Source organism: Pagrus major, chromosome 16, assembly GCF_040436345.1.
Source record: "Pagrus major chromosome 16, Pma_NU_1.0".
NCBI lineage: Eukaryota > Metazoa > Chordata > Actinopteri > Spariformes > Sparidae > Pagrus > Pagrus major.
Window position 1 is genome coordinate 27513436 of NC_133230.1, and position 72089 is coordinate 27585524.

The 72089-nt window shown below is 40.7% G+C and overlaps 1 long non-coding RNA gene across 1 annotated transcript; it reads left to right on the forward strand.

The window, feature by feature from the left end:
* The first annotated feature begins 17768 nt into the window (after nt 1–17768).
* Nucleotides 17769–24462, forward strand: LOC141010650 (uncharacterized). The gene is made up of 3 exons (XR_012180196.1): nt 17769–17825; nt 22227–22303; nt 22865–24462. It is a non-coding gene; the product is annotated as an uncharacterized lncRNA (long non-coding RNA).
* The last annotated feature ends 47627 nt before the right edge of the window (nt 24463–72089 follow it).

Sequence of the window (72089 nt, forward strand, 5' to 3'; positions counted from 1 at the left end):
TATCTGACTTTTTTTTTAATTGCCCGCCAATTTCCACAATAATTTATTGAAAATTACCCAAACAATAACAATATTCTGCTATTTTCCAATAAGCAGTTAATGAATAGCTGGTAATTTATTTAACAGATCTTAATAGAAGTTCCCCTCAGCAGGCCACTAAAGTCAGCTGCGTTGTTGCAGCTTAATTTCCAACCAGGTTCCGTCCAACTTCTGCAGGTCAGTAAAATGAAGCAATTTTTAACCATTTAAATTCTTACTGATTCCTCTCACTTCAGCACATCAGTCCGACTTTTTTTTCTTATAGTTTGCCAGCATAAATTGCTCATTACCTACTCATATAACTTCATAATCAAGAATAAAGTGAGTGATTCCCATTTTCAAAGTTGAATTGCCTATTGAGGCCTAATAATACTGTCCTCCACTCAACAGGTTAAACTTCACTATTCATATATTTTCAGACAACACATTAGCAAATGTAGTAATAACAGGGAGGGAAGAAAAGTTCATTTCTACAAATATTCAGTCTAAATTTGACTTTACTTTTAAAAAGTCAGAAAACTGATTATCTCACAATTACCAAGTAATGTAGGCTATTAAATTTATGTTGTACAAGCTAAAAAGTTTGAACAACTTCAAATTCTGAGCTTACTTTACTTGTTCATTTTGAGGCAAACAATTTCCTCAATCTTTTTTTAAAGTAAAGTAACTTTGTCAATTTTTACAGTGTTTAAGGACCAGCATGTAATGACTGTGTGTGTGTGTGTGTGTGTGTGTGTGTGTGTGTGTGTGTGTATGTGTGTGTGTGTGTGTGTGTGCGTGCGTGTGTGTGTGTGTCACTTATTTTAGTGACCTGCAGGAGTTCGACAGAAACTAGTCCTGGAAATCTGTGAAAAACATGAGGGTTAGATCATTAGATCATTCTTTGGGTTAAAAAAACTAACATATGTGACGTCACTAACATCACTTATGTCATTTATGTACAATCACTTATTTATGTTAAATACATCTAAAACAAATGACTCTTGACTCTTAGTCACAAACAGGATGTGCACTCTGGTCTCTGGAGGGAAAGTCTAATTTATAACCCACCCAACCACCTCCTCGGACTTCCTCGCTCATTTATGCTTCACTACTACTTCACTAGAGCAGAGCTTTCAAAGCTGACGCTAGATGGGCAACCACAGCGTCAAACTTTAATGCCTCGGGCCAGTGATCAGGCTGCTGTATTTTACGCCTCAGGAGTGAGAACGGGAAGCAAATACCTAGTGTGTTCAGAGCAGCAACTTAAAAAGGTTAGAATATGTCAGTGCTGTGTACAGTTTGTTTCACTGCCTCCAAGTAGCCAAAAATGGTCTTTTACTGCTTTAAGTAGTTGGCATGCAGGTTTGTGGAACAGCATGTATAGTACTTCAGTAAATACTATACACTTCAACATAAAATAACTTTTAATGTGAGGTGTGGATGACAAGACTACCTGAGCCAATATGTGCTCTTTTTAAAACACTGCTTTCCAAATATATATGGGATTTATATGTTGTCACGCTGCTTTGACTATGACAAAGTGCTGCACTTGTTTTTTCATTTATACACAAAAATCCAATATGCATCACATTCGTTCACATTCAGGCCAGTTACTCTTTGTTATTCTCTCATGAGCTCCTGCATCCTGATGGGAACAGCGTGCCCTAAATAAAATGTCCATAATTGAGCTTTGCACAGAGCTACACACAAAAATGTGAGGTAGGACTAAAGTATTTCTGAGGTGCAGTGCATGCGTTTTTCTTCAGATTCCAATTTCTGGATAACCTCCCAAAAGACTGGATTCACAAAAAATGTTTTATATTCAAACACTTGCGATGGAATTCTAAGTGCACAAACCAGACTCTCTCTTTAGCTTTTTGTGATATGATAAAAGTGTCTCCTTTATTCATTATGATAAAGTGTCTCTTTTATTAAGTGTTTCACAGTAGGAGCTAATTTGCAGATAGATTGTAAATCATAAATAACAGATTTTGGTTGGAAAAATGATCCCTAACAGCTGGGAGAATTAGCAGTGTGCATGTGTGTTTACACTCCCACAGTGTTTACAGTCAACAGAGACCTCCCTAAATCAGTCTAATGAGATTTTCTCCCATTGGATACTCCCCTGTTTGATTGGAGATGGGGATAATTGTCACAGCCACAGAAGAGAGATGACTGGAATACAAATTATCCCTGGAAGAGAGGAGGGAGTGAGAAATGATTGCGATCACTAAAAGAGAGAAAATTACCATCTTAAGCAGAACTGATTGGGGTCCTGCTGAACGGAAGGCTTCACTTCAAGAACCAAATCACATGAACACTCAGAGCCAATGAAATCACAGAACAGTCCTTCCAATATGGAAATAACTCCTCACATACAAACCCGCAGAAATGAGGGTTTCTGAGAGACTTCATGAAATTATAGAGTACAGTTCTTCTTTTCTCTATGGGCCCTTGACTTGAAAGACTCAGGAAGATTTCCCTGGAAAAACATTCTGCCTTCCAGGCATGTGATGTGCACTTTAGCTGTGATTCCCAGTTGGCGGTGTTAGGTTATACTCAGGCACACGATGGGGAAAACTATTCACATTCACACATAGACTGCAAGGGTACACATGCCCCCAGGATACCACTTATTTTCATCTGAATGTTTTTCAGTGTTTTTAAATCCTTACCAAGTCCCATATGATCATTCGACACAGAACATTTCTGATGTTTACTATTAGTGATATGACTTTTTTTCCCCCGTTTTTTCTTTTTTCAAAAGTCATTGTTCTGACAACACCAACAAAAGAACTGTTAAAGTGTGTGCAGGATGGCACTGGTTCAAATTCAAAAATGCATATTTTTTCACTTTAACTTATTTAATTCACACTAAATTACTGTTGTTTTATTAAAGAATACCCCTTACAGCTGCATACTCAGAGTTAAATACGACTATATTTTTTGAAAGATCAAATATGTATTTGTCGTCAAAGAGCCTTTTGATACTGAAACAGGTCAAAGAGAGGAGAGGAGAGGCACATTTTTCCAGAGACAAAAGGATCATTTTGTATTTGCTTTGGATATTATGTGATCTTTTTTTTAATGAAATAAAAGATATGAGTGAACTGACGGATATGAATGCCTCAAAATGACATCAAATGGTGTTTTAAAAAAAAGACTTTCAAAAAGACAAATTATTAAGTGAAGGCATGGGATTGTGTCAGGTAGGATTGGATGCTTTTGAAAGGTCTTATTTCTTTGTTTGTTAAGTGATACAGCACAAAAAAAGAGACAAACACTTTATAATGTACACTACATAACCAGATGTATTTGGACACCCTTGTTCATATAATTTTGTGTGTATGAGACAACTCCAAAATGAGCTCATGAGGTCAAAGTAGGTTGTAGTGACAGAGACAAAGACAGATCCCTGGCCTCCTCCACCCAGCTGCTGGTATTCAGCATGGGAATACTGTCTGCTGGGTTCCTCTGACATGGACGTGGAGGTGGCTGTCCTTTTCCACTGAGGATGAGGTGGCATCCTCAAGCTCCACTCTCAATCTTTTTCTTGGGCCATCCCCATTGTCGGACAGTTTTCTCTTTGTGCCATCCGACTCAGGTGTCCTCTGCCTCTTCCTGGTGCCTTCCTTTTCTTGAGACACTTTTCTTTTCTTTTCAGAGCCAGACTCAAAGATTTCCATCCTCTTTTGTGGTGGTTTCTCATGAACACTGGTCTTTCTTTTTCACTCCTGGGAGTGTCATAGACATCACTGTACTCTGTGTTGCTGTTATTTTCTATAAATGAGAAAAAATGGATTGAACCATCGACTTGTTGTGTGCATGTAGTAAATTCTTGTTACTAATTCTATGTATTGAGTCTCAATAGAGGGCCAGATCACATATACTTTATCAATATCTTTTAAAGGTCCAATTTGTCAGAAAGTTGATTTTATCTGAAATTATTTTAAGTATTTAAGATTCACTTCATGTGGACCTGCAGGTTTTTTGAACAGTTCACTTACCTATTCTCCCAGGAGCTGAGCAGTGAAGACCTCTAAGTTCTTCTGCTGTATAACAATCCATATCAACGCCGTGTTTCAATTAATTCTACAGTGCTTCTAGAATGCTGCAGTGTTTCTAGAATTCTAGTGTTTCAAGAATTCCAAGGTCATGGTCAAGCTTCAAGTGTGTAAGGACATGTTTTCTCTGACAAATGTCAGAGAAAATGTCAGGTGATGAAATCAAGCGATGTCAAAAAATGTCAGTCTCCAACGTCCATGGCTGTTCCATTATCTTCGTGCCCCACCCCCACCTCTTGGATACGATGCTCCCAATAGCTTTACAAATGATGGTGAGTCAAAAAGAACAAGCCCTGCGGGGACGGAGATGTAGCTATGAATTGGTGTTGCGACACAAGCCATCACCATGCAGAGCCTGTCAGAGCCGGGGACCCATCTGAATATTTATGCCAGGCACAGAGCCTCCCTGAGGGGCTAACCGGCCTGGAAGAGAGGGCTCGTACTGGAGGTCATCTGTGCGTCATCTCCTTGTGTGTAGGTGTGTGTGTGAGAGAAAGAGAGAGATGGCCCTATAAGTCATGCCACATGTTAGCTGTTAATATTGATAAGGTAATGTAACAGAGAGAAGATGTGGTCTGCATGCTGAAACACACACTTATATAGATATTTTCTAGCAGAATGCTCTCACCTTTTTCTGCATTTTTGAATGGATATACCATTTAGTTGCATGCATTTCCTCAACTTAACATTAAAGGAGCACTATGTAGTTTTGGAGAAAAAATTCAAACTATTTAAAATATTAATGAGGTAATAATACAAACTTTTTTTTTTCCATAACTGAATAAAAAAGCTGTGCTCAGAGGAAAATAAGGTCCCAGAACACTGTTGAACAATCTTTGAAGCTAGAAAGGTGGAAGGGTCCGCCATAAACAAAGTAAATCAGTATAAATTGTGTTGTCCTTTAAGGTCAGTTTGTTTATTCAGTTATTATTCAGTCATGAAAACAAAGAATCCCAAAACTACATAGTGCACCTTTAATCCAATTAATCCTAAATGGAACCTTGAATTAGCCTTCCTAAGGATAAAACACATACATTCAATAACACACACACACACACACATACACAGGTATTTGCGTAGGCACAGAGAACAAGCCTAAGGACAGCCATGTATCACCGGCCCACTGCTCAGTGTGACAGAACAGATAATACACACTTGCGCACACACGTTGGCCCGCTGTTCAATGTAACGTAATGCAACTGGACATTGACGGACACAGGGACAACATCATATAGCTGTGTGCACATGGAGTTGAAAAGACATGTGAGGAGATGAGGAACACGGAGGAGGGCCAGGCTTCCAGACAGAGAGGATGTTAGCTTAAATTCAGGAATATGTGAGTCTATTTTGCACCAAGCTTTTTATTCCACTGACCTGTCATTGTCCCTGAGGCGGTAAGACCCAAACATGTTTACTATCGTCCACTCAAACAGCTTCAGTGGATCAAACCATTTCCCATAAATCATAACCTCAAAATACCTTAAAAGAGTACACAGTGGTGCAATGTGTGTGTGTGTGTGCGTGTGTGTGTCTTGTCCACTTATTCTGTCCCCAGCCTCCTATTGTCCCAGTCTCTGCCTCATTGCCTTCACAAGGGCTATTGATTTATGGCTGCACATTGTTTCCTACAGGCTGAATGGATATGTGCACTACATCCCTGTGTGTGTTTATGTGCACGTTTGTTTGTGTTTATAATGTTTTTTTCATATGATTAGTGCTGTTTCCCGATCATAGTATTGATTGTTTGCGGAGAAGCAGATGCAGATGCACACAGGCAGAATTAAAGAGAAAAACATTGGGAATTTAATGGCAGACAGATGAGAGAGGGACATAGAGATATGTTGAGGGACATAGATGAAGAGAAGATGAACACAAGGAGAAATAATAATAATAATAACATTGTCCTGCCTGATGGGGCATGAAGCAACCAACTTTATAGTTTATAGTTCTACATTTGTAGAACATGACCAGAATATAAAGGTCGATCCAAAAACATAGGGGGCAGCATATCACCAGAGTAAGTGACAACTGCTAGCCATCCTTGGCTGTAGCTAGCTACTGTTAGCTAATTATCTGGACACACAGGCGATGGGGTGAGGCTCAACAGGATTTGGTAGCCTGACCTGAAAATGAACATGAAGTGTCATGGCTGGACACTGATCTGGGACTCAACATGACCTCCAAGACTGCCGGATTTAAGTGTGACAACAGGTGATACAGTACAGAGGTGATTTACAGCATCTCTAAGTTGTACACACAGCAGGTGGGAACACGTGAGGCGAGCAAGGGAAGAAGAGTGAGGGACAGTTTGACATCAGCAGCGGACAAAAACGGCGTGCAGAGCTAGAATATTTTCAGATGGTGATACTGAGGATTTATTTCACCTAACCAGAGGTTATTGTACAAAGACAAACCAAGACTGTTTGTCTTGAAAGGCCATTTTTGTGCTTGGTTGCCAAAACCGGCTATTTTTCACAGGAAGTCTGACCATCTCCATCTGTGATCCTGGCAACCAAAACACATATTTTAAGCCAAACCATGATCTTTTCTTAACGCTAACCAAGTGGTGGTTGTGCATAAATCTAACCAGAGCATAAGCACAGCACTGTGACAAAAGAGAAACAGAAAATTCAACCTAAACTAATTTTTATGTGTTTTATGTCTCAAAAACTTGTGTCCGAACAAGTGATAGGCACCAGAGACACCATTCACCCTTTTACAAGAAACTGTACCAACAACATGATTTTGAAGCTGATATTTTAGGTAAAAAAAAGTTACAGAATGTTGCTTTATCTTCTCTATCTGAGCTAAATCCATCAGTAAACTGCATCTTAAAAGCTCCTTTCCACCTGCATAATGTAGCTCCCAAACTCTCCCAGTCACTGAATGTGTTGTGTTGTGAGCAGCTGCTATAGAAAATCCAACACTAATTACAGTACATTAAAATTGGAGCACAAAGTGAGTGAAAGGTGTTAATCTAGTTCCTGGAAGGTCTTCCTCTGTGAAAATACTGATATCCAGCTGGTCTAAGAGAAAATGCAATGAAAGAAACATCACACTAACATGTAATCTCTTCGATAACATACATATTCCTAATTATCATACCATGTTTTAGAACAGAATTGAAAATCTGCTCCACCGTACTGAATAATATAGTGAACACAGTGTGGAGCTCAGCAGATGTAGAGATTTTGACCCAAATTAGCCTCAGATGCTGTTAAGGGAAGACATCTGCAACAGAAGGCCACTTATCCCAACTAAACCCATTAACACACTGAGAGCAGATCAGCCTGGTGTATTTCCTGCCACTGGGGGGCTGCCTTCTTCTCATCTCTGTTCACACCAACTGGATAGTGGTTAAGGTCTGTAAAACAAGAGCAGAGCTAGAAAACTGTCAAAACAAGGATGGGTATTTCTGTCAAAACATCTGTATAATAAATATAAATACTTAAAGGAGACATAAAATGCAAATTTTCAGGTTCATAATTTTATTTTGTGTTACTACTGATATAGCTTTACATGCATAATTGCTAAACAAACAAAAAACAAATCGGTTTTCTCATACTGTCCTGTGCTGCAACACTGTATCCCCCCTCTGTCTGAAACACTCTGTTTTAGCTCCTGTCTCTTGTGCAAATGTGTGACATGGTGACATCGTGTGATATCACAAAGTCACGGAACAACAGGTGGAACTACTGATGAGACGTTTCAGGAGCAGTGTTGTCTGTAGAGGAGAGGAGCTTCTGTTGGTGTTTAAAACAGTGAAGGAAAGGAACAAACTGACGAGCTGAGGAGTCCTCTCATCTGCCAGTTGTCTGTTCGGATGGAGGATCTTACAACCCCCTCTCTATCGATGAGCCCTTGTGTTAACAAGCCAATTCAGAGCTTTGATTAGCTTGTTAAGGAGTCAGTTAAGCCCTACTGGTCCTCCTCTGGTTTGGCTTGACGAGCGCCTCGACGCCTTCGATTCATTGGCTCCGTCTCTTTATGAAAGCAGGCAGAGTTCATTAAAACTCTAGTTAGGGCTTAATTGAAAATCACAGAGTGCTGGCAGCCAGATATTGTAGCTACTCCATCATGTGTGTATGTGTGTGTGTGTGTGTGTGTGTGTGTGTGTGTGTGTGTGTTAGTCACTCCATGTGTGTAAAGGCACAGAAGTGAAACTGTGTGATTGAATGAGTGAGATGTGACACTGTGAGGGAGAGCTAGAAAATGGGAATGTGTGATTCTTTTTTGTTTCTTTGCACCACTTAGTATCCTTCGGTTTTCTCTCCAGAACGTCTGGCATTGTCACAGTTCACTCAGTTCATGTCTGAAGCTTTAGCTCTTAAATGAAAATGACATTAAAATCTACATGTGATTGTTAGTCAGAAAAGAAAAAGAACGCTTCCTCTCGCTTCTCCTCAGTGTTAATCAGCTGCTGACTTTTTTTGAAGCATGACATTCATAACTCTTATATTGTCCTCCAGCAACACTCACTTCCTTTGTCGTCATAGTTACCAATCTCACTATTTAGAAAACTGACGTCGGTGAAGGTCAGAAAAGTGAAAAGACAGACTTCAAACTGAAAAATAAGTCAGAACAGATGTCTGCAAACAAGACCGAGAATTAATTCTGCTATCCTCACTGCCAGGAAATGACAGATCCAATATTGTTTAAAGCATTTTAACATAAATAATGAATGATTGCATTCATTTTGAGACTCTGGTGTGATCACTTGCTGTCACTGAAAAGCTTAGCACCAGCCTCAACACTGTATGTTGATGTTAAAACAGACTGAATTTGGTGTGAAGCGGCTGATTTGGTTTGTAGACTTCAGCAAAGCTAAAAATGAAAACCTTTAACTGACAAGACAAGGCAAGATTTTTTAGATAGTTTTGATGCATGAAAAATGGGATGTTTATTTAGGGTAAATATAGCAAATGCATCACACTTTATGCTAATCGGCACAAATGCTTCACATATCATCTTGAAGTAGTTTTGAAAGAGTACACCAACTTAGCATTGCACTTCTATAATTTTGTCTCAAACAGGGAGTAAAGCTGACAAAACATAACTTTAATAAACGTACTGTAGGTGGAAACTGAAGCAGGCAGAGAAACACGATATAACTAAAGGCAGCTGGGAAGTCAAGGCAACAACAAGTCCAACAATCAAATAACCCACAATGGGAGTAGTCCAAGAAAAACATAGAGCGATTCAAAAGGCAACCAAGGTAAACTAGGAGCAGCAGGAACGCAGGGAGAAAGACAAACACGGAAAAATGCAGGACTGTGGAACTGACAACAATTGATGGAACACACACGGACTAAATACACAAGGACTGATTGACTAATGCACCCCGGTGAGCACAGTCAGGAAAAGGGACAAGAAGTGTAAAGCAAAACATGACACATGACAGAGGAACCTTTAAAGAGGAAACTACATTACGTAAACCAAATATCAATACACAAATGGACAATTTTAGCAAAAGGATCAGAATCGGTACAAATAGAGATATGGTCTTCCTTGCTCCATGTATTCTAAACCACCTTAATTTCCCAAAGTGACATTCAATGGGTCCGAGATTTGGGTGTGTTATGCTAGTAGCAGCTAATGTAGCATTGAGCACAGAGTTGAAGAAGTCTGGCAGGCTCACTTCTTTCAAGCTCCACACCTCTAGGTTTTTGGTCTTCAGCCCAAACTGAAGCCGACTCAAGTGACATCACATGAGGAAATGTATCAGACTATGTGCAGCTCTTGATTGATTCAACAAACTGGTGTACTCCCGTTATTTATGAGAATGATAATGAGGAAGTGAAAAGTGTAAGGAAGGTGTTAGTGTAGGCACGATGTGTTCCCACGTGTCAGGCTGTGATTTCTGTCAGCAGCTCACACTCTGGTTAGCCCCACAGCTGATTTCATGTCTGATGAGCTGGAGAAATAGGTGAAGCACAGATGATGCCAGCATGAACCAATGAAGTTCAGGGTGTAGAGCACCAATATTAAAATGAAAGTGCATTTTGCTTTGGAACTTCAACGGTCTATCTGACGAAGGAGCAGCCAGTGAACTGTGGAGGGAGAATGAGTGTTGGAAAATTTGGACACCACAAACCGAAGAGATCACAAACACATAGCTGTGTGGTGGGAAACTGCCAAGCGGCGTAGTGTGAGCTACACTGCAACAGTGAGAACTCTAACGAGCAAGCAGTAATGTTTTGGCAACACAAGTCGTAGCTGGGTGTTGTTGGCCCTTAAGTTGTGTTGCCGCAGGTAAATGCACTCAGAAATGTTGGTTATGTTATAAACAACACGATTACGGCCGTTCACCGAATTACAACAGGGTCTGAGAAACACTTACTGGTAGTACTCGATGATGACGACTGAGAGCGATGACATGCAGTCACAGACACGGTATCGGGGAAAGATGGGACAGAATATAGCTGCGAGGGAAACAGCTGGCATTATCATTAGCTGAGTCATTTGGAAGGGAGAGTTTGTTTGGATATTTACTTTACAATCATTATTACAACAGTTTACAATCAGACAATCAGCCAAACGTATTTTATTTCCCTCAGACTGCAGATAATTGTCAGTGCAGCTACACGAGTTTGTGAAACTATTAAAAACAATATGAAGCCCGTGTCTATAAAACACTTTAATGCATAATAACCATACTTATAATTCATTTTTGCATAAGTAGCGTAATTCTAAGTACTATATGGTAGGCAACTGGACTTGTTTCAGTTTCTTGAAAATAAACTACACTATAGCACTTAGAATTAGAATTACTCATATAATTCGGTAATATAGCATAGCATATTACCATGACCTGGATGACTGAGAACCTTCATCAACATAAGTAACGTAGTTATTTTGTGCCAAAGCACAATGTTTTCCTAAACCTAACCAAACTGCAAGGGTCCTACAGAAGAACGCCTGTTGCTGCTATGCTGCAAAGTTCAGTCATTCAGGTTTGCAAAGGTGTTGGTTAGTTCCTCACTGTGAGTAATATCAAGTAACTTTATCCCGTGTTAATATAAAAAAAAGTAATCTCAGCTTTAAATATGATCTATAGAGGAGTATTGTGCAGTTTGATGTCTTGCATTACACCAGTACACACACAAACTTACCTCCCTTCGTCAGGAGTAAGTAACAAAACCGTAAGTTTGTCTCTGAAGTCATTTTCTTGTCTCTCCTTTTCCCTTAAGTACTATTTTGTGTTCCACAGAAATCATCTTTCTTCCTGGCCAGTCCCCTTGGGCAATGTCAGTATCATTCTGCACAAGCAGCTTTGACTCAAATCTCTTGATGCAGTCACATCTTTCACAGCGGCCTCCCTTTTCCTTTCTAGAGCATTTGGAATTTTACAGCATTACTCTTCTTTCCCTTGGCATTCTGACTGAAACTGAAACACTGAAACACAGTCAGCATATTGGTATGTAGAGAGGAAAATAAAAAGAAAAGTTTTGCTCGCTGAGGGGAAAATCAATTTGGAATGCCTAAGGGCAATGACAGTGTAAAAAAAAGTTTTTAGTAATGACAGAATAAAATGTTAACATGAAAGATCCTTGAAACGGTTCCTCTTATTTTAGGTGTTGTCTATTGTGACGATTCACCGGCTCAGTCTTCTCTGTTGCTTAGATCTGTGATAAGAATGTCTAATAAGCAGTGAATATATGTGATCCTGCTACAGAAAAAGACAGATTTTTCAGCACTCTGTCTTACATAACAGCCTTGAGGAATGTCAGACCATCCGCTGTGCTCTTCAAGTCTGTACACATGAAGAGGAAAAGGCTCCAGGTGAGACAGAGAGAAAACATGAGGAGGAATTTTAAGTTTTGTGTCTGCACCTCTGTGAACCATTGTCTTTTCATCAACCTGTGAAAGAATAAAACAATGCAAAGGGACTTAGCTTACCACTGTGTCTTTTGAAATGACCGTGATTTGCTCTGGCATGTATGCACTTGGATAGTTTTATACAGACAACACTGTAGCCTATTGATTTCCTGTCTTTATCCTCTCTGGAATTTGATTAGAGTGTGCCGTCTCATCAGCTGCCCTGGATGGCATTGAGATGCAGCAAGCAACTGTAAAACATGTATGTGTGTGTGTGGACGTGTGTGTGTGTCTTAATTCATATGCTGTGCAGTGTGTATTCCTATGTGACTGTGTGTATTGGATTGTCCGTGCTGTCTGCTGCGTACCTGTTTGAGCTGATGCAGGTGGGTGTGTGTGTGTGTGAGTGTGCAGATAAAGCCAGCAGATAAAATGCAGCAGCTTCCCATTATTTAGCCTCCGGAGACAGGGCATGCGATGTGAGGGAAAACAGTAAAAGAGACATAGAAAGGGAAATTGGAGAAATGCCCTTACTATAATGTAACATTCAGGATCCATCTTTAAATGTGAGCTCGGAGCCTTCAGTGTCCACATGTTATTGCAACAATAGAGTCACTCCAGGTTTAGTCTTTTGATGATGTGAATTTAAGTTAATAATTTTTCTCTCATTTTTTGAACAAAAGTGAATAAAGGAGGAAATAACGTGTATTTTGTGCCATTACGCTGTCACACATGCCTGTCTGCAGATGTTATACAGACGTACTGTGGGGTCCAAAAGTCTGAGACCACCACACAATCTCTAATATTCTCACTTTGACCTGGAAATGATAAGAAAGTTTCAGAATTCAGGAGGTAAGTGAAAGAGCGCTCCTGCATCCCTCTGTGTGTGCGCGGGTCTCAGTCCGTGGATCAGACGGGCGGGTCATAAAAAGCATCCTGATCCATCCTGATCCTGATCAATGACGGGTGGGATGAGAGGGTGAAATGCGTCCTTAATGAGGAAAATATTAATGACATTACCTGCAGCGATCCTCCAGCAGCAGAAACCATATGTATAGCTCTACATTAACATGCACATTTGTGCACAAGGAACAGCTGATTAACTTCATTGACTGTTGAAAACTCCTGACTCGTTCCCTTTGGAGAGTTTATAACTACAGATTTTAGTTCACATTTAAATTAAATGTGCCACAATGTTTGTCACAGTGACATGAGTGTTTTCATGGAAATGTTTAAAATAACTGAAAGCAGCCTTTCAAATCATAAAATCAGAGTGTATGAACGGTGTGAACCCACCTGTGTAGGCGCATCTAATGCATCCTTTAAATATCAGGAAACAGGCTGTGCTTTTGACTCCAGACCAGCTTTTTGTTGGTCTATGGCGCTGTCCCTCTCTGCTGCCTCAAGATAGCAATGCGCCATCAGTGGGCCGGACAACACCTCATTTTAAGACCAACACGCCCAGGGGCGCACAGGTGGGCGCAAGTACATTTGCTATTTACACAACGTGGTGCTGGGCGTGAAAATGGCCGCTTTGCACCGAGCATAAGATAGAGCCCAAGGTGTCTAAGGGGGCAGTGCATGGAACTTTAAAACATTTTACAGAAATTGGATCAATTATATCCAAAGCATGATCAGGCAGACACAAAGTGGCACGTTCCTTGGTTATTTTCCTGTTTTATTTTGAAGGTTATATCGACATTGTCATTTGTCTTTCCACTTCCTGTCTTTGTCTATTTCCCACCCTTTTTCTGTGTACACCTGTGTTTCATTTATTCATTAGCCTTTGTGTATTTTTTCCTATCTCTTTGTCAGTTTGTCTTTTTTGTGCCTGGTGTTACTGTGTTTACTCCTGGTGTGTTTTGCAATCCTGTCTGTGTTCCTGTAGCTTCACCCTGGTTTGTACTTATTTACTTTTGTATTTCTCTTTGTTTTTTGGATGTGCCCCAGCATGATTTTGTCAGTTCTCTTGCCTGCTCTTTTGTTGTGTAGCTTTGTTTTTTTGGACTACAGCTTCAGAGTATTAAAGCTTTGGTGTTTTTTGCATTTGGGTCCTTTTTTGATAACCACAACACAAAGTGGTGATCAATACATCAAGCGTAGTCCCCTGAGAGATAGGAAGGCATCTTCATTACAGATACAGGATTTGCAAAATTAGCAATGCAAGACTCCAACCAGCATAAAGTCCTATCAAAAAAGGCTGTCTTGTAGTGGTCTCAGAGGACAAGTAGCAGTTTGTGAACCACTTCTCAGGAGGGGAAAGAAGGCCAAACACCAGAGGTGTGATAAGAAACGCCAGATTTTCACAGTGAATGACTGTGAAAACGTCCTATTTACTAATGAATCCAAGTTTGACATCTATGGCAGTAACAGCAGGGTGTATGTAAGGAGATGAACAGGAGAGAGAATGATACCACAGTGTTTCAAACCCAAGCAGACCAAGGAGAAGCACCACTCCATTCTTTAGAGAAATGCTCCACCCTCTGGTTTGAATCTTTGTGGAGAAGAATTCATACTGCAGCAGGATAATGAGCCCAAACATAGCCAAAGATTTGCAAGAACTACTTTAAGACCAAAGTAGACAAAGAAGTCCTGACTGTCATGGACTTTACTCCACAGTCACAAAGAGGTTGGTGTGTTTACTGGGGAAACCACAGATCACCGCTGCTACACACTGGAGAAGCCAAAAAATGCAATGTCACCAAGCGGACCAATCACAGTCATTGCAGTCAGGGTCACCGTGACATGCAGTTACATTTCTGGGGAGGTGGAAGTCAGGCTACAGCGTAGGCTATGACGTAGGGCATGCATCTATACTTTGCCATAGGTACAGCATCGATTCAATGCAGAAGCATTTATCAAGCTTCAGAAAGAAAAGCTTTCTGTGACATCACAAGAAGCTTTATGAAACACTGTCAAATCATGCTAGGGTAACATGAGCCATCCGGCTTTGCACAAACTTGTTGAGGCCATGGCATCTTGAGTGCATGCTTTCATTAAAGAAAAATTGGAGCCATACCAAAAACATTCTGAAATTCATGGACATTTTTGTCAAACTGATATTGTAATAAAAATGTAAAAAAAATAGAATTACATGAAAAACAAATGCAAAATGGAAGTGTCTGGTCTCGGACTTTGGGACCCCGCATATGCAGCAGAAACACATTTCATTTGCGGTGTTGCAGCCAGAATTAAAAACAAAGTGGGATCTCATATGTAAAAACATTTTTAAAAAGAGTCTGAGTAAAAAAATACAATGGATTACAGCTTTTGTATTATTTTATATCAGTGTGTCAGGTTCAGATTTGGAGTTTTTTCATTCCTAAAAGCAGATTTTTCTCAAGATGAGTCAGATTGGATGGGTAGCATCTGTCAACAGCTACGTTTAAGTGCTTTCACAGACGAGATCAAGTCTGTGGTTCAGCTGGGTCTTTTAAAGCTGTTCCAGTGTTTGGCTTTGTGCTCAGTGTCATTCTCCTGTTGGAACAGAAATTGTTTACCCACTCCAAGGTTTTATGGCACTGTAGATTTGCCCACATTTACTGAAACAGTCTGTTGTTCCTTCTGTCCTACAACTGTGCTTATACAGTATTGCTTAGTGAGAAGAATTCATATTTTTTATTATTCAAACTTGAACACTGCAGGAAAATAAAGGAAAATAAAGCTTTGGTCAAAAAATTGTTGACATAGAGTAGGGGAGAGCAGGGCATTTTGTCACACTTTTTGCTTTAACTTTATTTTCTCAGTCACAGTGCATGACGGTCACCAATTTTCCTGGTTAAATTAAATAATAAAATCTAATAAAATGTATACTCTTTAGATGTTTTAATATACAGTTATGAATGTTTAAGTGAAGAATGGCAACATCACCAGGTAAGTTGTCACACTATGCAGGGTAAATTGTTACATTAGATTTTTTAACAAATACAAACATGTATAAAAGCACAGGCTTTCCACACTCACTTTTGCAAGTAAGAGTCTGATTTATTTAGACAGATGTTTCAAATACCTGAGCTCTATCATTGTTAGTCGATGAAACAACAGGAACCCATGCAGACCAAATGCACAAAGAAAAACAAAAAAGAAAGTCAGTCCTGATCGGAGCTACTGTAAATCGCCTCCTTACTGTATCCTGTGTCTTCAGACAGGCATCCATCACTTTGGAGGCTATGTTTAGTTCCAGTCTAGTGTCCAGCGGTGTTCACTGGAAGCCCACCTTGACTCCCCCCGTCATCTTAAATTGTGGTGCAGGCATTTTCCCGTCAGCTGTTATTATCTGGAACAATAAGCTTAGAAGGTGTTATGTGATAATGGCTGTCTTTTACCATTTACAGTGAATGTGCAGTGCTATTAGAGTTTCTTCGAAAGATTTATTTTTGTCTAATTGTTCAGTGAAGCAACCTAACTTGTGAAATGTTTCAAAGAAGAAAAAACAAAAGCATTTGTATCATCACGGATTAAGTGGTAGAAGTCTGGAGTGTAAGAAAAAAAGTCTTCAAGGATTAATTCGACAGGCTATTACTGTACTTTGATGACAGTGACTTTTGGCCTTATTGTGTGAAGACTCCATCAATCACTGTGTATAAGGAGCTATTTTTCTGACTATCAAAAGATAAAGCCCAAAATCAATTTAATACTCCAGGTTGGTGAGATTGAACCATTCTTCTGTGTAATCATGCTGTTATATTTTCAAAAATACTTTCTATTGCTTTTTATAACGTAATTGCCTGACTGACAACAATTTTCTACTGTATGAAACTCTGTAGAAACTTTTTAATTAGTTTTTTTTTTTAAATGTACTGGTTCCATTCAGCCCCTCTAATTCAAGACAGATCCAAAAGTACATTGTGTTGCCCATCACCCTTATCCAGTGAAATTTGCTTGCCAGCAGTCTTTGAACTGGAGAACAATGTGGGAGTAGACTTGCGCTGTACAGCAAACAGCAGAGGACTATTCCCCTCTCTTCCTCTCTGTCCATCTCTAATCTGTTTGTTGTCGTGTTTCTTTGTCTGTGTGTCTATACCTGTACCCTTTGTAGTCTGCACAGGCAAATATATTGGAGCATGGCTGATATGCCTCCTGCCATCTCCAGCTCACTTAATAGGCTGTTTATACTGCTGTTTCTTTGTGTATGGAAGTCTTTGACGGGGTCAAAGCCTTTGTAGTCAGATAATGTGAGCTCCTCTAATACGTCGGCCTTCCGACACATAAAAGCATTAAGTTGCTCTGTGTGTGAAAGGCTTTCCAATGTTACTCAGTTTGAGAAGGCCTATATTAACAATCACACAGAGATTATACGTTCTCACTTCTGGCAGATGAAAAAAATCCACTTGACAGGGAAAGAGACAAACTGACTTGTTTTCCCCACTGACCCCCTCATATTCTTTTGTGTTTCCATGTCAGCTATTGAAAGGAATGTAAAGGGCCTGGGACCCTGGAAGACGCGTAGCATATTATTAAAGAAAGTGGCAATATCTTTTCCAAATTAAACTGAAGCAATCTGACAAATCTGGGTATGAATTTAAAATGTGTCAAGGACTAAGTGTATCTTAGCTGTTTTGGCTTTAACCAAAGACATACATCGTGCATAATCTCAGACAGGTTGAGATTATGATAAATTATTCCAAATATTCCTGTATCTGTCAGACAATAGATAAGCCCCTGTAACAGTTTGAATGATATCTGTGGTCACTATGATCATCATTGGTGTTGTTACGTGTGCCTCTGTTGTGTGTGTTCTGCTCTCCCTCTCTCTCTCTCCCCGATTTTCATTCCCCCCCCGTGTGGTCAGTGATTGGCTGGAGTGGGGGAGGTGATAAGAGGGCAGAGGGTGCAGGGACAGGTGAGCTTGGAGACACACATGAGCAGCAGCGCACCTGTGAGGAGTTGTTTTGTCCTCTTTCTTCTCCTCTCTTTGAAAAGGTTGGTTTCTCAGCCTCCACGCACGCTTAGGTGCTGGGGCTTCGTTATTTTGGTTTATTGTGCTAGTTTGGGCTGGAGGTTACCGGTAGTCCTGTTATCGGTTTTCTTTGTTTCTGAGTTTGTTCAGAATCAGTGAAGTCAATGTTATCTTCAATTTCAATCTCTTCAAGGGATTTGCCCTGAAGATTTGAAAGGGATCCTTTTTCCATAGCAAGAAGTAGTTTTGATATTTTGGCCAGCTGGGTTGTAGACTCCGGAAGCCTGTAGTATTCTCTGTGGACACGAATATCATGTCCTAAGAAGTCAGTAATTTGGTCCATCCAAAGTTGCTTTGCAAAGTTCACCATAGACTTCTGGTGATGGGATCTTTCCCAGGTTCTCAGATGCTAAACCTGCAGTCTTTTAAAGATGTTTGTGGAGATGTTGCACATCTTCTGTGAATGGCAGGGTAGATGACTTGTTAAAGTGTGCCTCATTCAAGGTGGTCAAAGCTGTGTGAGAGACAAGTTCAGACCATTTGGAGGTATACAGTTTTTGGAATGTCTGGGTTGACTTTTTTTAGCTCACTGTCTCCTGCCATTAGAGCTCTGCAGTGTATGATGTTGCATATCTTTTGCAATGAGTGACCCAACTTCAGTGCTAGGCTTGGAGTTTTGTAGCAGTGCTCTTCTTCGTCAAACCAATGATCCAAGTCAATGTAAATAATGCTTTTCAGCAAACATCGTTAGGCCTGCAACTTGTTCTAATTAATTTTTAATCACAATTCTCATAGCCTGATCCTTGAGACACTGTAGAGTTACTGTTTGTAAATTTGCAGTGCCTCTATTTTCACTTGAGTGCAGTTAACATCACTGCAGGCCAGTGATTCTCTAACTATGGTACGCGTTCCACCAGCGGTTCATGTGCTCCACTAGGTGGTACACAAGAGCCTTGCTGAAACTGAACACCAAACTGGCCCAAAGACCATAAACTGTCATTTAATTTCATTTTAGTACAGACAAAAGTTACATATACACATGTATACACATCACATTAAAAACGAGTTGTTATTTATTTAAATACTTTACAATTCGAAATAAAGTCACCTGTGCTTAGCCACGAAGGGTGAATGTGACTTGACATGACGTGACCTATACATCCATGGTTGTGACATGACTGCCTACATGACCTCGTAAATTAACAAGCGCAGTGAGACTCAAACTCCTCAGTCACTGATTACAAAACAGCATGAGTGGAATATTGATATGGTGATAAAGAAAAAAAAAACGGTCCCAAGGCAAGTGACAACGCTGGCCCTGACAAGCCAGAAAGTATATGTTACCAGGCTGGCTATTTCTATGTGGGATTTACAGTCAAGACTATATGCCAAACCAAACAGGCTCATTGAAATGGTATGTATAGTATGTGTATACATTATGAGTGTATATACTGTATATGTGCATTATTATCATTATTAATTTATTGTTATTAATGTTACATCCTTTCATTGTTTTTGGTATCTGCAGTTGGTGGTATTAAGGAAATTTGGTACATGGTCTGATAAGTTTGTAAAATGCAACCACCTACAGCAGATCTTCCCAAAGTCAGCAAGAGTTTTTCAACAACATTTCTATCTATAGTTTCAAATCCAAAATTTTTGGCCACTTAACTTTAGTCATTATAACAGGGCATGTAATGGGTCAGACTTTTTTCCCATTGTGTCTAGTTGCCCTAATCTGAGTCCAGTATGGTGCCTTCAGGTGGAACAGGAAGCACAGTTTAGCCTAGCTTTAGTTGAGTAAATTTGACTGATGGGTTGTTTGTGGTTAATCGTCACAAACTATGTACCGACTGTACTCACATAAGTGACTTAATGATAGGCTGTTAGTAGTATGACAAAAGCAAGAAAATGAAATATTGCCATACATGCTAAATGCTAACCATGCTAGCCTTAAATGATGACAGCTAAACTTATGCATATTTGTGACAGAGGCTGGCAAAGTTGTCATTAAATATGTATGTATGTCACTGTGGTGACTTTGACTTGACTTTCATCAAGGCTCCATTCATTGCATCATCAAAAAAAATGCATTTCATACATATAAATATGCACTCAGTCCAAACATCAGTCAATAATAGTGATGTATGTGCTGTAATAAGATTGCTGTCACATCCCTGGCTAAGCGTGGTGCTGAATGTATGAATCTATAATGTGATACTAACATGTCAGCTGTCAGTCATCGGCTGCTGTATGTGTAGGTGTATGCGGCCGTGCCTTTGACATGGACGCTTTGACGGAATTGATGAACTGACAAATGAAGAGGTGGGGTGTGTTTGTAATACGAAAACAAATTCCAATGCAGTTTGATTCATTAGTTATTACAGGTAAGAAAGTTACAGAGCAGAGAAACCAGTGTCATAAGAAAGACACCAGATTACCAACAATACATCATCAGCTTTTTTGTACACAGTTTGCATACTGTTTACATGTGTACACATTCCTAACATGGGGAACACACTACAGTTTAATTATTTTTAATCCAACTTAACAGCAGAGTTGCTCATAAACAAAGATGTTGAATAACGTGATAATGTGTAAATAATTACCCAATAAATTAACTTTATATAATGATTTATTATGCTGGCTTTGCTGGTGTATGATGAACAATGGATTCTTTTCAATTATAAGATGGCTTCATATAACGTCATTGTAACACAGCTTTCTTTGTTTCACACAGAATTATTTGACCAGGGGTTACAAATTACTTTGGTTGGAAAGCTCATTCCATGTAGAGTTACCCGCAGTACAAATGAGAAGGGGAACTGGGAAAGAACTCCCTTTCACACTGCGGTGACCCCATTAGCCTCCACTAATCACATGAACCACAGGGATTCATTAAGTTAATATCATTCACTATAATATCAAACAGTAGAAAAGCTTCACATTGGTAATGATATCAGCAATCTTATTTAAGACCAAAGGAGCATGACCAACATGTAATAGGATGATTTAAATATGATATAGAAAACAAAGATCCACATTCCACAAGCTTCCATAAATGTCTTTTCATGTGATTAATGATGGATTATCTTTTCCTGTTGCTGCGTTTTATAACAGTATTTAGCTAATGATAGCTGATATGTATAAAGACATTATCATAACATTTACAGCATTTAAATGATGCTTTTATCCACAGCTACTTACCCCGAGTACAACAGAAGACTAAGCTGTATTTCCACATCATTAACATTGCAAACAAATAAAACAGAGAGTCAGGGTTTTACAGTACTGTGGCATAATGGAATAATTATGTGGGAACAAAGTAGGAAAAGTAAAGTGCTAGGTGGGCAAAGGAAATACACTGACATTATCTTTATATAGTGAGAAATGAATAAGCAGGAGACCAAATAAGGTTCCCAAACCAACCAGTTAGTTTTCACGCCTAAATCTTTCTCTTGTTAAACCAAAAGCTAAAAAGAAGATTTCTATAAACGTATATTAGTATTATAAACATCTGTTTCAACAACAACAAACAGTTGCTTAATAAATGATTTATAAAGCATTGTTTAAAGTGAAATAACTAGCAAGTTAAGTTTAATTATCTATAAATTCACCATCTATTAATAGTTATTATAAAGTCTTACCACTTTTTGTACTAGCTTGCTGGAATTATTCAAATATTGTGGAAGAAAACAGACATTTAGATGTTATCATTTCTACTGATCAGGTTGCTGTTGTTATTCACCCTAAGACAGTGGATACCTTACAGATCTGAGACAGATAGCTGATGCTTACACTAATGAAAACACTATTCAATCCATGAATACGATATATTCCATTAGCTTCCATAGTAATTGTTTCTACAGTCTAAATACACTGATAGTCATCTTGTTAGTGCGTGTTACTTGCACACTAGGAAACTTGATTATTCTTGCTGTCGCTGTCAAGATGTAAATAAAGCATAGATGGTTAATACTGTCTGATAAATGATTGGTGAGTATGAGAGGAAATATTAATATCACTCCAGCTTTGTATCACCTGCAGTTTGGTCTCAAACTACAGGTGATACAGAGGTCTTTATATTTGTTTCTTTCCACCTCAGGTAGACAGTAGCAGACACATAACCCAGAAATCACCAGAGCTATTCTTTCTTGTAATCACATTACTTTGATGCCACTGTGTGTAATCCTTTCCCTTCCATTTCTGGTTAGTGCTCATCTCCTCTACTGGAACATTTTTGCATCACAAATTACTGTTTGTGTGTGTCTGTGTGTGTGTGTGTGTGGCACTCGTCTGTATCTCTGTGTAAATGCCAGCAGCGTCATTCAGGCTGAAGGCCAGACTTTAACACTGACCTTTATACCCTCATCAACCTCTCTGTCTGAGTACACACACAGCCTGTCTGTCTCTCTCACACACAGGTACACACAGCCTGCCTGTGTGACAGCTGGAAAGCGTCTGTTAAACTGAACTGTTTTCACCTCCACTTAACCTGAAGGTAAATATCACACACTCCACTTCCAGCTCTCCCTATCCTTTCTTCCTGTCTCTGTTCATTTTAATTCAGTTTCATTTAATTCTGAACTGACCTAAATGAACCAAAACCAAACCAACCCTCAGACTGCCAGACAGGCCATCTTTAAAACACATGCAGCTGTCTGTTTCAGGTGATCTAGTAGAGGTTTCGTCAATCTTTATCAATACACATGCTAAATGACAATTGAGTTCCATTATGAACATAACTTTACTACTTACTCTCGCAACTTCCATATTCTGTACATCCTGAGCTACTGGTACCCACAAGGCACAAATGTCTATTGCAGGGCACTTGAATTCATCTTGGGCCTCGCTGGTTTGAGGCAATATACATCTGGGGTCTTAGCCTTGTGTTCTAGCCTTATTGTACCACTTGTTTGAGGTACGCTGTGATTTCCGGCTGGTTAGTCACCCAATATACTGTATCTAAATTTGACTGCACAGCTTCTGACAAGTGTCCAAACCCAACAAGAGTCTTGATGTAGTATGTCTGCTGATGACTTTCTTTATATTCTTTGACCAGATGAGGAACATTGTCAACACGCTGAGCCAGACAGCTGACCACCTCCTGTGTGCTTGCAGCCACAAAAAGAAGTTCTTCAAGGAGAACCGGCACTGGGAGAACCCAAAATGGTGTCTGACATACTTTTATCTCACCCTGCTATTCCCTGAGCTCTTTGCGTTGCTTGATCTCCTAATCAGACAACTTTCTTTCAAAAGGTTAAACATTTATGAAGAAGAAGAATTTGACATATATGTTGTGTTGCTTCAAGGAGAATACCAGCTGGCATTGAGCCTAGAAGACGTGAGTTCTCTGGATGAGCTGATAATAGTAATTTGGTCTATTTCATGCGTGAAGAACAAATTCATACCATTCAGCTCTGCTGTTGAGAGACAGGAAGCAGATCAACTGAACTGTAACTTTCTTTCGGATCCAGCTCTACCCAGACATAGAGGAGTTCAGCCTCCTGTAATGTCTTCAATATACAGACCCTGAGCAGAGGATCAGTCCTGAGAAAGCTCTAAAAAACCTGTTTGCCTCAATGGTTGGTTAGATAGACTCATTATCAGAAGAATGGATAGATTTATTTACTGATCAAAGGATTCCTAATTGATTGTCATTTTACTGAGTATGGATGCCTCCTTTGATAAAATGGTAATCTGCCAGAGGAGGAACTACCACCTGGCAACGAGACTAAGGAAGAGCCCAAAGCTTAACGTCCTCCAGTCATCCCATCTTCCTGTGCTGCAGACTCAGCCACTCCTCAGTCCTGTGATGGCATCTCAGACATGTTGTCCTGGATGGAGCAGCAGCTGTTGTTGTTGAAGACTCTTCTGGTTCAGCTGATGAAGAACCAGCTGTCAGCCACCATGTTGCTGGTAGATGCAGCTGAGGAGACATCGTGTCATGGTCCTGTCTTTTTTGTTTCATCATGTGTGTGTTTTATAGGTGTTTTCTGGCCTTGTGTTGTCTTTTGCTATTTCTCCAGTGTTCTGTTTTCCCTCCTTCCAGTGTTTTTCCATTCCTTTCCCTCACCTGTCCTTTCCCTGCAACACTCCACCTGCACCTCATCCCCTTGTTAGTTTTGTTTGTATTTACGCCTGTGTGCTTCATTCTGTCTTTGTCAGATTGTTTGTGTTACCACCCTGTGTTGCTCACCCGTGTGTCTTCCAGTGTTTCTAGTGTCTCTCAGTGGTATATTTTCTGGTTTTTGTTCCTGGCTTTATGTTTCTGCTTAGCTCTCATAATTTCTGTTTTGAACTTTGCTTTTGAGGTGCCTCCCCTAAGAAAGCAAGGTCGCCGACCACATTCTGGCTCCTTGACACCCAGCTCCCTGGTCTGCTGTTCTTCACTGCTGCCCAGCACCCCAGCTCCGGCGTCAGCAGCCCAGCTGAAACCTGCCAGTGATTCCCAGTCGGCGGCTCGGCCGCGGGACTCCCACTCGGCCCTCAGAGGGCCTCTGCCCCTCACCCTGACCTCCTGGTCGCCCCCGGACTGGCCTTTTGTGTTGCTACTTTGTTTTTTGGTGTGTGCTCTTCTTGGTTTTTGTTAGATTCTTGGTTTTCTTGGTTTTTTGTTATTTCAGCTTTAGTTATTAAAGCTTGCCTTTTGTTTCTTTATCCTGCCTTCCTCCCGTATGTCTCTGCATTTGGGTCCTCACCTTTTCACAAAGCGTATCACATCAGCCACCAATGGGTCACCAGATGAAGAAGATTCTTCAGCAAGACAGTAAGGATTATTTTTGGAAAGAAGAGATGAATGTGAATTTTTGATCTGATATCAAAAAACAAATACACTTTAATACTTTCCAGTGTGTGCTTGTTGAAGATTGTGTGATTGTTCAGCAGTGATGATAATAAAATGATCAAACAGCTACTTATCTTGTAAATGCAACAACTGGTGTTGAACTGGTGTTAAATATACACAACAAAACAGAAAGTAGTATTTTAATATCCATATTAAAAACATTATTGTGATCACCAACAACAAATGAGACCCCTGGGTCAGATCTGGTGGGAAATCTGCTGGTCTGCTTGGAGAGCTGCTGTTCTTTGAGCACTAAAAGAGCTAAATATTTCAGAATTGCTGCCAATAGGGGATGATAACAAGAGGAAGGTCAACAGAAAAATGTGTTTGAATTTTTCAGTGAAACCACAGAGAAATAATATTTCCATTGTAGCACTGTGTTTTTAAACAGCATTTTTATTGCAACTAGTACAACTATATCACTAGATTTCCCATTTTTAGCTTGACTAAATTATTTTTTGGTCTATAAAATGTCAAATGAACACACACACACATACACAATTGTATCTGTCATCGTGAAGCTGTTGGGTTGTGAAACTGATTTCAGAGTTTGATGTTATTTCATCTAGATAATAGTATTTTCCTGCAGAAAAGCATTTGCATTTTTACTATTGGCCAAAAATTGATAAGACAAACCATGCCTTGAACTTTTGGGTTTTTTAAAGATCTCTGAATTTAATGCTGCAACAGAATGCATCACACTGCTGCACGTTTTGCATAAAGGTCATTACAGATGTGTGTTCTGCCGTGATGCTTACTGATTAGATTCAAGGCATCTCACAGATGTGGTTGTAAATCACTCACAAGCATATTTACATAGAACATGGATTTGGATACCTCCTCAAGGGGGAGCTCTTTCATTTTGGTCTCATCAGTTCTACACATGCCAACATGCAACACATGGAGGAAAAGAAAGTGACAGCTACAGCAATTTAGACCTGCAAATTTTGAATAATACTTGTTGTTTGTGTGTTTATGCTTGTTGAGGCTTTAAATACCATGCTTGTACAACCTCTTTGTTAAACATACTACAAGAAACTTTTAACTGGTTATGAGCAGTCTCAATTTAATACTGATACCCCTATATGACCTGCATGAGCAAACGAGACCATCAGCAAGATTGGCTGCTCTAGGGACGGCAATGTCAGTCAGATGGAGTTTAATGAAATTTGGTGACACGCGTTCAGTGTTGATCTCCTGAGCTTTCATATAGCGCCAGTATGACTAAATACCTGGAAAACTAATGACATTCCCATCACCCTCGGCTCTACTTTGTGTTTAGCTCTTATTATCAAATGTCAAATGCATTCAAGCATGCTAACCAAACATGGTGAACATGTTACATGTAAAACATAAAACCTGTTTAGCATCAGCATGTAAGCTTGCTATCGTTAGCATTTAGCTCAAAGTATTGTTGTGTCTAAGAACAGCCTCACAGAGCTGCTAGCTAGCAAGTTAATTTTCCACCATAAGCTTTAGACAACACCAACCGGTAAACTGAAAAAACAAAAACATTCACTATCTGTATGGCAAACTGATAGTGACTAACTGGAGGAACTGAAACTCAGAGGTCACACGTGTCCTTAACGACTCTGTAAGGACACTCCCACACAGAGTTTAAAAGCCTGCAACTCCCCTCCAGTTAGTTAGAACTGAAGAAGCTTCTTGGTTGAGAGGTGAAACGTCTTCAAGAAACTGAAACAAGTCCAGTTGCCTACAATACAACACTTAGAATTACCATGACTTGGATGACTGAGAACCTTCATCAACATGAAAATAATCATAATAAGTTTTTTAATTTGCTATCAACTCAAGGCCTATAAACTTTGATTTTTACCAGCATCTGTTCTATTACTGTCTGTCTCTTTTAGTAAGTAGTTTTCACCTCATAAAGCTAATCTAATTGTTATTTTCAGTGAGTGAGACAGATGGAGAGAGAAATAAATGGAAACACTAAAAAATGAACACAAACAGTTTTATGTTTTCATTATTTTTCATATACTTTACAAAGGAAGTTGAGAAAACAAATCATTTACCCTTTACTCATAAAACTGAGAACTATCATTATTAAGTAATTATTGTTTTCTGAAAACAGCCAGATTACTTCACTGTACATTAGCTGTAAGGTAACAAACATTTAGGCGCATCAAAGGTGTGTGTGCCAGTGTGTTTAATGTCAGGTCAACTATCATTGAAATCAGCACTCACCAAAGACTCTCTTCTTCCCCCTCTCCTCTCTGTAATGTCGTTCATAACAGTAAAGTACTGTACTTTTCTCCTCCAGCTCCAGTCGGCAGTCAACATTACAGAACATAACACTCGGCAATGGAGTCCACCTCTGTGGATCACCCCTGCAGTCAGGTTGATAAACAGGAGTGAAGATAAATCCACTTTCTAATCCCAAAAGTTAAAAGTAATGTCTGTTGGTGAACGGCTCCAGATCAGAGCAGAATCTGATGTGACTCCGGGTGTTTATTCCTCCAGTCTGGCACTGCGCCCAACTCTCACCACCAGAGCTAGCGTGCTTTTGAAAGCATATGGCTACTTTTTGGGAGTCAGTGTAGATCCAGTATCAATTGAGCTCGGTGCACATGTACGGTGTAAAGGTAGCAAACGTAAGTAATCAGCTTGTCACCAAGCTCTGCTGAAGCCTGATAATGACCAATTCATTTGAATCAGGTGTGCTGGGGCAGGGAAACTTATAAGACATACAGGGGGCCCAAGAACACTGCTCTAGTGGCACTACATAAGTGTGTGTGTTGTTGTTGGCTAAGGTGTAGATTACACTGTGTAACTATTATATCACGTGTGCCAAAACTGCACTTCAGTGCCTGCCACCCATCTTTCTCCTTGTCTTTCTAGTCTCTGTCTTCTGATGTCAACCATCTGTTAATATATGCCAGCTGGCTGCAGGTTTCATGTGTTGCTTTGTAAGTAGGGCAAAACATATGGTGCAATGTGCCAGGAAATGATTGCACTGAAATAATATTTCCATGTCTCACTTTGGATTAAGCATCAAAGGAGGTACTTAAAGTCTGTACTTTGAACACCATAAAAGCTCTGAATAGAGCCATCTTAAGGAGTGACCTGGACAACAAATAAGCGATGGCTAATTCTTCGCTTGCCAACACAACACTTGACAAGAGGCTAATAGAGGGACATGTAAAGCCTCTAACCTGCTCAGACCAAGGGCAGCAAACATCATGTAGGCTACCAAAAAGGGGCTGGAACTTTTATCAGATGAAGAAAAAAGCTGAATCCAAAAATAGTTCAACTTGATGGTATCTTGAAAAAATGTCCAATAACAGATTATACCTAAACTGCAGCACCCATTCTACCATTACCTTCTCTTGTTTTGTTTGCTGGGGCGGACTGCATCAAATTCCATGAACATCAGTGTTTTTATGGAAGTCCAGAGACACCCAAAGCGTCCTTGATGGGAAATGCAAATAAATTAATAGTTAAGTAATCTGATTGAATTCACCAGAAATTATCCCTCTTGTACAGGCATCAGCATTTTAATCAGCAGTTCTCTCACTGCTTTTGTCTAGAGAGCTTACAAAAAATAAATAATACATCTAATAAAAAAGCTCATGAGGGCAGAAATGGGACAATATTATTAAATGAGGGGTCTAATTTGTGTTGACAGTATTTTTGGCTTGATGACAGGGAAATGTTTGAGAACCTCTGCACAAAGGGACCTAAATTTAATTTGGTCATGTTGTGTAATTTTAATTGTTGAATAACAGTGCTGTCATTTGCCTTTTAAGATTCCCCCCCCAAAAAAACACTTTTTTTCTCTCTCTATTGTCTGCCACTTGTTTCTATTGCTCTCTGCTTCACTTTATCCATGACCTGCTTTATGAAAAAGCTATAAAGAAGCACTTAGTGTACTCTCTCTCCCACACACACAGAAACAAATACTGCCCAAAGCAGCCTTTCTGGCGTTGTTGTACAGTACATCGGAAATCCTTTAAACATTGATTGATGATAGAAGGATATAACAAAAACATGATACACAAACACATGTACACAACCAGACACACACACTTTAGTCAGCCTTAGCCATGAACCAAGTTAGAGTCCACCATTTACAGCTGTCCTCTTCATCTTTCTGCAAAGCTTTATCTTCCCGTTGAATATTTAATGGCTGTCAAGGCCATTGTTTTCTTCCTCTCCATTTTTCCTTCCTTTACTGTTTTACAGTCATTCTTTTCAGCCTTTTATCTGATAAGTTAGGACCCTTGAGAGATTGCTAAATCTTGTCTGTGTGTGGTTTGTGTGACTATGTGCATGTATGCATACAAGAGAGATTTATTTTTGGCATTGTTATTGCTATATCACGGCATTTCCAGAGCAATCTCCATAGTAGATATACACACACACTTTTTCTCTGATCAGTGTTGTGGGATGTGATGCTTGAAATATGGCAGTTATACAAGTTAAGAAGTAGAACAATAAAGCTGCGACATCTAATACAGGAAGTGGGTTAGTTTTTTGTGTAATCGACAGAAGTTGTCTTCAGCACTTGGACTGTTTTTTTTCTTTTCATAAACCAGCACGGGCTTATCTTGCATAGCATAGCTGTTATAAATATAAGTTTACGAGTATCCTAGATGCTTAACAAACATAATTCAATTATTTCCCCTTCAATAAAAAACATTTGCAAAGATTACTTTTTAAAACTTGCACTGTTAATAAGTAGTCTCAATTATTGCTGTGTCTGTGTGTCCTTGTGCAACATGCTGGTAGAGCATGAGTCACGAGCCCCATTCACACTGCCCTTTCAGTGCGGGAATCATGCGCCGATTCTCTGCATCCCCGTCTGTGTGAAAGTTTCAGATGCGGAGAGGATGGACAGTTTCCCTGTGGCTCTCATCCGCCTCCGGAGGTAGTATCAGAGCCACAGCAAAAAATAAATAATACATGTGTGAATGGAAAAGCCGGAGGCATGGATCAGGGGTGTGTCAGTCTGACAGCTAAACAGACCCTTCACTCATCAAATAAAAGAAAATGTCCCACACTTCAGCCCACAAAGCAACATTACAGGACCAAACAACAGTAATATGGTAACTGGTAGTGTCTTTGGCATCTTATATGAGGAAAAAAAATACTGCAGTTATACGTGGAAAAGTGTCTGTCATCCTGTCTGTCCTCCTGTCTGTCCATCTGTCTGTCCTACCAACTCTTTGTCAAATTTCTGCCTGAAAAACAGCGTCTGTCCCCGGCAGCATTTTCCTCCAGAAAATAGCATCCCTCCCTGCGAGTGAGAGAGTCAGACAGGGTCCACTGTTTACTGATGGTGATTATGTAATTATGTAATTTAGAGCAAAACATTTAACTTTGACACTTTCCATGATGCATGGTGGGTCAGGATCTCAATCACAACACATTATAACAGCATCCATATGATTATAAACAGTCAGCGGGTACATGTTTAGATTAACAGGAGGACACCGGGGGAAACACGTTGAAAAAAACACACAGACGTCATCATCATGACGTGTACCGTCACACCTCTTTTGGATCCGCAGCACCGGCTTTCTGTGTGAATTACACACTGATGCGGCTTTACGCCGTAGCTGCTTGGTTCAGTGTGAACAAACAAATGCGGAGAGATGGCGAGCCTTCGCTGCGGCGATAATGCTGAGTCTCTGAGTAAAACGAGCTACTGACAATACAGGTAGCCTATCCACTCAGGATAACACTGCTAATTAGCACCGGTCCAAAACAAGGGGACCTTAACATTAGGAAGTGCATTACAGTGAGAAACAAATGATTTAAAAACACCTGGAACCTTTAGACACTCTTGCGGCTGCGTAAAGCTGTAGGGCTACCCATGCCCAACATTGCATTCAGCTAAATGCCAGCTTTCAAACCATCTTTACCAATTTGGTTTAGCACAATAGCAAGCTTACATTTGGTAATGACAGCCTAACACAATGGACAGCAGAGGCTGATGGGACTGTCAATGTTTTTCAGGTATTTGACATTACTGGGCAATTCAAAATTTCAATCTGACGATTCAGTTTGATATCCACTGAATTTAATGTCAAATTATTATAGACTTCAGATAAACACAGGAAAAAATGGAAGTACAATAAAATTAAAATAATGCCATTTTCAATAATTACAGACATGTTTAGGGATAGACCGATTATCGGCGCCGATATTCGGCATTTTGACGCATATCGGCATCGGCCTTTTATTTTAATCCGACGGCCGATAAGAGATCAATTTAAAACTGGGTTATTTTGGCTCTGATGCAGCCGCGCCTCTCTGTCTGCTGTCACTACTCTGTCTCCAGTATTGTCCCACCCACAGCACCATCTGATTGGTTACACGCTCTGGTTACACGCAGAGCCACGGCACAGGTAACAGCCAATCAGCAGTGAAAGCTGTGCATGCACAGTGCTCACACACACGGCGGAGAGGAGAAAAAGTTTTGCCGAACGGAGAAGGTCCGGAGAGCAGATATATGTTTCAAACATGGATGTGTAGCACCGGTTACCTGACTAACTGCGCCACTGGACCAGTTCTAGGCTCTAAGGAGTGGGGAGCAAGAATAATTACACCAGAGTTGCTTATGTAGAAAAAGGCCGGCAATTTACTGAATGCAAAACACATATAAGACACATTACATGAAACCAAAAAATTACCCTGCAGGTTCCCAATAATAAGGTAGGTATAAATGAGAGAAAAAAAAGTATCTCACTCTTTCTTTTTGTCCTTTAGTTCACCTAAGTTATTTGAGTAAAGCTAATCTAATTTAATCAGACCAGTCTCTTTTTTTTTCTCCTAGGTTATTTTAGTTAGACTAATTTGAGTTAGTTAGACCAGTCTCTTTTTTCCCTAGGTTGTACCTATTTTAGGATTCCTATTTTTCTTCCGGAGTTAACTATTTTTTCCTTCTTTTACAGGTAAGAAAACACCTTCAAAGCACAATAAAATTAAAGTGGACCACAGTTGCTCAAGTCACATTCAAAAATATAAACATATGAACATAAAAGTATGGCACTTTAATTTTAAGTTCAAGTCTAAATGTGAATCTAAATGTTCAGTTCAGTGAACAGTTTCAGTTCAATTCAGTCCAAAAAGAACGATAGTTTATTCAGTTCTCAGTTCTGTTCTGTTCAACTAGTTCCTGATACTCCTACCACTCTGGCAGCGAGCTACCACACAAGGAGGATGTCCTCACTGATGCAATGGAGAAGATGAGTTGAAGGTCTGGGTTTAGCCCGCCATCTTGAATCCCGTCTGTGGATGTGCACGCCCGCACACGGCAGACCAATCCTCGCTCCGACCGAGCTTCCAACCGAACAAAAAAACCTGACCTGTGTAACAGGCCATAAACACGACAAAAACTCTTTTTAAATCCTTAAATCACACAAATAAATGCTTCACAGTCTCTGAGTTGTAACGTTACTGCTACGGTGTTTTTCCAACTCAAAATGGCAGCGGAGCGGTCTCTTTTATCTCACGGCTCCGTCTCCCGCGCTAATTACTGCATGAATCCTTCATTCACGCAGCTTACACACACTTTTATAACATTCACAGTCTTCATAAACCCAAAATATTAACTGGTAAACAGTTTATGACGGAGCTTTTCTTTGTAAACAGCTACGTTTTTAGCGTTAGCTCTCCGCCAGAAAAAAAATAGTACTACACGGTGAAAATGCATGAAAATAAACACAAAACTCACCAAAACCGATGTGGCTTAGTTCTCATGAAATCCCTGTCAGTTCCCGACCAGGTAAGTTATGTTTTTCAACTGTTTTATCGACTTTTTCACTGCTTTTTCTGTTAATTAATCACCGCTCGTTTTCTCCGATTCCTCCTCTGCGCTCTCCTTCAGGTCTCTGCTGCAGAGTCACTGAGGTGCTGCGTCTGTGTCGTTGGTCCCTTAAAGGGGCAGCGACATTATTTTTTGTCAACAGACTTTTAATCTTAAACACTAAATGATTGTTTTATTAACGTTTTTAATTAACTCTGATGAATTAATTGACATTAAATAAATCACTTTTAACTTTCAAACTTATTTATGCAGCTTTTATTCAACTATTTACTCTTATTTATGTCATATGTCAACTGGATACAGCGTCGGAGGCGGGGGCCCCGTTCATTCCTACGGACGTTGCTCAGTGGCGCATGATGCCAAAAAAGTTTGTTTTCCGGGTGTCATGGCGGGCATAAAAATACCTGGATCTTCCGCATCAGTTCCGCATTGTCTGGCCCATAGAGCAGGCGCACTGGCGTTTCCTTTAACCCCGCCTCCCGGAGCGTGCGCACCAGAGACTTCCGCCGGCTGGCGGGAGTTAGCACTGCGGGCTAACTTGAATGGGGATCAAACAATTCAATCGTGTGGCTCTTCTAGACTTTAGAAATGTTATCGGACCGAATGGATCAAATTCTGCTGGTAAAACGAGTCATTTCGGGCCAGTCTTTTTGGGCCAGTGTGCATCATGTGAAGGACCCGGAAGTTGTAATTCCACTGTTTGGCCACCATGTAAAACTGGGTTCAAAGCCCGGCGCTGTTCCTGGGGCCTTGGTTTCGAAGGTAAGTTAAGGCAGCAGACTCTCCCGAAATTGTAATAAACATCCCAGTCCTCTATACTCAACAACTACTAGTAACATGACTGTGAGCCCATTAACGTTATATAAACATAAGCGGCAGCTCTGCTTGCTCGCAGTCCCTCCAGACGTGCTTGTTAATCACTCAAAACAAGGTTGCTGATAATATCGATATGGAAATAGTCCGTGATAGTAGAAGTCTCTGTGTGTGTGAGAGAGAGAGTAAAAACCTAATGAACTCAATTCAGTCCAGTTTTATTGCAGGGAAGCACGTTGAGGTGAAGGCTGATTAGCTTTTAGCGTAACGTTAGCCCACCGGTCCGCTTTCTCCTTCTGGCTCTAGACGCTCAGCAGACTGTAGCTAAACTCTACAACTCACGACTACTAACGTTACTGTGAGGCCCAATACGTTAGCGGCAGCTGTCTGTTCCTATGATAAACACTGATTGATTTTAGACTCACGTTTCTGTGCAAATTTTATTTAACTCTGTTTTATTTACTTAATAAAACTTCAGGGAACTATTTATTTATTTATTTATTTAAATTTTCAGTTAACTTTATAAGAGATGCTGCTGACCCTGGGAACACCCTGCACTTTTTGTTTTTGTTTGAACTTAAAACAAAGATAAGTGAAAGATTAACATTTCAGTTATATTGAAATTTTGGAAAACTTTATTCACTGTAGAAAACTTTAGGGAGCTATTTATTCGTTTAAGTTTTCATTTAACTTTGTAAGACATGCTGCTGAGCCTGGGAGCTCCCTGCACTTTTTGTTAGAATTTTAAAACAAAGATGTCTATTGTCTAAGATAAAAAAAAACCTTTAACATGTTGCAAATCTGATAAGCTGTTTAGTAAACATATGCTTAAAGGCATTTAAACAAAATTAAGTATTGGAGTTTGTATTATTCAAAATTTTGACGCCAATATTTTCCCTTTCACTGCAAATGAATATCGGCTCCAAATATCGGTTATCGGCCTCCTTGACTACTAATAATCGGTATCGGTATCGGCCCTGAAAACACCATATCGGTCTGTGTCTAGACATGTTATTTATAAGGCTTTATTTGTTTGAATTACCCTTATGTCTATCTGTCGACCTTCTCAACACAACCAGTTTAAAGGTCCCATATTATGAAAAACACGTTTTCTCTGGCCTCTACATATATAAACTGGTCCTCCCTGAGCCTACCAACTCCCAGAATGAGGAAAGCAAACGAGTCCTGCATGGTCTCTGCAGCCCACCCACTGGTAAAACGGGGCTTCTACAGGCTGTTCAGTTTCAGCTCCTTTCGTTACGTAACGACAGGAGTGATTTGCATAGGCCTGGCTTCTCTGCGCGAAAACACTCCCCCCTCTCCCCGGAGATATCCGAGAGGGGGGCGTTCATCCCCGTGGTGAAGTAAGATAGCAGTGTTTCGCAATGTCGTCGCTCAGAGCTAGACACGCAAATTGCTGTTGGTTGTAAAAATCAACATAAGTGCCTATATTCTGTCCCAGCTACAGAAGAACAGAAGAGACGGTGACTGTGTTTCATTATTAACGACAACGTGCCGGCTGCGGTTCCTGTAAGTCTGTTTGTGTGTGCTAACCGCTTCACATCGGACTGCTTCAGTAACGAGGGTCAGTACAAAGCTGGCTTTGCCTCGACACTGACCCTGGTAAAAGGATCAGTCCCAACCACACGGGACCCAGCAACTGCACCCGAGCCACAGGTAAGTGTCGCCACGTTTTGATAGTATTTACAGTTGCCTACGAGTATGGTGACGTCAGCTTGAAATTGGCTAACTAGTTAGCTCCGCTTCGGTCCGCTATGCAACGGCGTTTGAAGCGAGTTTAATGTTAATAATATTACGAGGGAGCTTGGTTGTCACAGTAAAAAGTCTGGAAACGTGCAGACTGGAGACAGAGACTATGCGAACAGTGACCAAGAGTTTGGAGACAGTGTTGGAGACAAACACAGCTTTCGCTAGCTGTTTTTAGATGTTACCTGTTGCAGGTCAGTGGGGGATGGGAGCCGGGTGGGTTGTGTTGGGGAGTCCTGCTGCAGCCGCAGAGTCTGTATTTTTCTGAGCCTCTCCTTCTGGGTCCGATTCTGGGTCAAACTGGTATGGTTGAACGACAGCATCTCGGCGAGCCATGGCGATACATCCACCGTAAACATTAGCGCACGCTACCGCTAGCGTAAGCGGCATCCTCTCCCTGAGAGGGGCGTGTAGCAGGCAAGGTAGGCGTTGACAGACGGAGCTCATTAGCATTAAAGGTGCAGGCACAGAAACAGCCTGCTCTCAGTAGAGCTCACTTGAGCGACTTTTAGACAGCTGAAATACAGGAATGTATTGGGGCAATACATTTCAAATACAGTGTTGTTGGACCTCTGACAGCTGTGTGAAATTGATGAAAAACAGTATAATATGGGACCTTTAAACTTTTTCAACTTTTTTGTGAACTTCCTTACTGCTGAGTGCAAAGTTACTCTTACAAAGTTCTAAAAGCACAACCACTCGTGGCAGAGAGGAGAGAGGGACATCAAGGTTAGACCTTCACATGAGATACATTAGTTGTGTCCCTTTAGTTCCTGTTATGGCAAAGAATAAAATGGCCACTGCTCTGTCTTGTGGCTCAGTTCTGTCTGTGTTTGTCAGAATTATTGCAGAGAGCATATATGGTGACACTGCACCAGCCATGTGCCACTTTTGGCTTTAGACTGCATCAATCCAGTAGCTGTGGATGAGCACTTTTACCAACAGAAGGTGGAAGAGTTTTGTGAAATGAGCATGCTGTATTAAAAAGTAGCCTGTGGAGAATTTTTCAATAATACAAATTCTATGTCTCCTAAGTGTCTAACAAACATTTTCTGCCTGAACGCTCAATTTTTGCTATTGCCAAATCAGTTCCAGTTATATTATCCCAAGGAAGGCAATTAATTTCACATAATATTTCACATAATCCAATTTGTGGTTTTGTCTCCCTTTCTGTGCACATTTCACAAAACTTTATGAGGCTGTGTACTAATAGAAGTAGTATTCTGCCTTTTCTTGCTTCGGGCCTTTGGAGTCACAACATTAAAAGCTGCCTTGAAATCAGCTGACCTGAAATGATGCCACCAAAATATCCCTTATCAAATCCTATTTTTAACACTCTTGGCTCCCGCAAAGCAGGGATCAGTGGCCTTCTAAGATGATGACACTGAGCTTCCTCCAGGAGTGAAGGCAATGTTGGCTTCTACAGATAGCTAGGAGGCAGCTGTGCCTCTTGTCACCTTATAGTGACAGGCCCTTTGATTTTACAACAAACCAAAGTGCCGCGGCTCAGCCTTCACATGTGGTAACTGGGTTTAACTAGTCGCCAACCAGGTTTTAGGTCATTAAAGTTACATTTTAGAACATTTTCTTTCTTGCATTTTATGATTAAATCATAAAATGTCTGCTGCACATTTTGCATAACATGTGTGCAACCCTAACAAAACCCTAACCCTGTTTAGACACATTATACAATAATTCTTGTTGCTCCAGATTCTGTTTGCCAAGTCTCTTTCCTTTAGGTTTCTTTGCAAAAGAGGATGATGTTAAGGCATCACACTGTGCAATAACAACAATCTTTCCAGTCCACTCTAGAATATAAATTTGATCTTGCATTACAGGCTTTGGTCAGTGCTGGCATGCATTGATTTACTTCAATGAAGGGGGAAATTGTGGAGCTGGTCATCAGCTGAAAAGTGAGTTAAGTATGGTTTTAGCAGTACCATTATGCTAGTTTGTCAGTGTATTCTGCAGCATTTAATGTTGTAGTCTGATTGGTTGGATTGTAAACATGGGTCATAAACGTGGTCACATTGGAAGAAATGTCTCACAAATCTCTGACACTGTCAGAATTTAAATGCTGGTTACTTTTAAAACTGACCATCAGTGGACCACCATTTTTACATGATGATCAAAGGTTTCAGAATATTTCTCTCACCTTTTTTCTCAAAGAGCCAAAGATGGTTAGTTACTTCATGTCTGTGTCCAGTTTAGACATTACTCTCCCAGGCATTATCTTTTTCCTGTTCAGAGTTTGCTTTGGAGACTGAAATTATACATCTAGTCTCTGCACTTGGGCCCTATCTTGCAGCTTTACTATTTGCTAAACTTTTTGAATTTTTTTTTTACTTTTTCTTTTTTTCTAGGCGGCTGTGGCTCAGGGGTAGAGCCAGCATCTTCTTATCAGAAGGTCGCTGGTTCGATTCCCCTGGTCTACATGTCAAAGTGTCCTTGGGCAAGATACTGAACCCCAAAACTGCTCCTGATGTGCTGGTCGGCACCTTGCATGGCAGCCACTGCCATCAGTGTATGTATGAATTACTGTCGCTTTGGACAAAAGCGTCTGCTGAATGTAAATTTACTTAATTATGGCCATTTTGACCCACTTAAAAGTAGTCTTATGTAGATGATGTTATTTTTGTAGGCTCAACTCCAGCAAGTGTATGGAAAAGAGTAGGCCTTGGAAATATGCATAATATAAGAGCAATGCTTGCTCGTAAAGTTAAAGGGGATTTTGACAACACCTTACAGAACTGTTGTTCAAACCTGGTATCAACATACGTCCAGAGTGATTCAATCACAAGTGGACTGCTCTAAATACAGGTTAATAGCAATGTGTACACACGTGTGCTAGGCAATTGAAGGACCCCCTACCCAACTGACGTCAATTGTGAAACAAGAAGAAGCCACAACAACAGGCAGAAAGGATTACACACTGTCTTATTTTCATTTGTTTCACTGTAATGCAAATGACATTTGTGGGCGCTCTTATCCTGTCAATGTTAGCGGCAGATGTTTGTGAACATCTGTTTTAACTAAGCAACTCTATTTCCATGTCAAGTGCATCTTTTGTTACAACGTGTAGATTTTAGTAGGACCCAGAAGTGGACAACAGGCAGGCAGGGGGTTGAGTTGAAAGAATTTATTGAAGCTTCACAGGTGAGAGTGATGGGAGACTCCGTCGAAGATTAGGAGGAGGAGGAGGAGGAGGAACAGTAGCTCACGGTGGCGCTGGTGAATAGCGTGGAGTGTGGCGCTGAGGAGAGCTCAGGGCAAGGCTGTTGGCTGCAGAGGTGCTGAGGACTGGGTCACTGGAAACAGAGTTAGTTGGAAACGAGGTGGATCACTGAAGGCAAAAACGAAGTGAAGTTAGATCTCTTTGAGACAGGCACAAAAGACAACGAGAGAAAATTCTTAAAGCGATCTGCACTAGCAGGAGCCATATACCACGTGGTACTGACAAAATCATCTGGCAGTCTCTCAGTGCACCTCTGCAAGCACAACAAGCACAAAACACCAAAAACACAAATCCACCACAGAGAACGACTGACTGTGACATCCTTCCTCCCAACAACAGTTTCAACACGCTGTTTCAACTGATTTCACCATTTACACCCAATTATTGAATGAAGACAGCATTTCATTGATGGTTGAACTAATTGTCATTGACAGTGACCAATACAGGCAACGTTTTTGACGCCTGTGGAGAAAATACCCAGACTTCCTTAAAAAAATTCTCAACTTAGTGAGTTGTTGAGAAAGGAGAAACTTTTGAAACTTTTTGAAACACTGTCTACAACAAATTCTTAACTATTTGTGTCTTCTTGTTAATTCTGCAAATGCTATACATGAAAATATCTCACTCTTTGTTTAAAAACCGTGTCAGCTTGTTCCAGTGATGTATGTATGATGTATTTGCATATAGAGCGGTGAAGTGAGACCTGATCACAAGTGGTCACTCGAGATGCATGTCAAGGTGCATGTTAATGCCAGGTGTGAACTGAGGAAGCCTCCACTTGTGGGACGGATGTTGATACCAGGTCTGAATTCCCTCTGTGTCTGTGACATTATCTAGTTGAGTGTGTCTCGCAGGGGGGCCACCCCCATTCCGAAGGACCGCCATTCTGACGGTCCGCCATTCCGACCGGGTTAGGGTTAGGGTTAGGGTTAGGGTTTCAGGTTCGGAATGGCGCCCTTTTTTCAAAAATAATTAAGGGCCGGCATTCCGAAACATGAAAGTGAACGTTCGGAATGGCGGCCCTTCGGAATGCCGCCCTGGAACCTGTCTCGCGTGTTCCACGACTATTGTTGTGTACCGACTTCGTAATCTTTGTTTGTCCAAAAAGGTTTTTCAGAGTTTCAAAAAGTCACCAATAAAAAGTAAATAATCTCCAGGAGTCTTCCAAAGCTGAGTGCAGTAATGTTTAATTGTCGACAATTAAAGCATGAGATCATACAGATGCCTTATCTCACGTTTGGCCTTGGCTTCTCTGTGGATCTTTTTTCCTCTCCTCCATTATATGTTCTACTGCCCTACTGACTGCATCTATTTTAACAACAACAATAAAAGTGTGGTATATTTAATCACATGATTTCACTCTTTCATTTGTGGTTATATTTCACTCTAAAGTAACACAATTCAGTAGTTTAATCATCAATTCAATCAATAGGTGCATGTTCAATCAACTAGTGCAGAGCAATACATGTTTTAATCATTCATTTATGATTCATTCACATTTTGATTAGATTATTTAATATCTCAGTACTTGTTACCAGTTGTCATTAACCACTAACTACTTATTTATGGTTATATGGTTATATTACACTACACTGCCTCTGCTGTGGATGTGGCTACAGGCTGCATACACGAGTGGATTACACAGTTTGTGCAAGATAGATGCCAAAGCTAACATTTCTTATATGTAAGACATTTACATTTACAAATAAAGTTGGCACTGCGTTTAGCTGATGTGAAGTCTCAAGTACCTGCTACACAGTGTGAATGAACTGCTTCTATAACCTAAAATTAGGCCAGTCCCCTTGTATTCAGTGGATTGTGTCTGGGGCTGTTTAACAAGGCCTCCCAGAAGGCCGTCCTCCTTCTCTCCACCTTTCTCTCTGTTATCTCCTCTCATACTTTACATATTTTACCTTCCATCCCTTTCCTTTGTCCGTTCCGTGTCTTTTTTGTAGTGACTGTAACGCCAATCCCATGATGCCTTTCCTTAGCCTCCATACATTGCTTCTGTACTAACAGCAGACAGCAGCTATTGTAACGTTGCTCCCTGTTGGCCCTTTACTTCCCACCCTAATTACATCCTTAAATCCCTCCCTACAATTCCCCTCTTTCTTCTCACCCTGCCTCCTTATCTTATCTTTTCACTCCATGTAGCTCCCTCTTGCGCTCCTTCTGGCTATCCCTCCCCTCCCTTTCTTTCTCTGTAACACACACACCTAATGGACACACAAACACACACACACAGAGTAAGCAGAGGGGAGCAAATTGTATTGTTTTGACACACTTTTGGGGCACTCAAGATCCGTGTCGGCTGTGCATGAGGAACTGCAGAAGTTTGTACATTTTTATAACTGTAGAATTGTGACGTCTTCATCTAAATGAAATGAAGAAGTACCTTAATGAAGCCTGATTTCTTTTGATCCGAATTAGACAGAATGAATGTACTGTATAGAGTACTTTTTGTAGGTAGTTTTGGGATTATGCTTAATGTGTGCTTTGCCTGTTATGACATCAACAGGATATGAGGTTGTGTAAATATTACTGTTAAATCCTCTCTGGGTGGAGCTGATGAGGGAATTATCAGAATAAGCTCCTTTTAAAATGTCTCTGTCTGTCTTCTGTTGCCCTGTCATTCTCTGCATTTGTTGCCATCAAAGCAAGTATCTCTTTGTGTAGCATTTACATGAGGTCCAGGTGGCCACATGTGGCAGCACACTTAATAAACCATAAAGTGATTGTAAAGGTGCTGATCTTAAACATTTCTTTCTTCATCCTTTTAACACTGCCATACTTTTTTGGCATACATTGATTTGATTTTTTTTACCTTTCGTATGTTGCACAGCCCATTGTTCAGACTCTCAAAATCTTTAATTTACATTCCTGTCACGATCAATGACAAATAAAGAAAAAACAAATAATCCTGTGCATTTACTAGCATGTAAGTAGTGCAACAAGACAGTTTTCCACTGTATTACATCTGTACAGTGTTTCGCTCAACTCTGATACTTTCTTCTTAAAGTATTTGTCCAACACATCCTGATACCCAAACAGATTGATTGGTTGATTGCCAGTGACTCTCAAAGTGACATATATAAGCATTCCCAAAATAACATGCCCAGGTGTAGCTGACCTACAGTATATGCTTGTTTTTCTGATGAGGATGGGCTGTATTTGTCTTACCACATATTGTCATGTTCCCCTCTCAGCCACTTTAAAATGTGCTGTGCCTCAGGCAGTTTGCTCCATCCTGTCTTCAACTTGTCCAGTTCTTCAGAGAGACACCATGCTTTAAAGAACACAGTCAACACACATTATACTGATGTTAGCCTTTCTTCTTTGGGCTCCTCATCACTGTCAAGATCAGCTACAATTTGTCACAATGTCTGGCGTGGTGTTGTCATAGTTCTGCAAAAAAACATTCCGTCAGGCATCAGAACTGCTGTTGGATGTACAGTAGCTGCATCCTCGTACGTATACGACTGAATAGGTCCCAAAACAACATACAGTTTATCTCTGTTTCCAAAATGACCTGACATAAAATAAATGCACGCATCATGTATTATGTAGGCAGCATATGCAACATCCAATAGACTTTCAAAATTAGGCTTGCTGACCAACATTTCACATTTTATGATATATTACGACTTTTGGACTGTTGACATTGTGAAACAATCACAGTCTGGTTATGTTAAAATAATTCTGTGTTAATTTAGAACTGGAGGAAGGAGATCGGAGTCAGCTCAAAGTTCAAACAAGGTTTTAATCTTGTACAAGAGGAGCATTCACAGAGCAACACGCAGGTCAGTTACAAAGTGAAGACTCAATTTCTAAGGAGGAAATCTTGGTATTTCTCTCTCTCTCTCTCTCTCTCTCTCTCTTTCTGGGTGTGTTTACACTCTAACAGCTACTAATGTATGCCCTCCTGCAGAGAAGAGAGTGTTTACCTTCAGTGATTACTCAGTACCTTACATTGGTCATAAAACAACATAAAACAAGTCATAAAACAGGTTACAGGTCACAGTTCACATTAAACAGGCTCCTTGAATAGGGCTGTGTACAACTTCAATTCACATACCTCTACATGAAGTACAAAATTCTCATCACAGGTAAGGTTTAGGCACTAAAACTACTTGGCAAGGTTTAAAAAACATTGTGTTTTAGGTTAAAATAACTATGTTACTTGATTATATGACATTGGTAATGGGTTGTTGCCCTGCCCTGAGTTTTTGGGCATGTTGCCATGCCAACAGGGACACCAGATCAGATTTGCACATGGATGTTTTGGAAGGCATTGACAAACAACCTTTACACTCCTGCCCCATAGGATGGACCTGTATTTATGTTTTGCTGACATCATAACTCACATTGATTTCCCGTCCGTATGTGTCCTTAGATATCTCTACTTCCTTTTGTATTTCTCTGTCATGTACTTTCTAGGCACTCTCTTGGAAAGTAAATCTTTTAAAGTTACCATTTCACTCATTTTCTTCTGCAGAGTGTATAAAGACACTGACACAAAGGTTAATTGAACAGAACATATGTTGGCCCTAACACAACCCACTCAAACACTCTTACAGGGCATTTTGCAGGAGTCCTTGTATGACTATAGTTTTTTTTTCTTCTTTCCTCTGTACTTCTTTCCCTCTTGTCTCCATATGTCTTCTCTTGTCTCTCCTGCAGCACCACTGTCTCTCTGTAATTGGCTGTAATTGTCAAATCCTGGCAGTGCAGTACGTGGGCGTGTGTGAGAGTGTGTATGTGCAGAGCAGGTGCCACCTTTCTCGGTGAATGTGCCTTATTAAGGAGAATTCAAACTATCCAGACCCAATTAGTGTTACTGTGATTCATCTCAGATGTACAGGACTGCATGTATGGAGGAATCTTTAATGTTGTACAGTATGTTTCATGTTGAATCGTATTGTCAACGGTTCTCAAGTACATTGTAACGCTATGTTCAAGTTCAAAGAGTAATGACTTGCCATCATGGCAGTAGCAGGACAAGCTTGATGCCTTTTTCATATTTCCCTTACGGGCTTTGTGAACTGCAGCAGCCGAGTAAGACACATCCAAGACCCTTCGAGACAAAAGTGGAAACCTTGGAACAGAAATAAAGTCTAAAGCCTTCAAGCTTTCAAGCTGTCATGCCACTGCGCTGCGACAGAACAGAGTTGTCTCATAACTGAGCACTTTGATCCTGGAATCACTCTGCAAAATAATTGACAGGATAAAATTAAAGTAAGTATGACACTTCCTAAAAGATTTGTCAACATTTTTTAAGCAGAACCATTCCCCTTAACTTGCTCTTAAACACTGGTGGGCTAATATTATCGCTCTGTGATTTTTAATGAATTGAAGGTGTCATCATTTAGATTTTTGCATTTCTCATTTACTTCTGCTTCAGTCAGGAACCAAAGAGTGTGACTAAAATCTGTATGTAGACAGTGACAATTGTTCTGTTGCGAAGGCTTTGGCTTTTTTCAATTACAAAAAAGAGAAATCTATTTCATGCCCACTTGCCAAAATAAAAAAAGAAAATAATTGCATTTGGGTCTTTTAAGGCCACGGTGATTGGAGCCTTTAGACTTTCTGATAGCAGGTCTTGTTAAAATGTCACAGTCAAGAAAGCCCTTTTGAGCCCCTTTGAGAAGCTGACATAAATATAGCAAAGTAGATTAACTTGCCTGCTGACAAAAAAAAGTTGTTAAAGTTAAAAATATGACAAGCTGTCGTTACAAATAGATAACTTGATTGTTTATTCGACAAGAAAGCTGACACATTTGTTTCTAAACCGTTTAATATTTTCAAAAACTCTGACACAGGAGCGTTTTCAGCCATTCGTCTCTTTTGATATTTGTTGTTGATTCCAATTACAGCTGAAGGCTCCCATTGAATAGATACTGCAGAGTAATAACAAGCAAGGTCTGCAGGTGTCGGACAGTTCTCAGTAAATTGCTGCCATTGACTTTGACTTGTATGGACTGTGGGATGTACCCTGAAGTGGTTCAAATGATCAGTTAGCAGTTTTAAGCAGAAACAGGAAAAAAGGGACCACCTCAGATGAGTCACGCAGGGGGAATACAAAGAAGCTAATTAAAGCACCTGTGTCCATTTCACTCAAAGGGTGGCCTCAACTTATAAATGCTGCAGGTGACTTCCCCTTCCTAACATCAGGTAATGGTTCTTGCACACTATACAAACAAGCTCTGAATTATGCAACTAGCCTCGCTAGCGGCTACTAAATGTGGTGATCCCCTGACTTTTCCTCCACCATCTAAAGGTTTGATATATCTGTTTCTTATTAAAAATGTCCCTACAGCTATTTGATAAATTTGCATGAAACCTGGTACAGACTTCCATGTACCCATCAGGATGAACTCAAACAGCTTTGGGTGATCCCTTAACTAGTGCCTTCATCAGGTCCACATTTATATTTGTTAAGCATTTTTGTTTATGACCAAATACTTGCTAAACTAATTACACCCATTTGCAAATTAGCAATGATCATTATGATGAACACAATAAACTTAATACATGTTAAACATCATTATGCATTGTCAGCAGAGCATGTTGATGCAAGTACAGCCTCACAGAGCTGCTAGCATGCTATTAAATGTCATATACAGTTCAACATGCTATTCACAGGTTATCATGAAGGCTGCTTGAGTGTCTATTGCCCTATCTACAGAACATAAAGCAGAAAAAAACACTGAACCAGATTTACACAAAAAGACTCTAGACTGGCTGATGAGCCCGATCTGAGAATGTTTCCTTTACAGCTTGCCTCATCACAGAAAAATTACCATATGGATCAACGTTGAAAGCAGTTTATTACGACCCATATTTACTTTTTTGTTAGATGATGATCTTGTGGCCATAAGTATTATTACAGCAGCAGGGTATGGATGAATGGTTGGGATAAAGAAGCACATGACCTTTATCCAGGAGAAGCTGGAGGAGAACCAATTATAACCAAACTGCAAGTGTATGATGAAGGTCCGAAATGCCTATCTCTGGTACACCGCAACAGTCATGTTGTTTTGGTTATGGTGGTATGTTGTTTTTGGAGTCGACCTAATCAGTCATTTTGAGGATGTGTTTTAATTAAAAAAAAAATCATACTCTTCCAGCCATGAATAAAAAGTTGCTGATGGGTTGAGATAGAACTGTGGAGGCTAGCACCTTCAGTGTTTGCACAGCTGGTCCTTCTATGTAAAGTAAAACATGCTAAAACACTGAATCAGATTACAGATTATCTTCCAGAATAGTTAATGTGTCGGATAATGACATGAACACCTCAGAGCAGTCACAGGCCTCCCCCTTCTGCTTATTCCACTCATCAACAGCATTCATGCAGACGAACCTATCACCATCCTGAATGATAAGGACTTTTATACCTCTGTGGGTGAAGAGAAGCTCATTCTGTGGATCACCTCTGACCTCTTGTGTAAGAACACCTAAATATTTGAAGTGATGGCTGTTTTGTCAGCAGGGGAACTATTTCTTCTTACAAATCGACAACCTGACACAATCAAACAAAATCTTAATGTCAGAGCACATGAGCGTGATCAAGTTGAACAAGTCTGTAACATTAGGTTTGATCAGTCGTCACTGACTGTGTACAGCTTAAAGCAGAACGAATGTACCCTATTTGTCAGCAAAGGAAACTTAACATGCAGTGTTTCAACCTACTCTGCACTGAGGCTAAACATCATGCCTTGATGAGCTTCAGTGACCTGTGAAGTTTTTTTATCATTTTTTTTCATTTTTTATTTTAAACTCCTTTGGTCAATCGGCCGTAACACATCGGTGACTCATTAACCGGGAGCAAAACATGTCTGAGGATAATTGGAAAAGGTGTCATGTCATTAAAACACTGCTACAGGCCAATATGCAAGCGACTGTTGCTAGAATTACAACACAGTTGCTTTTAGTGAATCAGACAACTTTCTCTGCAATCCATACAGACCAAAACAACATGGTCAACAGGTTGCAGATGTCAAAAACATCTCAAACTGCTTCCTCTCTGATTCTCCTTCAGCTGTTGGTTCCATTTTTACACTTGAATTCTTGACACAAATCACTATTTGAAAATGTGCACTTGGTCTTATGAGGACTGGAACAGTACATGCATCCTATTGTTTGAGCAGCTTGATATGATGTCTGGACAGCTTCAATCTTCTGTTTTACATGATATGAGTTCGCAGGCACGTTGATACCAGCAGAATGAAGTCAGTAAGTCTTTTCCAAAGTCCTTGTAAAAAGAAGAAGCACAGCCCAAGAGTGGATTAATTGCAGAACTGCGCCAAAAATGAACTTTGCTTCATCTAAACTAAATTCCGAAGTGCATGTCAAAGAGACAAGTCTGTGTTTGAACACTGCGATAATGAATAATTACCGCAGAATTGAGTTGAGCTCACGCTGAGCTGTGCTGTCTTCTGCTGATCAGTCCCCCTAAAGATGTGAAGAACGGGAGAAACTGAAAGGAGGAGATGAAGAGACATCTTCAGAGGGGGGTGAAAAACAACAAACAGAGCTGAAAAGGGACTGATAGTATAAAAAAAGATATGAGAAGGAGAGAAAGCAGGGAGGGGAGGGAGCCATAGTAATTATAGTCATCTCCTCCCCTCAGCTGTTTGGTAAATAAATGAGCATCAATTAGATTCAATGGTTTCCAGTTGCCTCGCTGCTGAAGCACTAATTAATTTCATCTTTTTATTCTTGCTGCTCTTCTCTGTCTAGTCTGTTGTCCCTCTTTTCTTTTTCTTTTTCCTCTGACTGTCACTTTTTAAGGGGAATTTTTGAAAAAGCAGAAGAAAACCACTTTGCACTTTTGTTTAGTTTTATCCATGCTAACAGTATCACTGTAACGATAGTGCTGTTGATCTGTCCTTTGGTCTGGTTTTGTCCAAGCTTAAATATCTTCAATAACTATAAGTTGGATTGCCATGAAATTGTATAAACAGTCATGATCCCCAGAGGATGAAACGTACTGTCTCAATGTCCCCCTGATGTTTCCTCCAAAGCCACTGAAGTCGAGGGTTTTTAATTTTGAGTGAAATGTCTCAACAACTATTGGAGGGATTGCTATAAAATTGGGAGCTTTATGTTCCCTTCAGGAGGATTTATAGATAGGTATGGTGATCCTCTGATTTGGCCTAAGCCTCACAGACCACCACGAGAGTCACCATGGCTGTAGACTCAGTAGACAAGCTGCAGACAGACTCAAAACACTGAGTAGTATTTAAGCAGTTTGGCAATGAGCTTAGTTAAAGTGAAACTCTGGCCAAAATGCAACCTAGGCTTTTTTTGTGAAGGAACCCGAGTCAAACCTTCGTGTAAAGTGTCACACTTGGGGATCGACTGTTCACGACTGGCAGGACGGCAGCGAGCGGAGCAAGCTACTGCTACCATGAGTTGTTCAAAAACCTTCTTTTTAGTAAACTCGGTGTACACAAACAATGTTCTCAATGCTCGTGTTCATGTGTAGCGACCCTGGTGATACTACGAGCAAAGTTTCATGTTGTGTCGAGTCTTCTTAGTGTTTTAAAAATAGCGATTTTGATGCTACTGTAATGTTGCCCCTGGCACGCAATTGAAAATGATTTTGACCCGAAAACAAAAGTATGGTAAATCTTAAAAGTGGCTTTTTCGTCGTAATTATGCTTTTACACGAAGGTTTGACTCGGATTCCTTCACAAAAAAAGCCTAGGTTGCATTTTGGCGAGAGTTTCACTTTAAGTTGACAGAGATAAATGATGATAAATGGGGTTAAAAGCTGCAGAAAAAATTTCACTTATAATGTGAAACGTATGTTCCCAGGGTCAAGAATGAGGTCAAACTATTTATTTTCCTCCCTAATGGATTTTACAGTAACACAGACAAATATTTAGACATTGCCACTTTAAAAGCAAATGGCTTTTAATTAAGATAAACAATTTCCACAGAGGTATTACAGTCGGTCATCACTTTGTTAAAAGTCACATTTTGTAAGGTTTTGCCACTGAAAAATAAAACATGGTGCATATTTATTCTTTTTTTTCTGTTGCATATGGCTGCTCATGATGAATTGCTCAATAGCAGCTTACAGCAAACACCATCCTTCAAAGCATGACATGCAAAACAGAGAACCACAGTATGCTTTGTTCACTGGTTTGGTTGTGTTGATTTGACTGATACATAAGCATTCACATGAAAATCAACACATAGAGTCTGGATGTGGTATTTGAATTATCATATGGATGCCTCTGAGTGACACTATAGGACAATGAATTCCTTTCAGCATCGGGGTTCCGAAATGAAGCAACTAAGTAGTCATTATGTGTATGCTTCATGTTAATGTTTTGGTTAATGTTTTATTATTTTGGACAATGTTGGGCCACCAGAGGGTGGTTCCTAATGGTGCCTCTTTGAGGTCACAATTCAAGCTAACAAGCTAATAAAGTGACTTGTTTGTCATTATACAGCACAGGGTCGCATAATGTCATGCTACACAGATATAGAACAGTTATGTAGTCTATAAACATACATCAACACATTCATCCATCCAATAATTTGCTTTTTTTAAAACTTGCATCAGGGTTAACGTAAACAGCACGGTGCACAAACAAGACGGTGATGATAATATGGTCGGCACCTTCACATTAAAAGTTGGACACCAGGTAAACACTGTCCATCAACTTTAATTGTGTTTGAACACCAAGCATCAATGATGTAAACACAGAGTCCACCTCGCCATGTCCTGCTGGAGCCCTCCTCTCTGTCTCAGAATACGGTCCACCCGTCAAGCGCAAAAGCTTGATCCGGGATGCTGTGGTGGGGATTGTGGACAGAAGAGTCTCTGAGTCCCTTTTTGTCCATTTTATTCTCCTTCGACTGGACATTAGCCAGCAGCAGCCTTCTGTCCAACCTGGATAGGCATGACTCCCATCCTGGATCTCTCCCCTCTCCTCCCTGGGGTGGTCCGACTGGTCAGGTTCAATGGTCTAAAGATGTTGTAGGCAGTGATCATTTCAAAGTCTGCTGCTCTTAACCCAAAACCTGCACTTCCTATTCCAGTGCTTAAGAAAAATGGAGCGAAGTTTGAAGGAGCTACTGGCGCTACGTCTGCATGCATCTGCGTGTGCATGTATACAGTATGGTACATACTGCATATCACACAATATACTGTATAATACATTCACCCTGTGATCAACTCTTTTGAATCTAATGTTTCTTAAAAACTACTTTTCTTTTAGAAATTCAAGATTCCCCCCAAAAGTCCTGAAATGCTATGCCACTTGCTATTGCACCACCAATGGGACAAAATCTCAATTGTATAGAAGAAATATGACACCTGCATGTATAGATTGCTGTTAAATTGAATGCGCACATTCATGCTTCTGCTGCATTGAACTTTATTTATTTGGGTTGGTTGGTAGGTCAGACCAGCCAAGAACCCAAAGCGTCAGTATTTGACAAGTAGGAAATGAGACTCAACAATCAACTCTCAAAACACAAACTGGGCCTTTGATTATTCAATTGTACATATTAACTGCTATCAATGTTTGAATGGAAATAATGAGTCTGTGTATATGTGTAATTGTTTTCTTATATCAGTTTGGCATAAACATACTTAGTTTTACGTACCACAGTTTATTAAATGCATGTATCAGAACCAACCTGTCTTTCATATCTGATGATGATTTCTATTTTTGTGCTGTGGCCACTTAAGATTCAGCAGTCCAACATGCTCTGATCTGATTGATGACTTCCTCTGCCATGCCCACTGCTGCTTTGCTTCCTTCCTCTTCCCCTGGGATATCAGACTATATGAACCCTCGGACTGATCCTGTAGTTTCAAAAAGAAATGCCAGAGCTTGCAACTTTAATGCCTCTGCAGCTTATTCTTAATATTTCACGAAAAGGCACTGATCACACCAGGTGGCCCTGCAGGTTCTCTCTGTGGACCCAAGAATAAATGTTGTCTTCTTCTTCGACCTACCCTGACTGAGAAGTATCTGTACAACGGTGGTATGATCTGTGAAATTATGAGCATGAAGTTGTGTGTGAATGTGTTTGGGAGCGACATGTATTCTGTTTATGCGTGTGTGTGTGTGTGTGTTTAGCCTTACACTTCAATATTGATTGCTACGGCTCATTAAATATAATAATGACTGTGCAGAGTACACAGAAGTACACACAGGCAAACTGTAAACTGAACACACATTGTTGAACATCGATCGACATTATCCTGATGAGATGAGACACTTTAGACAATTCAATAATAATACGGCCAACGATTAAGTCATGGTTTCTTAACAACTTTATCAAGAGATATAGTGCAGTGGCATTATGTTTTCATAAAACTACTCAACATGTGTTTGGCTTATAGTTACTTTATGTTTAAAGGGGCAGTATGTAAGAAGTAGCCACCACTCAAATTCATACTCCCAACAAATAGCATATCACCAGAATAAACGCTAACTGATACTAATTGTAGCTGCTGTTAGCTAGTTAGCTCAGTTAGCCATGCAGCTAGCTATCCACTGGACTGAGAGCTTGGAGTAGCATTATGAAAGAGAACAGATATTCAGTATTCAGTAGATATCTCTGCAACACATTACATTGATGAGCTTGACATAACCTCAAAATTCTTATTTCTTCACATGCTGTTGACAATTTTAGTTGATTTTTTTAAAAAGTTTTTAACAAAAATTCTTATATATTGCACCTTTAAGTCTGTAAAAATGACTTGAAGGGTGTTTTCACATCTGCTGAAGGTGGAATGTTTTAACCATGAACTTAAGTCATTGTAAGCTGACCTTACACAAGCGTGATGTGGATTGCTCAGTGAAGTACGACGCATCTTGTGTCCAGTAGTTCCATTTTTTGAATCAACAGATTTTACACATTCATAAACTCTGAATTCTGAAAGAGTAGATGTGCCAAAAGCACTTATGTTACTTATGTCGCGAGCAAAAGCAACACCACCGATAACAATGACCACCTAAAACTTCAAAAGGCCGAGGCAGAAACACAGCAAGATTCACTCTAAGATTCCACTGGATGCATGTGTGTTGCGATCCGGCTCCGGTAAGGTTTTGCTCTATCATCCGTCGTCCGACAACCCCCACTGCTGCGTTTTGAGTCCGGCACAAGGACAGCTGGAGTTGCGAGGCCGAGGATTTCCCGCGATAATTACATAATCACACACGATTGCAGTTATATGTATGTGTTATAAACACAACAACAAAGGATTAGAAGAGTTGCTTGGAGTGTTTTATTATGAAAATTAACCAGATGTTATGTTGTTGTTTCGGTGTGTGACTTCCTGTCTGCTCTGTGCTGAATTCGGCTGAATTGCTGCGTCGTGCTCTGGCATCCAGCAGAAATAGAACCAGCGGAGATAGTGGAAGTTAACACATAGACTAGAGTGAAACCTATCAGCTCTGCTGCCGTGGCGGAGCCGGACTGAACGCGGATCTGGTGGAATTTAGCTGTTAGGCTTTCCTTAACAAATGCTACTAAATCAAGACCCCAGGAAGAGCACTGGACTACAGCTCCAATATCACGTAGCAGTCAAATGAGTGGATACAGCCCCATTGAAATAATAATAATTAATTATTAAATCATTGTATCTCTGGTTAAGTTAGCAGAGGGCGTTACAATTCTCAGTGTGCATGCTCTATGGGCCGCACAATGCAAAAGCTATGCAGAAGATCCAGGTTAAACCAAAGATGTCAAACTTCTTCGGCTTCATGCACCACTGAAGTGCTTTCAAGGGGGCGAATGAGGCCCCGACACTGTATCCAGTCTCATCTTAATACATCCATGTACTTCCTGTAGTTGTTTTCATGTTCTACCTGCTCTACACTCTAACCTTAATCCATCAAGGATCTCTTGGACTGAAGTCGGCTCTTCATCACTGCTGAAGGTTGGAGGTGGAAGATGTTTACGCAGCAATGAATCAAACATTATGAAAGCTGTCATCCTTCATAACTGGACATGACCTCACCATGCTGTAGGTGAGCTTACAGTGTTTTCATATTATAAACACACACAGGAACCCATTTATTTAAAGTATATTAATTCCATATTTATTTAGTTTTTTACTTACATATTTATTCTGCATTCATTATGCAAATGATGGAGCTGTCATTGAAAGCCAATAAACACACAGTAAGGCGTGACTATGGAAAACAGTCTCGGGCTCACCTCCTGTCCTTCGGCTGCTCTGCCTAAGCTCTGAGTGATTTGCGTTTCCCTGATAGACATATAAAGCCATTTATTTTAGTTTAGGTTTTGGCAGCTTCAGTGTCAGTATGCAGTGTAGTATGTGTGCAAGTACTTTGGAAAGCTCCGCCCACCTCCTACTCCTTCCAGACGGACCACGATTTTCACTGTGCCATTTTGCACTCATCAATAGACTGAGGGAAGTTTCTCTTAATCGCTTATCAAACCAAATGTTGGCATGTCAGCAGTAGCAGCATTTTAGAATAAATTTATATTGTAGTTGAGGTGGTTTTGTGCCTTAAAATACTGAATTACACAGGGCTAATGTGACTGAGTTGCAGGCTAGCTTAAATGTGCCAGCAACATTAAGCCAATTAACCTAACGCTAACTAGCTAAAGTCAAACTAGACAATGTCGGCAAGAGAAGTTAAGGAGGAGTGACAGTATTGTTTTCCTTTTAATGTCCATAGATTACAGTAAAATATCAAAGACTACATGTGTGGGGAGTTGGCTGAATAAGCTAACGTTAGTGACTAGTTATCTCGGGCTAACGTTACGTTTGCATGCATGGGCAATCCTGCAAGGATTAATACGTGGCGTTAACAAGTTAGCTTCATATCAATTTAACAGTAACGTACTTTCGCAGTCCTTTCTATGTGTGTTTGGCAGTAGGTAGTTAAACTGACGGTGTTGTCTCAGTAATGTTAAGATAAAGTAACGTTACTGCAGGAGTTGTTATTGACAGACTCGGTCCTGTTTTTGATTGGTATGGTTACCGAAACTCGGTTTTAAATGGGCCCCGGGGCTAAATTATTAAAGCCTGTAGTACTGATAACTTATGCGGCGACGTTGCTGCTTTTTTATATCGTACATTTTAATGTTTTGTTTAATGTGTTATCACACGGCAGCTCCTGCTCTCTGTGCCGGAGCTGAGCTCCCCGACCTACACACACAGGCACACACATTGGGCATTGCATTGGGCTTTGATATACCTTCCTCCAATTGGGGACAAGATAACAATAAACAAAAAAACTGAGTTTACAGCATCCTTGGGGCATCGAGACAGCACAATGAAGAGGACCCACACTAGATCACAGGTTCTTGAACTCATTTTTAGCCCTGTGGAGGAGGAGAGAGATGTGGAGGAACCTGCAGAAGAAGAGGAGGAAGCGTCAGAGGAAGAGAACATCACTGAAAATGATGAAGATTTTGCTCCAACTGACGAGGAGGAATCAAGTGATGAAGAGGAGTCTGCTGAAAGTGAAAATATTTTCCAATCCAAAAATGGAAAAGTTCTCTGGTCCTCCATTCCTCCAAGTGACCGACAGCGTATGTTGGGCGCAGAGAGGGAGAGGAGCCCCCGAGGGCCGACGAGGTATGATGTTTCTCGTGCTGATAGTCTACATTTGAGTTGTTTGTGCCAGAGGAAATTGAAAAGATAGTGCTGGAAATGAACAACAAGGAGGGGCGTCGTGTGTATGGTGACAATTGGAAGAAGATGGATAAAACAGATCTACAGGGATACCTGGGTCTTTTGATTCTTGCTGGGTCCAGTAAAGAGGCTACGTCCAGCCTATGGCATACTCAGTCTGGGAGGCCAATTTTTCGTGCCACCATGCCACTGAAGAAATTCCACATCATCTCGAGAGTAATTCGTTTTGCTGATCGCGACACCAGACCAGCGTGCCGTGCCAGAGACAAACTGGTGGTGGTGTGGGATAAGGGGGTGTGTCTCCTGCAGCTCATGTATAATCCCGGCACTGATGCGACAGTGGACGAGCGCCTGGTCCCATTCAGAGGTCAATGTGGATTCAAGTAATATATGCCAAGTAGACCTGGCAAGTACGGCATCAAAATCTGGGTAGTCTGCGATGTCTAGATCAGCTATGCCTGGAACATGCAGATGTACACAGGCAAACCTGTGGATGGCCAGCCGGAGAAAAACCAGGGCCAGCGTGTGGTTCTCGAGGTGACAGAGGGTCTTCGGGGACACACCATCACATGCAATAATTTTTTCACGTCCTATGCCCTTGGCCAGGAGCTGCTAAGGAGGAAGCTGGACATGGTGGGAACCATGAGGAAGAACAAACCAGAGCTTCCCCCTGCATGCTCTTGTCTCCTACTGCCCCAAAAAGAGAAAGAATGTGCTTCTCATGAGCACTCTGCATCGGGACACTGCAGTTAGCGCCATGGAGGGCAAAAAGCCCCAGATCATCCTTGATTATAACAAGAACAAGGGGGGAGTCGACAACCCTGACAAGGTATTGCACTTTTTTCATGTACTATCTATATTCAGGTCAATGCATTGCATTCTTTTGTAAGAAAATAATAATTAATTTTTTACTTATGTAAATGAGGTCTATCATACCATAAATTACAAAAATAAATGTAAAATATATGTTAGATATGTAAGATATATGTTCACTAAAAAGTTGAACTACAAGCGTAGTTCACTGCACCGCTCTGTGTGTATGTGTGTGCAGCACTGACACACAGAGCGAGATTCTGCAGACTTCTAGATGCCGAGTTGGGGGAAAATATGTTTTTTAAAAAACTGATCCGCAGAGATCTTCTCGAAAATAAACGGACCTGAGTAAAACGGTAAAAACACAATAACGCAGTTTCACGTTAAAAATCAGCGTCTCTCCGACAGACACAGGACGCCAGGAGGGAGAGAGTAGGTGGCTGGAAATGCTATAATGTCCGGCTGTCTGGCCGGCGCTTAGGGAAAACCCTGTTATTGTCCTCATGTGATCTGTGGCTCTCTGTGATGGGAACTGGAACTTGGGACATCCATACTGGAATTATATTAAGTTTAAGAATACAGTAACATGTTGACACTCTTTATATTTACTTTGTGACATTACAGACATGGTCTATTAAGAACATACACATGATTTGCTGATGTATTTGTATGTTTTGGATTCATACCCTTTGTTAGTCTTGAGATTTCATATGGAATGACTCCCTGTTTGTGTTTTTTTCCTACGCTTTCATTAAGTTTTGTGTGAATATCAGAGTTTTCCCCTTTTACAGTGCAGAAAGACTGCATTCATTCAGTGCACACCTTGTTTTTTCTATTTCAGCACAGCTGTCATATATGTTTTCTTTACTAAAGTAGATTTTTATTATTATTATTATTATTATTTCTTAAGGTACTGCAAAGGTGGTAAACAATATTGTTTTCTCAAGAGATAGTACTTGTATAGCCCAAGAAAGTATCACAAATGCGCAGAAAGTAGTTTTGAATGCAATTTACTGAAGGCACTTCCAATACTAGTCAAATGTGAACAACATAAACCAACAAGGCAATCTGAGAGGGCAACCACGACCACTACAGGAGGACAAGCAGCCGCTTCACCCACTTGTCCCAGACCTCTCTTATGGCAGCTAGTTTGTCTGTCACACGTCTTGCAGGTCTTGACTCACAGTTATCAAACCATAGCATTCTTGAGAAAGTGTGAAAGACTTTCAGTGGCATTGTGGCAAGAAAAATTGCCCTTCCACTCTCTGCATCCTAGAGACTAGATGCCGCCTCACCTCATGACCTGAAAACTCCTGCTAAGATTAGCAACCCTCTGTAGGCATGCAGGTCTATCTCATCCATGCTTTTCCAGCTGTCTCCACATTTTTTAAAGCCCTCCAAATTTGTCATCTTTTTTCGATAGCTGGTGGGAAACAACATATCTTGTGGGACCTGGAGTCATCTTTATGACATTTTGTGCTGCCAACCTGCCCTGGTTATCATATGGTGATGAGGACCATCGTATCTTGCCATTTTTTGATGTTTCTTCATCTAAAGATGATGCACCATGCTCTGGGTTGTATTCCTCCCCATCTTCTTCTTCAGATACCTCCTCATCTTCCAAATCTGCTGCTCCTTGCTGGAGATGTGAAAGAATCAGCTCTGCGGACTGTTCAGCGGTGAAACGTGCACTCGTGGCTTCAGAACAGAGAACTGAGGGTTCTGTCATCTGCAGCACATGTAGAACCTCTGAATGTACAAGTGTTAGGAAACAATGCTTTGATGTTTGTCTCAAACTGTTTGAACTTTGATCTTTGAAGGTTGTGTGTGGGGTCGTGGAGAGGTGATGGTACACCTGCACGACAACGTTTTAGTTCTGTCTGAGATCAATCAGCAGTGTGTGTGTGTGTGTGTCTGTGTGTGTGTGTGTGTGTGTGATTTTAACTGCCGGGTCAAAAAAGACCTGAAGACAATCTTTGTACCCAAGTGGTGTACAGCTTCCATGGAAATATGAATAAAAGCAATATTTCCCTTTTTCTAATGTTGGGGTCACTTTAGGAAAAGTCATACAATTTCAAGTTGAAAAAACAACATTTAAGGGGTTTTCTCTGCTGTTAAACACAGTTTAGGGTCATTTTTGACCCGAAGACAACAGGAGGGTTAGATGAGGATTAGAGCTTTTCCAGAAAACGGCAGAAGGAAGATCAAGATGCCAAACGTGTAAGTTGATTTGTAAAATCATATAATCACCCTTCCACCTAAAATGTTTGTTGTGACAGCTTCCCTTGGGATTGCACACTTTTTTTTCCCTGTGTATTTACTGTTAATTCTTCAACATTATTTAATTTTTGGTGAATATTGTCTTGTCTTCTACTCTGTCGTTTCACAATTGGTTGAATCTGCGCTGACAAAGAACCTGGTGGAGACCGTGTTGTCAAGGAATACAACCGGATGAAAGGTCTGACTCCTCATGGCGACAGATGGCTAACATCCTTGCAGCAGACATGACTGAAGCTCATGGGTAATTCAGAAGTTTTTTCTTCAAGCAGAACTTTTCTTCCATGCTTATGGCATTAGACATGTGACAAGACATTTCTTCTATGCTTGTGGGGAAAATACCAATATTTATTACAGGGCTGTACCTGATTTTTTTGTCAGTCAAATCGGATTTGGCTGTTCAATACGAAGATTTGACAATTCATTCTTTTTTTAAAATTTGTTTTCAGCTCAGCACCACACTCAGTTCCTCGTGTTTTAATGCCTATCTTCATCATCTCTGATGTAAAGACATCGGATTTTCACACGTTAGTTTTGTGGGTTGTGGTGATTGAGAGACTCGGTTTGTAAAGCGTACAGCCTGCCATGCTGTTGCATTGTTCAGTGTACAATGAAGAAACAAGAGCTGAGACTTGTTTACCAACCACTCGCTTCATTTATTTTTATTAAGTGGCGTTCTTTAATTTTCATTGCTCTGAAATGTATCGTAAGCATTGACATTAACAGACTTGTTAACTTTGCCCTTTTCAGGACGGCACCACCATTCCCTGATGGATCCATATTCCAAAAATGGATATGCAAGTCTTTTCATGTGTTCTTCCTACTATAGGCCGTACAAAAGAAATAAAGAAACAAAAGCCACCAACAGAAGTAAATTTGATCACACCAGTGCGCCAAATTTAATTTTAGACCATATTATACAAATAGTGAATTGCTATTTCCAAATTCCAGTGTCCAAAGCATTTAGACCACACAAATGATCCTGTATTACATTTATCAAACTTCATAAATTTAACCAACTTCAGCTGTTTTCATAACTAATGACCCTGTTATTATTTTACCACCATACTGATAGATTCCAACCAAGATCTTTACAATTGAGCCACTAGGGCTGTCACTTTTCTTAAAGGAGAGATATGCCAATTTGTCCCATCTATCTCAGTCTGTCTGCATATAGTGTGAATAATGCCTGCAGTTGTTGCAGATGTTCTGAGGGGTACTGCGCTGCACAGCTGCAAAATCTGTTGTTCTTCCAGCACCAGCGACGTCATATGACATGTACAGTACCCCAGAGACGCAGAGAATGTCTGCAACTGCTGGTGTTTTTCACACTATATATATGGACAGATTGAGATAAGGTAGCAAGTCCAAAGTCCAGTTGTAAATCACACTGCTCTCCAATTTGAATTGGAACATATAGGTACAGATAGAATATTTTAACACTCCCAATTTTACTGTGTGGTGAAAATGTCCTCACATAATAAATATAATAAATGTAAATAAATGGTAGCAAATAAACTGAAGATTGATCCAGACTTTTCTGTCTTTTTTCATTTTCATGTCCTGACGTTCCTGTCTGGTCTCCATGTTTCTGATGTGATGTATCAGTGTCTATCAGACCTCTGCATCATCCTCCCCCTTTCCCCTCATGCTCTGTGTGCAGAAGTGTGTATGATCAGTGTCGCTCCCAACCCGTCCATCTCTGCCAAGAAATGCTGAAAGTGATGTTCTGTGTGCTCACTTGTCTTTCATTTGATCCGTCTGTGTGTGTTTAAAAAGAGACAAACATGGCATCATAGAAACCCCACTTGTCCTTGGCAAAATGCTGTAAATCCGTAGTGACATCTCGCCAGCCAAGGACTGCTCGCACGCACAAACACACACACAAACAAACGTGCACACTCACAAACACACACAGCTGGCACAACATACTTTTGGCTAACTCTGCTAGCTCTCTCATCTCGTCCTCTGACACTTCCACTGAGAGCGACTGTTTGCCTCTGCAGAGATTATGTGGATTGATCCTGATATATCCAAGTGTCTTTGTGAATTTCTTATTCAATGTTTTTTTTCTTTCTTGTTTTATTTCTCATTAACCGACTCGTCTTTCCCTTTTATTGGTTGTCATCCATTTAATTTGAATCCAATGATGACATCTCGAGTTAAGGGCATTTTGAGAGCAGTCAAAGTGTTGTTGTTTCTTTCTTTCTTTCTTTGTAGCACAGGTGAGCCACTGTAAAATCAGCTTACACCAGGTGTATTTTGTGTACAAGTATGTCTTAAAATGATTTATCACTTATAGTTAAGTGTATGATATTATGCAGGAAAATAAAAACAAATGAGGCTGAGATGCAACACTTGGACATAAATCTGTGTGAGTCAAAAGATTGAGGAGCTGCATATAAATTAATAACACCAGGACCTTGTTACAGCCCACAGACTCCCTCCAATGCTGTGAGTTTATCGACATTAACCTAGGACAATTGATCACAGATAGTACTTTTGGTGAAAAGACGATCAAGATGGAGTACCTCCTCTGTCGCTGAAGAATAATGTATTGTGCTAATTTTCAGTATTTTGTTTCAAAGATACCACATACAGTAGATAATACATATAGAGATAGAAAACTAAAGACTACACACTGCTTTTTTTCTTCTTTTTTAAACTTGAATTTAAGCTGGGAATAGAAAACTTTTTTGATTTAACTTATCATTCCGAAGTCAATTGCGCAGTGTAATGGCTGTAGAATAATGACACCATTCGCATATAGATTGGGTCCCATAAAGTCTCGCTTTTACAATGCTATATGGCCTGCCATCAGGCTCAATTTTTCCTGGAAAAATGAAGGTCAAATCACTGCACAAAGGGTCAACACCTAGCACGTCTGCCATTGTGCAACCAAAACAGAAGAGGCTTTGTTTTCCCTGGTCACTATCTCCAAGTAGTGGAATAACTGGAGTAGCTGTGGAAACTCCACACTGCAAAAGAAAAAGAACCCAGCTGATGGAAGAGGCAAAGAAGGCAAGAGGTAGAGTGATAGATACCTAGGTAAAACTAGAGAACAGACTCAAGAGTGCTGGTGTTATGTCAAAGTCTGTTCCCCTGATGATATGTGACTCCTCTTACCGCTGGGACTGGTTCAAAACCAGCATTCTTTCCACAAGATCTGTAATCAACTTAATGTGCCTCCTTATTAATACAACCTGGTGTTTTACGCTTCCCTTTCAGAGCACAGCGATCAGGGTTTGTAGGTCAAATTGGGATTCCTGTGGTTAGTTTTAGCTACTAGGACAAGGACAATCCCATTAAATCCAAGCTTATCACCAGAACAAATAAGAATAAGTTTACGTGTCTTTGTGTAGCAATTTATTTTTATTTTTAATTTTATGTTGTGACAATGCTGTGCTTATGGTTAAGTTTAGGCACAAAGATTAGAGTTTGGAAAATATTGTTATAAATGTTATAAATACAGTTTTGACTTTTTGGTTGTTTCCCCATGAACACACCTGGTAATTGTTCATCTCATTAAATCTCATTAAAAATATGAGATTTTAACCAGAGACCTTCCGATAACAAGACGCTGGCTCTACCCCTGAGCCACAACCACCCATACACATGTCATTTTGGGGGACTTGCTGAAACAAGTTGTCATTTTGTCACTCGTGTTTAAAGTTACATTGACTAAATACACCTAATAAACTGGTGGCTCTAAATTAAATACGTTTTCTCACTCCGTATTAATAAAGGCCAGCATTAACACATGCTCTCAGTGCACTGGTTAGGTGCTAACACAGCCTGCCTGTGCAGTGTGCTGAGGTGGCTTATAATATTTTTGTTGATCAACAGTGATGAAGATAAAAAGTGATGCGCTAGCAAGTGGATTATGGTGGAGCTTTCTGCTCTTATCCCAACTGTTCACTGTCAGTAAGTCAGACAACATGTCCTCTGGCAATTCCACCAGCTGGGAACGCAGAACAGATAACGGACCTAAAAGCTGCTGAGGCTCTTTTCTGATTTCACCCTCACAACAGCTAGAGGACAGTAGACTGAGACTTAGATGCAGTTACTCATTTCAGCACCTCATATGAACCTTCTTGACTATATGGTCTATGTTTTCCTGATGTTACATTTTATTTATTGGTGGTCATGCAATCTCTGTTGCTTCAAGTTCACTCTATTCAAAAATATGTCTTTAGATACAGCACACAGCTCGTTTTTCTCTCAATATTGACTTATTTTTTGCCATTTTAGAACACTCCATCCCTTTAATGTTGCCCCCACCTTTCCCTGATCTCCACACCAACCTGCACACCAGCTCCCAAAGCCCTCATCAGATGAACAGTACATACACCTGCCCTTTAGCTGTAGTGGTCAGCCACATAGATATCATGCCATCCATGCAGTAATGAGCCAGCCTTTTTGTGTTGTTATCCTGCCTACCTTGTTTTTTGACCCTTGGCTGCCCTTTTGAACTTCTGCCTGCCTGTTTCTGCCTGTTTGGACCTAGTTGCTTGTTGTGACCACCTGCCTCTTGCTAAATCCTGCTCTGACCATCAACATAGTTAACTTTGCTTTTACCTTACCTGTTCTGGCTGTAGGTTGTGCTTTTCAGTCCTCGTCTTGTTTTACTGAGTCATTGTAGAATGATGGTGTGCGAAACACTTCAGATACACTGATTTCCAAACACGCCAGAAAGTCATGGTTTTTTCTTGCCATCTTTTCGACCAAAACAGGTATTTTATGCCAAACTATGATGTTTTCCTAATCCTAACCAGATGGTTATTGTGCCTAAACTTAAACAGAGCATAAACGCAGCGTTGTGACAACAAATAAGTAGAAAATTCAACCTAAACAGATGTAAAGTTGCAACATTAAGAAATGTCTAGTTTTAGTGATTGGGTTGCCTGCAGCGAACACAAACTACCCTCACACAGTAACAATCAAATGCAAATAAACCAAGGCTACACCAAAGATTATTACCTTTGTCATGTAGTATTTTGATATCTATTTTTTTCTTTCTCTCAGACAACTATTTGATAGGAACAACCACATTCTCTCAAATGCACTGTAAACTTTCTAGATCAATGTATTTGAAGCTAACAGACATGGGTTACATGGATAGTAGTATTATCTTATATTTGTTTCGTGATTGCTTGCTTTTACATTTGTTGATAAACTGTAGTTGCAATCACATCACATGGATTCTCTTACCACTGTTATGCAGACGACACCAAACTGTTCCTCTCCTTTCCCCCATCCTCCAATACCCACGTTGCCATGCGCATCTCGGAATGTCTGGCAGACAACTGCGCATCATCTCAAGCTCAACCTTAGCAAAACTGAACTCCTCTTCATCCCGGGGAAAGACTGCCCTCACATGGACCTGTCAGTCACTGTCGAGGACGTCACGGTATCGCCTTCATCAACTGCGTGGAACCTGGGTGTAATCCTCGACGACGGACTATCCTGCACCCCCAACATCACCGTGGTGGCCCAATCCTGCAAATTTGCCCTCTACAACATCCAGAGGATCCGGTCTTTCCTCACAAAGGATGCGACGCAGCTCCTGGTCCAATCGCTGGTCATCTCCCACCTGGACTACTGCAACTCACTCTTGGCTGGACTCCCAGCCTCTGTGACTAAACCGTTGCAACGTATCTAGAACGCTGCAGTGCGCCTTGTTTTCAATCTACCCAAATTCTCCCATGTGACCCCCGCCTCCGTGACCTCCACTGGCTTCTTATTGCGGCCCGCGTCAGATTCAAGACTATGGTGCTGGCCTTCAAGGCCGTCAACAGAACTGCACCCATCTACCTCCAAACACTGGTCAGACCACATGCCCCAGCGCGAGCACTTCGCTCTACTACATCAGCTGGCCGGCTGGTACCGCCACCACTAAGAGCAAACAAAACCCGCTCAGCGAAGTCGCGACTCTTCTCTGCTCTGGCGCCCCAGTGGTGGAACAAACTCCTGACCAATGTCAGGACAGCAGAATCACTCGCCATCTTCCGCAAAAGACTCAAGACTCACTTGTTCAGACTTCACCTCGACCCCGCAAAGCATGACTCCTACTCCTACGTCATGTGCAGAATATACAGTTTTTGCGCAGTGCTTTATTTCCATTCTGTTCTTCTTTGATGGATTGTTGTTTTGTAATCTATAAAGCAGCCAGAATCACAGTTTGTGATAAAAGTGTTCCTGGACTACCTGCAATTCTTGATGATGATGTCATGGCTTAGCCTCCTCCCTCTTATATATCATGTTTGGTTACACTCTCTGGCTTGTAGATTACAAGTAGAATACTATATTTGCTAATATTGTATTGTTTGCTAATAATGTGTGTACATCAATGTAAAAGCTTGTAATTGGTGCTGAGTAAATATAAAGATAAACAATGCCAGGCACAGGCCACCTCTGGCTTCTGACAAAAAATACAATAGGTTGTGTTTTAATGAGTGCAATAAATTCCATTTTTCCTTAAACAAGGCTCACTAGACAGAATATTTGTTTACAAAAAATCTGTATCTGTGGTTTATTTAAGTGCATTGTTGCGGTGTGCATATATCTCACGAAATCTGTTCGCTAGGTTTTCCTTGCAGATTATATTGTCTGTAGTATAATGGTATACTAGGATGCAAACTTAAACATATGATACATCAGAATTCTTTATTAAAATGTCTAAATATGGCTAGACCTTTGTTATATATTTTTGTTGAGTTGTATACTACAACATTTTCAAACCCAGAGAAATCCAAAGTTTACCCATTCTCAACATTCCATTCCATTAGACTTCAAAACATTCCATTCCTTGACACGTCCCAGCATTCCATACTATGACAGGTCTCACCATTCCATTCTATGAGAACTCCAGACATTCTATGTCATGACACTAAACAACAATACAATCCATGACACATCTCAAAATTCCATTCCATTACACTTATCAACATGCCATTCCATGACACATGCAAACATTCCATTCAATGATAGGTTCCAACATTCCATTATGTGACACTTCCCGGCATTCCATTCCATAACATGTTCCAACATTCCATTCTATGACAGACTCACCATTCCATGCTACGAGACCCCTAAACACTCCATTCCATGACATGTCCCAGCATTCCATTCTGTGACACTTCCCAACAGGCCATTCCATGACCCAGTATTTTTTCAACATGGATTTTAACGTCTGATGAAAACGCTCCAGCGCGCCCTGGGACTGAGGGTGGTACGCGCTGGCCTTTCTGTGCTTGATGGACAGTGACGCTATTACCTGGGTGAAAAGTTTTGACATGAAATTTGTTCCCTGATCGGTCTGGATGTATCTGGGTAAACCAAAAGTAGAAAAGAAATTAACGAGGACTTTGACCACTGCTTTCGCTTTCAACGTGCGCAGCGGGATGGCCTCAGGATAACGAGTGGCTGTGCACATTAACGTTAGCAAATACTGATGGCCAGACTTCGTCTTAGGAAGTGGACCCACACAATCTAAAATAATGTGCTCAAAAGGTTCTCCGAGCACCGGAATGGGATGCAACGGAGCGGGAGGAATAACCTGGTTCGGTTTTCCACTAAGCTGACACACATGACAGGAGCCGCAGAAACGGCGCACATCAGCCTTCAACCCTGGCCAAAAGAAATATCGCAGGATGCGGTGGTAAGTTTTCCTAACTCCCAAATGGCCAGAACTCCGGGGCACCACTACCTGCTGGACGGAGTTCCACCCTAAGTCACCAGCGGCAGAGGGGTACCATTTAGGCATCAGGATGCCATCCACAACACTGTACGCATGGGAGTCAGAGTCGGTTTTAAGTGCCGCGGCACGGCACGCAGCCAGAGTCGGATCACTCTGCTGAGCTTTACGAAATGCACTTTTATCGACCACAACATTCATCTCCGCTGTGGCAGGCAGCAAACTATCCCTCACAGGGGATTCAGACTTAGCATCACAACACTCTGCCTTCATAGACTCCTCCGGTGCGGACAAAAATGAATCTGCCAGGCTCAACATGTCTTCAAATTTGCGTGACTGGGCGCGCGTCACAACACAGGCAGGAAACACAGGACTAACAGCAGCGGATACAGTCGGACTTAACTCAAGCGCAGGATTCTCAACAACCTCAGGTGTGGGAAAAACTCTTTTTCCTGCCAGATCATTCCCGAGGTTGAGAGTCACACCTGACACGGGCAAACGCGCACGTATGCCAATTTTCACAGGACCCGAAACAAGTGAGGAACGCAGAAATACAGTGTGCAGCGGAGCTCGCAGTGTACTCATTTTCACACCCCACACAAGGGCATCAGAACCACAAAATGAACTGTCGGAGAAAGGCAAAACACTCTGCAACATCAGGGACTGATTGGCTCCCGTATCACGCAGAATCGTGATCGGTACCTGATCCACATCTTCTCCCGTCAAAGAGACTGAACCTTGTAAGATGAAAGGTTTGTAACCCTCATTAACTTCCTCAGTTACTTTTTCAGGGGGAGCGACAGGAGGCGGCACAGGAGCAGACTGGACAAAACCTACACTTTTCGGCCTTCGGGAGCTCTGGTTGTGCTCTTTGCGCTGCAGCGCTGGACAGGCGGCGATACGGTGCCCTGTCTCATGGCAGTAAAAACACTCCCGACTATCGGAGGAAGCGGCGGGAGGACGCGGCGAGTGGATTTTAGGATTTCTCACCACAGGATTACCTAGACCATGTTCACGACGCGCAGAGGAAAAAGCAACACAAACTCATCTGCCAGCACGGCAGCTTTAGACAACGACTCAACTTTCTGCTCATTTAAGTATAGTACGATTTTTTCCGGTAAGCTAGTTTTAAATTCCTCCAACAGAAACAGTTCGCGGAGATCAGCGAAAGTTTTTACCTCGCTGGCGGCGCACCATTTATCCAATAGCACCGATTTTTCTCTCGCAAACTCCACATATGTTTGGTTGGCAGATTTCTCACAGCTACGGAACTTTTGGCGATATGCCTCTGGAACCAATTCATAGGCACGTAACACGGTGGCCTTTACTATGGAATAATCCAAACTTTCATCAATGGATAAACTTGCACACACTTCTTGGGCTTTTCCCACCAGTTTACATTGCAGCAACAGACTCCACACCTCCTTTGGCCATTTTAGCGTTGCTGCAATGCGTTCAAAAGCTTTAAAGTACGAATCAACCTCACTCTCTCTGAATGGTGGGACTAAGGCAATGTGTCTACTTACATCAAAATGCTCTGGAGATGTAGAGGGGATCCGCATACTCACGGGGGTGGAGGCAGCTTGGTTTTTGTTTGGAGCTCCACCTCTCTCATGCGGAGAGCCAGTTTAAGATCCTCCGTATCTACCCCCGCTTGTAGCAACGCCAGCGGGTCAGTGCCGGAGGCCGAAGCGAGAGCAGGGGCCTCCGCCCCTACCTTCCCCTGGCCTCTGGAAGCCTGCGTGGCGGTGGCAGCCTCCGCTCCCACCTCCTCGTCTGAGCTTTCCACCGCACTGCCCATCTCAGGCTTGGTAACAATTACCTCCCTCTCTATCAGTTTCTCCGCGAGACATTTTTTTATCTCCGCCTTACGTGCGTTTAGCAGGACAGAGATATCAAATAGCCCTGCCACCAGTAACAAGTCGGCCTTTGTGCACCGATCTAGTTTTTCCAATGTAGGATGTTGTGCAAAATCATCCATTTCAAAAAGCATTTTCAATTTTGCCATACTCCACAAACCTGCCAACCAACCAGTGAACAAAAACTGGGAACAAAGATCCCGGACAAGCCCCCAATTTATGTTACGCTCGACCTAGGGAGCCGAGCCTAACATAAATAGCCGACACCCAAACAAGGCGAGTTATGTGACACAACAATTTATTTACAACAAGGGTATAAGTGCAATTTATGTACAGTGAATAGGTGCTCTATATACAAGTGATGAAGCGTGGCTTCAGGGTGAGCTCAGGCCTAAAACAACAAACAAAACACAGATCTAAACTCCGGGGTCCGAATCTATCTAAGCCCTATAACAAAGGAAAGAAACAAAAAGACAATTACTGAACCTAACTCCCTAACCTAATCAAAAACAGGAGAAAACTGAAGCAAAGAAAAAGGCAGCTCACCCCTACTGCTTCCCTAAGCTCAAACACTCTTGGACTCTGGTTTTACCCAGAGCACACGCACTCTCACAGACACTCTCGCACTCGGGCTCACAAACACACTCTAATGATTTCTAAGCACTAATGTTCACAGTACAAAGCTCTCTCAATTTGGGTAGATGCCGGCGCGATAGCGATCCACCCCGTCCTCTGGCATTGCCGGCTCTTATTATCCCCGCTTCCTGGAGCAGCCAATCCCTCTCTGCCACAGCCGGGATGCGGAACCAATGAGGTGCGGGAGCCACACGATCTTCTGAGGAGACAGGAGCTCTCACTCTGTACAGAAAACACAAAACAAAAACACACACACTAACGAATACGGCGCGAGCCATAACACCAACATTCTATCATATAACACGTTCCAACATTCCAGTCCATGAGACCAACAAAATTATACTTTAAGTCATTCAATTCCATGATATGTTCCAAACGTCCATTCCACAACACTTCCCAACACTCGATTCCATGACAAATACAATCATTGCATTCCATGACATTATAGCTAATTATTGTAAGGGATAGGCTTACATACAGTGGTGGAATTGTTACTGTTCAGTAGGCTACAACCAAAAACATTATCATCAAAGAAACTACCCACATTGATGAGTGTTCGACTGTAATTTATACATACTTAACTGTACCATTCAAAGTGAAGCATTGATCAAATTGGACACTGCTATTTTCAGCTGAAATCAGTTGCTATAGTTATCAAGATGTCATCTATGTATAAACTTCAAACTTTACAAGTAATATGAAGAAACAACATTTTGTTTTCTCTTGATAACGTTTATCTCTTTATCTCAAGATACCAAAGCTTTTTTTCCAGTAATAAAACATTTAAAACTAGAATGGCACTCAGTAGAATGCATAAATCCGCCAAGGCCCAACAGTCCTTCATCCAAGTTTCGTGGAAATGCATTCAGTAGTTTTGTGTAATCCTGCTGACAAACCAGCCAACAAGTCAACACCACACAACCTCCATGGAAGGGGGGACAATATAAGCACAGCTGTTCTTGGCTTCAGTATTAAGTGGTGTTGGTTAACTAATGTTGTTGCTTGCTAAAATAGTTTTGCTCATCCCATTATTATTATATAATTATTGGGAAAATATTGAACAAATGAATGATTAAATGTGTGCCAAATCTATTATTTTGATTCTATCAACTGATTGGTGGTAAAGGAAAAACAAACAAACAAGCAATTTGATACTGTTTTTAACAACTGTTTGGAGACGGAAAAGTGTTAAGTGTTACATTTCTTTTTACACTCCACTTAATTGGTTATTTAACTGTAGTATTTATTGATGTATTCAGTTATATTTTTGACTTGTCTGATAACCTTTTACTCCAGTACATTTAGTCACTCCCGGGGCTCCATATCAGTCAAGGAGTTAGTATTGATTCAACACACTGCAGTAATTCCACATTAGCCTACCTCTGAATAGGGCAGCCCATCAACAAATGTTCCATTGACCCGCAGGATGCGGTCTCCATCTTTCATGCCACCCCGTTCAGCTGGACCTCCCATTTCCAGGCAGCGGATCAGGTGACCCTCCTCACTATGCTCCACCCTTAAGTAGAAGCCAAATGTACGACCCATTCTCTTGGTTAGAGAAATCACCCTCGGCCTGAATGTAGCCATGTCCTAACATGGAGGAGAGGGTGAATACACAAATTATATGTGGCTCTTGGAATTTTTAATTGAAGTGAACATAAGTTGACCTCTGCGGTCAGTTTATAAACAATTAGCGGCAAATATGACCAAATTAGTTTATATCAATCACAAAATGTATTTTAATGCAACCCATCCCTTTAAACACCCGTACACCTGTAGCTTCAGATGAAAAGTTAATCTTTCATGTCAGTGCAGCAGTGGCAGTTAAGGGTAATAGCAGAAACAGCTGACTGTGAGAGTCCTTTAAAAGACAGCCTGGACTATGAATGCCATGTAATAATCTTATTAGACTTCCGTATGAGCATAAAGGATGTGTGTGTTGGAATGTGGACAGGTGTGTATGAGCTGATGTACACGCCAACCGACAGACATACAGAAGTTAATAGTTACTAAAAGTTCTGTTAAAGTCCTACAGCTCCTTCTGTGTTGCCTCAGTGTTTGTGTGTTAATTTGTAATTTGAAAAACACGACGCAGGAATAAATACATCCAGCATCACAATCAGTACCAGAATTATCGGAAATAATTGTATAAACTGAGATAATGTAAATGCACTGCAAGCTAACTTTATTGCCTTCATAAAAGTTTATTCTGCAAAATCAACACAGCTCACCCTCAACAGTTGAATCTATGTTAATATAGAGGAACCTTTTTCTACTGTAGTTAGTGGCTCTCAACCTGATTGGCTTGTGTGAACCTCTTAAAACGAAGCAACGTCTAAGTGTAACCCCTTAACAACACCAGTTCAACCAAAAAGTGAGCTTTTGCTTTATTTTCAAAGGCCTAAAGAGGTAAGATAATGAAACATTCACTAATAAACTAGCAAAGATTAGCAGAAAGTCAGAAAAACACCCCTTCAGATTTATCTTGGCACCTGTTGTGGGTGTTCTGACCCCCAGGAGCCACCGCTCTACGTAATGTTAGATAGTTTTAGCAATCTGAAATGGGTCTTTATACACAATTTTTTTGCTATATATCTTAAATGATTATTTGATCTCAGGTAAAACTATATAAATAATGTTTTTATAAATCAAACTCACCAGCTCTTCTCTGTTCAGTATCCCAGTCCAAAGGCGGAGCTCACCTGCTTAGCTGTTATCTATTGTATCTTCAACCTGTCCTCCTCCTCCCCCCTCCTTCCCCCCTCCCTCTTCTCCCTCTCTCTCCAGGGACTTTGACAGGCCAAAGGTGAGCCTAAAAGTTGAGTTACTTAACAGTGTCTCGTGTAAGGAATGTCTCAGGAGGGGACGGCCTGTATAATCTGTCCTCAGGGACGAAGATTTGACCATGAAGCAGTCATCTGTTTGGTGGTCAAAGGTACATGATGCAAGGGGACATCAGCAATGTCGGGAATTATTATAACACCGCACGTAGATCAAGGGAAATGCATCATGTGCATATTCATTTGCATAAATCTTGCTGCTTTAATTCTGATTGGTTCAGCTTTGTGGAACAAAAATGAGCATGCACAGTTAAATCAACTGCAGATCTTGTCAGTATCACATTATTTTAAGCTACTTGAAAACACGAAAACAATATAATTCTGGGTTGTCTTGGTGTACCAGAAGCATGTCTTAAAATGAAGTAAAACTTACGAGTTTACGTCCCATCGACCTGTAATCCATTAAACCTATTAAAACACAACTTTTTAAAAACTGGAAATCTGGTCAATTAAAAAATGAGATCACCTAAAATATTACCTGTCGAGGTGTTTTTTCCCCACATTTACCCACCTTGAAGAAATCTTAATCTTCGTCACATCTTATATATTCACATCTGTACACTCAGTTGCCATTTTATTAGGTACACATAGCTTTAGCGTTTAGCTGTCTTACTGATAGTGTTGAGTGTTTTGTGGTCACCCGAGAGGTTGTAGTTTTTTGGTTCTGTTAAATTTTACCTTCTCGTACTTAAAGGTGCATTATGTCAGAATTTCAGTTTGAAACATTCAATAATTAAATTAAATCATCAACAGATAGTAAAGAAATAAATAAACAGTTCTGACGTTATGCCAAAGACGACTATTTATGGTACTGCAGAGATATCTTCTGAAGTTAGCATGCTAACCAGCTAGTCCCTAGATACTTTCTTCCGATATTAAAACAACACCAGCACTCCCCTCCGGTGCTCCAAGCTCCCAGTCCCGGCAGAGTCATCTAATAGAAGCGCTAGCATGGCTAACTGAGCTATCTAGCTTACGGCAGCTACAGTTGACAGCCCTTAACAGTTACTACAGTATGGTGATATGCTTCCCCCTATTTGTTTGGAGTATGAATGCGACAGGTGGCAAATTCTTACATATTTCACCTTCAGTGTTTCAATTCACGCTATTGGATCTTTATCGTCCCCTGTGGGAAATGTAGAGTAGTTGCAGCAAGGCTGAACAAAAGCCATTCAAATGCAACGCAGCAGCCACAACAACAAAAGCAGTAAACAACGATAAAAATCCAAATGTGTTTTTTTTTGCTCGCGGTCCGCATTACAATAGAACTGAAGAGTTTATTGAGACATTGTGCAGAGAAAAACCAACAGTTACACTGTGATTTCAGAAACAGTGAGGGTGGTTGTCTATATCTCACTTAAAAATGGGCACATCACCTTATTCACATTTGTCAGCATAGCAGCTGCTCAAAACTTGCTGATATAAAAGATAATATTCAAAGAAGCAGCTCCCAGTCTTGCACCTTAATATCAACTCAGGTCAAAGTTTAGCCTTATTGCCTTGATGCAACTCTTGCAAAATAAATGTCCATGTCAATACAAAACAATAATAAAAGTCTACTTGAACAATCCTCTACTAGAGTGGACTAAATTAATATTTATTTTCTGAACAAACATCCACAAGGTGAACCAGGTTCAGGCTAGGCTGGGATGTAGTTTAGCTCTCCAGGTTTACGGTTGCTATGAGAAGAGTCCTTCGGTTATAAAAGGTTTATTATGATACTGCTATCCTGAGCATGGGACAAAGGTGACAAAAAACTCCACCAAAGCCAAGCATAACAAAACTTCAAACAGTAAAAGTTAATTCATCGCTGCACTGAAAATGCAGAAGCTTTTTTATGGATCGGCTCTGTTTCATAACAGGAGTCGGAGACTGTAATTCTCAGTCAGGGTAAAGCCATTCATTTAGACAGTGATGACAACACTTTTGACATTAAGTAGAGTCAAAATTATGATGTAACTGCTGTGGACTGAGGGGATCAACACCATTTAAAGACCTAAAAGACGACCATCTGTTGGAGTGAGACCCGGGTTGCTTTTCCAAACATGTTGCTGCCATCTACTGTT